The sequence below is a fragment of the Solanum dulcamara genome, chromosome 12 (genome assembly GCF_947179165.1).
Source record: "Solanum dulcamara chromosome 12, daSolDulc1.2, whole genome shotgun sequence".
Classification (NCBI taxonomy): Eukaryota; Viridiplantae; Streptophyta; class Magnoliopsida; order Solanales; family Solanaceae; genus Solanum; species Solanum dulcamara.
The window spans coordinates 65,146,449-65,218,537 of NC_077248.1; the positions used below are offsets into that span (position 1 = coordinate 65,146,449).

The window sequence follows — 72,089 nt, forward strand, 5'->3', positions numbered from 1 at the left end:
AGAAAGAAAGGTCATGGGCCAACAATTCAAACTTCAATCTTAAAATAGTTTGACAAGAATAATTTAAGGAAAGAAAATACTCAATCGACCCATTACTATCTAGTCTATAAAGCCTCTATCACTACTATCTAATTGGTGCCAATGACATGTTCATGGCTACTTCAAATCAAAATGAAAAGGGCTAACTCGATGCAAGAATGATATAAGCGGTGTCCTCCGGATGTAGGAAAGGACTCACCAATACGATGAGTATGTATAGATCCTTAATGGTGCTTCTATTGACGATCTCTTAAACCTGTCTCTGCATCATAAAATGATGCAGGTCCAAATAGACGTCAATATATGGAATGTACGAGTATGTAATATGACAGAATGAAACGTACCTCAAGGAAGAATAACGTCGGTTCAAATATCTCAAATTAGAAAGATAAAAGAGACTCAATCAAAGTATCATAAGTCTAAAGTAAGAATACATTTTAGACAAAGACCAATCATAAACCATCCAATCCAGTCTGATCATGTACGATACAATTCAATTAAATCATTCAATCCAATCCAATCATACATCATTCTATTCAACCCAATCACATATCACCTAATCCAATCCATCTCACATCATCTAACCCGATCCAATCGTACACAATCCAATCACATATTATCTAATCCAATCCGATCATATACAATCAACTCAATAATCAACTCAAAGAACTCAACTCAATAAATATGCAAATTAAATTATGCAATGTTTTATAATTCAACTCAATCATCTACAATCACAATCAAACCAATCATATCAAGCATAATCCATTCAATTGGGAGTTTCTCTAACCGACATTTATCACCATATGAGCGAGTGATAGTACAATAATCCGACGTTGTTGTCACGTCCGTTCATACTTTACCAGCGTATGAACGATCAATCAATCATGGATCCAATCCAACCAAGTCCTATCATGTCAGGATAGTAAAATGGACAACATCCGACTTTAACGGTTCGATCCCATGGGAAGCATACGACTTTAACTGTTTAATCCCCTCCTACGTTTGGCGACTTAGTTTATTGGTTCGAGTATGGACTATACTCTTACCCAATTCGGTGCTCGATACTCCTCCCAAGACTCAATATGCTCATATCTATCAAGTAAGTAAAATACTCAAAATACTCATTTAGCCTCATTGGACTCTTTCAAATCAACTCATTTAGTCTCATTGGACTCTTTTCAAAACTCAATCAAATCTGGCGTCCTTGGACCTTCTTTCAAATCAACTCATTTAGTCTCATTGGACTCTTTTCAAAACTCAATTAAATCTGGCCTCCTTGGACCTTCTTTTAAATCGACTCATCTCAAATCATCAAACTCTTCTCTTTAAAATTTATACAATCTCAAAAATCGGCATTTTTAAAGTAGAAATGCTCAACTCACTTATACTCATGTTCAAAAATAATTAAAAGACTTCTCAAACTTAACTCATGCTTAAACTCTTTTTAAATCATGGATGAAAATAATCATTCTTTAAAACTCAAAATAGCTTATAAATAGTTTATGCAAAAATGCTCATAATTATTTATTTAAAATTGCTTCTCAAAAGATTATTTAATTTCAAAATATTCATAAGACTCCAATCAACTCAAATTATGCAAATCACATGTCACATAATCACATTAGACTCCAATCTACTTCATCACACAACATCCTCATCAACATAGCCTCTTCATTCACATCATCGTCAAATATCATCATTCACATCATCGTCAAATATCATCATTCACATCATCATCAAACATCATCATCACATCATCCTCAAACATCTACTCCAAAATCCTTATTTAATTCTACATTCCATTTATAAAAACAAAAGTGATATTCTAGCTCTACCAATGTTTTAATTCTTTTTATGCCATTCACATTCATAACTATTCCAATTCATTCTTCTTATTCCAATCGACACATATACCCAAACCATCCATCTCAAACTCAAGACAAATTATGACCAAAAAGAAATCTCATCTTGGGTTCATGTGAATGAATACATGAATCCATACTCTCAACAAAACTCAACTCAAGAACACCATCAATACATATGAATTTATATACAAAACTTCATTTGTGGTCAATGATATGAAATATAATTATTCAAGAATTTAAGTCATGAAAATCGCCAATCAATTTCTAGTACATAAAAATACTCTAGAGTTTAGGAAAATTTCAAACAAAATCTTCATAAAAAGTTTGAATCTTTCACAACTTCTACCTAACACATCTATGTGCATATGGAAGAACTTAATCCATATTTTTGGTTAGCCTTACATACCTTGCTTGAAGATCATCTCACCGAAAACCAAGACTTGACTTGAAGATCTTGAATCCTTGAGCTTTTGAGAGTATCTCTTGTTGGAGATGGATTTGAAGGAGTAGAGAGGGGATTTCTAGGGTTTTTAGAGAGAGAGAGAGAGGTACTAAAATAATGGTCCAAAACGTCCCAAGGCAGATGTATATATAATTTGGGAAAATACCCAAATTGCCCTTTCTCCAAAAAATTTGGAAAACAGGCTAAAACGCTCCTGGCGCAATAGTGGTGCGTCGTGCCACTGCAGCGCCAAGTCAAATTTAGGCTTAAAACCAGCACATCTGATAGTGGCGCATCGCGCCAACGACCAAACTACTGAGGTTATTTTGTGGCGCAATAGTGGCGCGTCGTGCCCTTACAGCGCCAAACCCATATTTTCTGGGTTCTGGAAAATAGGCTAAAAAAAACCCTGCACATCTCCTAGTGGCGCTCCGCACCTGGGACCAAACTTCTGAGGCTTGCCATCTCCAAAATTTGCCTATGCTTCCTCTCCACTACCCTATTTTGTTGAGGTGTATAAGGACAACTGCTTTGGTGAAGTATTCCCAGGTTCTGCAAAAGCTCACAAGTTTGAGAGTTAAAGAACTCAGTACCATTGTCAGACCTAATGGTCTTGACCCTGCAGTTAAACTGAGTATTCACAAGTGCAAGAAATTGTTTCAAAACCACAATTACTTCAGTCTTCAGCTATAATAAATAGACCCAAATATATCTGGTATGATCATCAACAATAGTGAGAAAGTAATTCTTCTTATCAAAAGTAAGAGTTTATAAGGACCCCACAAATCTAAGTAAATCAATTCAAAAGAATGTTTTGCTTTAGAGATACTTGAAAAAAATTGTAATCTAGTTTGTTTTGCTAATGGATAGATACTACAATTGTTATGCACACTTTTGTCAATCTTGTTTTGCTGAACTAGAAGAGAAAGGCGGGGACAGGAAGCTATTCAGGCTAGCCAAGGCCTGGGAGAGGAGGGCACGTGATGTGGATCAAGTGAAGTGCATTAAAGACGAGCACGGAAATGTACTGATAGAGGAGACCCTTATCAAACAAAGATGACAGTCTTACTTATATAAACTTTTGAATGACAGTGGGGACACAGAAATTGTGTTGGGAGATTTGGAACATACAGGAAGGAGTCACGATATTGGGGGTTGTAGCAGTATTACGGTCGATGAGGTTAAAGGTGTTGTTCGTAGGATGTGCTGGGGAAGAGCGATCGGACCTGACGAGATCCCTGGAGAATTTTGGAAGAGTGCGGGCTCGGTAGGTTTGGAATGGCTGACTAGGTTATTTAATGTCATCTTTATGACTGCAATGATGCCCGTAGAATGGAGGTCGAGCATCATGATCCCTCTATACAAAAACAAGGGGGATAGCCAGAGTTGCGACAACTACAGAGGTATCAAGCTTCTAAGCCATACTATGAAAGTGTGGGAAAGAGTGGTGGAGATGAGGGTGAGGAGAGGCGTGTTTATTTCAGAGAACCAGTTCGGATTTATGCCGGGACGCTCAACTATGGAAGCCATCCATCTTATGAGGAGACTAATGGAGCAATATAGGGAGAGAAAGAGAGACTTGCATATGGTATTCATCGACTTAGAAAAGGCTTATAATAAAGTCCCTCGAGATATACTATGGAGATGTTTAGAGGCTAAAGGTGTACCGGTAGCGTACATAAGGTTGATCAAGGACATGTATGAGGGTGCCAAAACCAGGGTAAGGACAGTAGGAGGGGACTCAGAACACTTCCCGGTGGTGATGGGGTTGCATCAAGGATCAGCCTTGAGTCCGTTTCTATTTTCCTTGGTGATGGATGTATTGACGCAACAAATTCAAGGAGAGGTGCCATGGTGTATGCTTTTTGCGGACGACATAGTCCTCAACAATGAGACTCGTAGCGGAGTTAACGCTAAGTTGGAAGATTGGCGAAGCACCTTGGAGTCTAAAGGTATTAAGCTGAGTAGGACCAAGACAGAGTGCCAGTTCAGTGAGACACCTCAGGAGGTTGGCGCGGAACTTAGGCTCGGGGACCAAGCCATCCAAAGAAAAAGTAGTTTTAAGTACCTTGGTTCTATAATGCAAGGTCATGGATGGTTTCAGAAGAGGTAGGGGTAGGCCGAAGAAATACTGGGGAGAGGTGATCAGACAGGACATGACGTACTTACGACTTACCGAGGACATGACCTTAGATAGGAGGGTATGGAGGACACACATTAGGGTAGAAGGCTAGCACATAGTGGCATTTCTCCCCCTTAGCCGTAGGCGTATTAATGCACTATGATTCCTTGTACTTTGATTTATGGTATTTATGTTACTATCTAATAATACCTACTGCTTTTTGTGCTTTGATTATTTCGTTATCTATTTATCTACTTTTAATACTTTTGTCTGACCTTTTTTTTATGCTTATAATGAGCCGAGGGTCTTTCGGAAACAGCCGTCCTACATTGGTAGGAGTCAGGTCTGCGTACACTTTACCCTCCCCAGACCCTACGATGTGGGATTGCACTGGGTTGTTGTTGTTGTTGTCAATCTTGTTTTGGAATTCCATCACATTCTTTATTGTGGATATAGAAGGGTGGCTCAGTCTTCTATGCCATGGGTTGCATCTTTTCTCAGCATCTGCTAAGTAAACTTGCCTCACATCTTCTCTTCCTTATTTATCAGAATCTTCAGTTGCCCCTTGGAAAATGTATAGTCCTCCTTGTAATCTACCAATCCCCTTCACCCTGCCACTGTAGAGATTCTGAAAGATACAGTGATCAGGAAAGAAATTCACTGAGCAACATAACTCCTTGGTTAATTGTGACACTAACAGTAAATTATATTTAAAATCAGGCACAAATAACACATTTGTGATTCTTTCCTGTCCAAATAATTCTGCACTTCCTGTATGTGTAATTGGCACTATACTTCCATTTGGTAGGTGCATCCGTACTTCTTTATTGGCTTGTAGATTATGAATGCTCTTAAGCATTTTTTCATTTGCAGTGACATAGTGTGAAGCACCTGAATCTACTATCCATTCACATTTTTCTAGCTGGGACATCAGACAAGTCACAATACCTGTATGTGGGCTTGATATTCCTCAGAATCATGGCGAAATAGAAGTTGCAGAGATGAGTGATTTGAAGAAGATGACCTAAGAGAGTTGGGAGAAATTTTGGGAGTATTATTTCGTCTGAGGAGAAGAAGAGTAAAGTGAAGTCTCTTTGACTTCCTTTACTGATGTACATATATATAGTGTGGTTAACTTATTGTTAACCACAGTTAGCCATACCTAACTACTATTAACAAACTAACTACTCCTTAACAGAAATTATTTAACAGACTAACAACTACACATTTACATCATTAACTACTAACAAATTGCTGTTATGTTTACTGTTATGTGTCAATAGATTCTTTTCCCAAGTAGCTTAATTATCATCGAGTAGGCCCATGGCTGGTAAATTCTGTTTCGATCTCCAAAAGTATTTGTTAAGGATTCTAGATTATTGTTTCCAGCTATAGTTTCTTTCTAACGGATTTTCCCTGCTTTCCATCTCCACTAGATCGATTGTAGCTTGTATGTTCCTAGGACCCGAGAGCTTGTTTTGAGGGACTGGTGAGTAGAGGGCGTTTTAGAATGAAATTTGCTTAATACTTGGACTTGACGTATCAACTTCCATATTCGATTCATTTGAAGGTTTGGCGGGGTGTGTGTGTGAAAGTTGTGCTAGTGACGAGGACATTGGAAAAGAAAAATTCTAGAGAGTGGAGAGAGTTTTTCTCTCTATCTATCCATCCTCTTATAATTGATCTTCTAGTAAACACCTTTAATTGTTACTTCTTTTGTTAATCTAGTTAGTTATTAGATAGTGTAGAGAAATGAAGGGAAAATACCCAAGAATGAAGAAAAAAGATAGTACATAGGAATGTTAATAATCTAGAAGTATCACATTGTTATAAATTAACTAACTTGACAATTTTATAAAGGAAGAAGAACAAGAGAATATGTATATAGAAAGTGTTAATAGAGAGAGTAGTAATATAGAGAGAGTAATAGCAATTCTTTCTCTTATGTGTTTTGTGTGTTTTTACATTGAAGTTTAAGGCTATATTTATAGCCATATTTACAAGTGGAGGAAAATATTAATGGGCATTTTACCCACTTAAAAAGTAAATGGACTATCCACCATTTTAAGTGGACAACCATTTTACTTGGTTGATATTACTTGGTTGATAATACTTGGTTGATAATACTCCCCCTTGGATGTCCACGAGAAATGTGCCTCGTTAAAACCTTATTAGGAAAAACCCAGTGGGAAAAAGCCTAATGAAGGAAAAAGAGTACACATATCTGATAATACGCCTTGAGTGCTGCCTCATTAAAAACCTTATCAGGAAAACCCAGTGGGACAAAACCTTGACTAAGGGAAAAAGAGTACAGCGCGTATTTTGCTCCCCCTGATGAAAATATCACTTAATATCTCGAAGACGACGCATTCCAATTTTGTATCTCATTTTCTCAAAGGTTGATGTTGGCAATGCTTTGGTGAACATATCCGCCAAATTGTCACTTGAATGAATTTGTTGGACATCTATTTCACCCTTCTTTTGAAGATCATGAGTGAAAAAGAATTTTGGTGAAATATGTTTTGTTCTGTCTCCTTTGATGTATCCTCCCTTCAGTTGAGCTATACATGCACCATTGTCTTCATACAATATTGTTGGAGCGTCTTTTGTCAAAGAAAGACCACATGTTTCTTGAATGTGTTCAGTTATTGATCTTAACCAAACACATTCTCGACTTGCTTCATGAATGGCTATTATCTCTGCATGATTTGAGGAAGTGGCAACCATAGTTTGCTTTGTTGAACGCCATGATATAGTTGTACCCCCACATGTAAATAAATAGCCTGTTTGCGATCGACCTTTATGGGGATCAGATAAATATCCCGCATCTGCATAACCAATCAATTGTGACGTGGAATCATTTGAGTAAAACAATCCCATATCAATGGTACCTCGAAGGTATCTGAATATATGCTTAATTCTATTCCAGTGTCTGCGTGTTGGTGAAGAACTAAATCTTGCTAACAAGTTTACTGAGAAAGCTATATCTGGTCTAGAATTGTTGGCAAGATACATTAATGCACCAATTGCACTAAGGTATGGTATTTCAGCACCAATAAGTTCTTCATCATTTTCATAAGGCCGAAACGGATCTGTATTAATATCAAGAGATCTCACAACCATTGGAGTACTGAATGGGTGTGCTTTATCCATATAAAATCTCTTTAAAATATTTTCAGTATATGTTGACTGATGGACAAATATCCCATTTGTAAAATGTTCAATTTGTAGACCAAGACAAAATTTTGTCTTTCCAAGATCTTTCATTTCAAACTCCTTTTTCAGGCATTTTACTGCCTTTGAAAGTTCTTCTGGAGTTCCAATAATATTTAAATCATCAACATATACTGCTATTATGACAAATTCAGATCGAGACCTTCTCATAAAGACACAAGGGCAAATTGAATCATTTTTATATCCTTCTTTTAGCAAATATTCGCTAAGACGATTGTACCACATTCGCCCTGATTGTTTCAACCCGTACAAGGATTTTTGAAGTTTTATTGAGCAATTTTCTCGAGAATCCTTGTATGCTTCAGGCACTTTGAACCCTTCGGGAATTTTCATAAAAATGTCGTGGTCCAATGAGCCATATAAATAGGCAGTGACCACGTCCATTAACTGCATTTCAAGCTTTTCATGAACTGCCAAATTTATTAGATACCTAACAGTAATTGCATCCACCACAGGGGAATATGTTTCCATATAGTCAATGCCAGGTCTTTGCGAAAAACCTTGGGCTACAAGTCGTACTTTATATCTTACGACTTCACCCTTTTCATTTCGTTTACGCACAAAAACCCATTTGTGCCCTACTGGCTTGACACCTTCAGGTGTTCGAACTATTGATCCGAAAACTTCACGTTTTTCAAGTGAAGTTAACTCTACTTGAATTGCATCCTTCCATCTTGGCCAATCATTTCTCTGTCTGCATTCATCGACAGATTTTGGTTCAAGATCCTTATCTTGTTGCATTATTTCAATGGCAACATTATAAGCAAAAATATTATCGACCACAATATTATTTCGGTTCCACCGTTTTCCTGTCGAGACATAACTTATTGAGATTTCTTCATTCTCATTATTTTCAGGTACTTGGACCTCCTCGGTGGTATCACCATTTGTTGTATCTCTGGGCTCTTCTTGAGCACTCGCCTCCAAATTATGATCATCTTGATCATTCATTCCTTTCCTTTTTCGAGGATTTTTATCTTTGGAACCAAATGGTCTTCCACGTTTTAAGCGTGGTCTAGATTCATTTGCCTGAATAAGTTGTCCTACCGGGACATCAACTCGAACTTGAGCATTAGCAGCTGGGATATGCGATTTAGTAACCCGTGGAAGGTTAGTAAATGCATCCGGCAGTTGATTTGCAATATTCTGCAAATAAATTATCTTTTGAACTTCTTGCTCACATTGATTTGTTCGAGGATCTAAATGAGATAATGACAATGAATTCCAATCTATCTCATTTTTCATCTGCTTATGTTCTCCCCCTAATGTTGGGTATACTGATTCATCAAAATGACAATCAGCAAATCTTGCCGTAAATAAATCTCCAGTCATAGGTTCCAGATATTTTATAATAGAAGGAGATTCATACCCAACATATATTCCCAACCTTCTTTGGGGACCCATCTTTGTGCGATGTGGTGGAGCAATTGGGACATATACCGCACACCCAAATATTCTAAGATGGGATATATTTGGCTCCCTTCCAAACGCCAACTGTAATGGGGAAAATTCATGATAATTTATTGGCCTTACGCGCACAAGTGCTGCTGCATGCAAAATAGCATGCCCCCACATTGAAATAGGAAGTTTTGTCCTCATTAGCAATGGTCTAGCTATCCATTGGAGGCGTTTAATCAATGATTCCGCTAGACCATTTTGTGTATGTACATGAGCGACCGGATGCTCAACTTTTATTCCAATCGACATACAATAATCATTAAATAATTGAGATGTGAACTCACCAGCATTATCAAGACGAATTGTCTTTATTGCATAATCTGGAAATTGTGCTCTTAACCTTATAATTTGAGCTAACAATCTCGCAAAAGCCATGTTGCGAGTTGATAATAAGCACACATGTGACCATCTTGTAGATGCATCTATCAAGACCATATAATATTTAAATGGTCCACATGAAAGGTGAATTGGCCCACATATATCACCCTGTATACGTTCCAGAAACGCAGGGGATTCAATCCCAACCTTAGTTGCTGATGGTTTGATAATCAGTTTTCCTTGGGAACAAGCAACACAAGAGAATTCCTTAGATTGAAGAATTTTCTGATTCTTCAAAGTGTGCCCATGTGAATTCTCAATAATTCTGCGCATCATATTATAACCGGGATGGCCCAACCGGTCATGCCAAATGATAAAATCATCAGAATTAGTAAACCTTTTGTTTACAATGGCATGTGATTCAACAGTACCAATATTTGTATGGTACAACCCAGAAGAAAGTGCAAGTAATTTTTCGTGCACAATTTTCTTCTCCATATTTATTGTAGTAATATAAAGGTATTCAACCTTTCCTTCATTTGCAGTCTCAATATGATAGCCATTTTGACGAATAACCTTGAAACTTAACAAGTTTCTTTGAGACTTACTACAATATAATGCATTATCAATTATCAATATCGTTCCTCCAGGTAGTAATAAGGTTGTTTTTCCAGAGCCTTCAATTAATTTTGTACTACCAGATATTGTATTGACATAGTCCTTTTTCATAATCAAATGACAAAAATATTTCTTTTCTTTTAATATCGTATGAGTTGTGGCACTATCCAAAATGCACATATCTCCATTATTCATCTTGAATCCAATTGAAGACTGATAAATTTATTTATCTTCATAAAATAAAAATGCATTGTAAGAAATAAAATAAGTAACAATTTTGCTAGAAAAACATAAGTCCCTTTTTTTTTAAAGTTAAATTATGGTAATTTAGAATTTAAAAAATTATATGATTCAATTATGATGAATGTTACAATAATTTAGTTTATGGAATTATATACTTATTAACCTTAAATAAATATTATACACAAGTATTAAAAACAAATATAAAATATTATAAAACATTAATATAATATTATTCATCATGTATAGATAATTTGTTTATTGACAAAAATAATACAATCATTATATATTATTAATGTCTAAAACATTAACAAGAATAAATAGTTATTATAATGACATTAAATAAGGCGAATATTATTTTTAGTAACCATATGATATTAAGATTAAATAATAGCACACTAATAGTAATTAATTACAACATTGTAAAATAGCACAATGTAATAAATAATATACAATTATCATAAAAATGTAACCTTGATTATTATTTTTTTTTCTTCAAATACATAAACGTAAAAACACAATAATTCGAAGTACATGATAACATATTGAAAAACATGAAATTAAACATCAATTAAGATCCTTAAAAAAATCTTCAACCTCCAAATGAGTAATATCATTGAGGTCATTAAAATCATCATCCCTTAAGGCCAGATTTGTTTCAATATTATCATTATTCAAAGGCCTTGCCTCAACATTATTTTCGAACGCCAAGTGTGACTCTATCCGAGCATTAGAAGAAGAGGCACCACCTCTATTTGCCTTTCTTTTAAAAGAATTTTGATAAAGTCTTACAAAATGCTCAGGCGTCCGACATTCATTTTTCCAGTGGCCTTTCATGCCACAACGATGACAGTTACTTTTTGAAGTGCCATTTTGAGAACTGATATTGTTCTCCCTTTTATGTTGACCACCACCACGACGATTATTATATCGTCCTCTTCCATTGCCACGCCCACGCACATTATTATGACCTTGATATTTATTATGTCTTCTTTCAGACTGGCCATGTGCTTTTACCATATTTGCCTCCGGTAACGGAGCAGTTCCAGTGGGACGGGCTTCATGATTTTTCATTAAAAGGGCATTATGTTGTTCAGCCACCAGAAGGCATGATATCAATTCAGAGTATTTTTTAAAACCCTTTTCACGGTATTGCTGCTGTAATATTACATTAGAGGCATGAAAAGTAGTTAGTGTCTTTTCTAACATGTCCTCATCATTTATATTTTCCCCACATAATTTTAATTGGGAAGTTATTCTAAATACAGCAGAATTATACTCAATTACGGTTTTAAAATCTTGAAACCGTAAGTGCATCCACTCATAACGAGCCCTTGGCAATACCGTTGCCCTGAGGTGGTCATACCTCCCTTTTAAGTCTTTCCACAATTCAAGTGGATCTTTCACTGTCAAGTATTCCATTTTTAGGCTTTCATCTAGATGATGACGAAGGAAAATCATAGCCTTTGCTTTATCCTGACTTGATGCTGTATTTCCTTCAATTATAGCATCACCAAGACCCTTAGTGGTAAGGTGAATTTCAGCATCAAGTACCCATGACAAATAATTTTTACTAGAAATATCAAGTGCCACAAATTCCAATTTTGACAAGTTTGACATGATGAAAATTAATTTGAAAGTAACAAAGATAACTTAAAAATTAAATTTCTTTAGTAGATATACCTGATATAGAAGTTAATTTTCTGAAAAATTAGAGCTTCGTGCTGATAACGTGTTATAAATTAACTAACTTGACAATTTTATAAAGGAAGAAGAACAAGAGAATATGTATATAGAAAGTGTTACTAGAGAGAGTAGTAATATAGAGAGAGTAATAGCAATTCTTTCTCTTATGTGTTTTGTGTGTTTTTACATTGAAGTTTAAGGCTATATTTATAGCCATATTTACAAGTGGAGGAAAATATTAATGGGCATTTTACCCACTTAAAAAGTAAATGGACTATCCACCATTTTAAGTGGACAACCATTTTACTTGGTTGATATTACTTGGTTGATAATACTTGGTTGATAATACACATCACCTTATTTATGTCATTAAATATTCAATAAATTAAAAAGATCTACTAGGAAGTAATTAATAGGAAACACTCGACTTTTATTCAACCAACTCATAACGATTACATAATTTAGAAAATTACAACCACAAAAATATTTTGCAGCTCAGTACATATCATAGTGTCATAGATGACACAATATACTTTGTGGCCATAATTTGATCTTAATGCTTCTTCTTAAGCTTCCTCTAGAGCAATTTTGCCACCAATACAATGGTTCTCTTTGCAGCTTGTCATGCAAGGTCCAAACTTGTCATTAAGATCTGCAAAATTCACCCCAAAAAATTAGAGAAACTAAAAGCAACATTAATTTTATTGAGTCGCTCTTGTCTATAGTACATTATAGAACATATGAAGTAGCAAGAAAGGCAAGGAGTGTGTTTGTGTTAGTTACGTACCATTGAGGTATTTGGAACAAATGCCAAGAGAACATCCAACGTTGCAAACAGTTGTAGTAGGGTTTAGAGTTGCAACTTCATCAGAAATTGTTGTAAATGGCGAAAGGCAACCGCCGACACACACAAGTAAGCCCATAATATCACGTGAAGCTGAGAATTTTGTTATACAGTCTAGCGGACATGATCTGTTACAATCAATGAGGCAATTAATAAAGCTATCAGCACTTTTGAAATTTGCAACACATCCTGCCACACAAAATTGGCCAGCCACAAACTTATGATCTGTAAAAACAAGCATTGCAAGGAACAACACTACAACAACTTTCAATGCCATTGAGAGAGTTAATTTGCACTAGAGTTGATCTTGTTATTTGGTTGATGTATGTGAAAATAAGCTTAGCTTCTCAAGTATTTATAGGGGAAATACAAGCATACATACATCATATATATTATTTTTTACATTATTGTATCTAAAAGATATCTAATTTGTGTGATGGAGAATCAATGGTGGAGATCCTCCTATCCAAAGGGCATATCAATTGAGACTTCTTAGTTCATTGGAAAATTATATCAGGTATATATTTAGGGCGGAATCACAAAGGTTCAATTTTTTAATCTCTTTCGTGGAAAATTAAACTGCGTCTCTGTTTGACCAGTTGATCTCACAACTTTGGGTGTGCACAAGTAGACACTTAAACTTGTATAATCTCCCATGGTCTCAGCATTATTTTGATCAGTAACCCAAAGCATTGCAAGAAACAATACCAATACAACTTTAAATGCCATACTTAATTATATGATACTATTGTTATTTCGTTGATGTCAAAAAAAAGGTCCTCACCCTAAACTATTTATGGAGGAAACATATATAAGACTTCTGCTTTTGTATACTAACTATCTATTTTAAATTGCTTCCGCATAATTTTATGAAATTATTGGGTTTAGGCTGACTTGTCCGGTGAAAATGGATAAGTACTATCACGTCCGAATTCGGATCGTGACTCAATCATTCAACTACAATACATACTGATAATAATTTAAGTCATTGGAAAGACTATTGAATCACCTTGGTTCTATCATGCGTTTACTTCTTTATGTTTTAACTTTTTCTTAATGAATATTTGACTTTTTCGTATTTGTTTGACCATCAATATTTACATGTTCTAAATATAAACTTCAATATTTAGAAAAACGGAATGGCATGAAAGACCTTTTTACGTTTATCAGTTTGTCATCCCAGTCCATTTACTTCGAGGAATTTCATCCTGACATATGAACTTGTTCAAAATTAATATTTTATTTTTTAATTTTTTTTATTTGAATTATATTAAAACTCCTAAAATTTAAGACTTTAAAATGAATCACAGTTTTGTTAACTTATATCAATCTTTTTTTTTAATTAAACTAACTTATTATTCATCACAATTTTTAATTCACGACACAAGAAAATAAATCTGCATTAATACATTCAATTCCTAGCTGAACTGAATGTACTTTGAAAATGACTTATCATATGTACTTTAAAGCTATATTTGTAGTTGTAAAAAATCTGTTCAAAATTTGAATGATTGAAGTTCTTTGGGAAGGGTGTTAAAAGAATATGATAAATCAACCGAATCAATCGTATCAAATTAATTTATAGAATTTTTTCAATATAATCGTGGATTTTTATTTAAGTTTATAACTATCTCGAGCGGTCTTTCAGGATTGATCGTTGTGTGTCACCACCTCCCATCTATCCTACACATTTAATTTTTTTAAAAAAAATCATTTTTCATCCATTAAATAATATTTAAATTTACATCAATTTAATTATTTATATGTAAATATTAAGTTACGAATTCACCTAGCACAATGGCCCATTGTTGTGGATTTGAGACTAGCTAGAGACACTCTTTTTAATATGCTAGGTAAAATGAATTTTTTTATGTATATACATCTTAACTTTATCATGTTTACTTTTTTATATTTTAAATTTCATTAATAAATATTTTAACTTCGCCGCTAAATCCAAAAATTTTCTTAGTACACGTTTATTCACGAGATACAAAGTACGTTGTAGGAAAGGGACAAAACAAAAGTGCTAATATATTCATCATGGTACTTCTAAGATTCCTCTTTTCCTTTGCAATGGTACTTCTAAGATTCCTCTCTTTTTTTTGTTCTTCTATACTCAATTGAATAATTCACTAATAAAAAAAAAACGTGAATTTGTTCCCCCTCAACTAATTTATAGAGGAATATTATAGTATATCCCCTCTCAACAATATTATCATAACGTTTTAATCATGCATGGTAAGTTTAGTTTAGTCACGGGATATATCTGATCTGTACTATAAGATTCTTAGAAAGGGACAATACATAAAAATAAAAAATGTACTATGTATGAGTTATCCACTGGAGACAAGTAATTCAAAACAAATCAAGTATCATAAAATTTTCAAATTTCTTTAACTTTGTTTCATTTTTTCCCTTTGATTTTCAATCTGGTATATGTATTACGATCTCTGGTAATTTTAAATTCATATCGTCATAAGATAACATATATAAAAGTGATGGAGAATCTCTATTTGATCAGTGTCTGAAGTGCCGAACCACCCTCGTTCAAAGGGTGTTAATTGAGACTCTTTGGTTGAAAATCCATGTTATATATATTAAATTTTATAATTTTTTCGTGTATTTACTTCTTTATTATTTGAAATTTTCTTAGTAAAATTTCTAAATCAAACACATTTTAAGTACGCTGCTCCGTACACCTTTAGTCACGAGAAATCTGTGATAAACATAATTCAAGAATATTTTCTAAGAAAGGAACAAGTAAAAAAAACCAAGATATATATTATTTAGATTCATGTTAACAATAACGAATTTAAGATTATTTTTAAAGGTTCAAAAAATAAGAATATAGTACCTGAAATTTAAATTTGAAACTTCAATATGTATTTTAAACCGATCAACCACTAAGTTAACGTTTAATCTTATGTTCAAGCTTTGGTAGCTTAGTACATAGCATAGCGTCATAAATGAAACAATTTCTTCTTAAGCTCCCCTTCAACAAGGGACAGAACTACCCTCGCCTAAAGGATGTCAATTGAAATTCTTTGGTTGAAAATTTTCATTATGCAGATAGGTAAAACAATTTTATATATGACATTTAATTTTGCACTTTCATTTTGTTGGATACTAATCAACAGAATTCTCTATTCTGTCAATTCTTCCTCGGGTTTCTTCTTAACTTAATCTTGATTCTACTTAATTATTAGAAATAGGGTTGAATCTATGAATTATTAAAATCACAAACATCCATACATAAAAATAAGAAGAACTACAATTTCTCTCATGCTTTAATACAGGAATATTAAAAAACTAGAATTTTATTAGATAGATAACACAAATACATAATTTAGAAAAGGGATTACAACTACAAATTAATAATTTAGTGTCATAGCTAGACAAATACTTTTGTGGCAATAATTCTTCAATACTTCTCTTCTTAAGCTTTCTTTAGAGCAATATTGCCAATGCAATGGTTCTCATTGCAGCCGCTCATGCAACTTCCAAACTTAATTTTATCTGCAAAATTACATAGTTGTGTGAAAATATATATATATTTATTTTTAAGATAAGTTTCAAAAGCACACTTAAATTATTCCTTTTTATTGAGTTTCATATTTAAACTATTGGTAGTCTGAGTTTCATACTTAAACTATCACTTATTAGTTTAAGAAACAAATCTCTCTCTTTTATTCCACTCTCATCATGGTGTGCACTACATTCTCTCTTTCATTTTAAAAAATTATCACATCACACTCCACATGAACAAAATATTTCACCTTGACAAAAATTAAATAAATTATTAGTATTAATTAAAATAAAATATAAAATATTTTTCTTATCTCACTTAAAAAATATTTATAAAATAAAATATAAAATATTTTTTTATCCCACTCCATCACTTTCTCTCAACCCCCCCCCCAAATTGTTTAGTTTTACTTTTAATTTTTAAATGTATTTTATAAAAGTTTTTAAAAATAAAATTCTTACTTCACACCTCCCCCATCAAATAATAATTTAGCTATTATTTAATTTTTTTTTAAAAAAATCTACTCAAATCCACCTAACCCTCCGCTTCCAAAAAAAATTCCATTTTGTGTTAGATATATACATATGATTTTAGGAAAGTATTTTTTATTTGCCACAAGATGTGACACCTCAAAATTTCTACGCTATGATTTGGACCATTCTTCTTATGCGTATAGGCTTGAACTCGAAGGTTTCAAACGGCATATATGAGTTAGGATCAATTTCTAAGTATTTAAAGTGTATTAGATGTGATTTAGAGTCATAAGGGATCCCTAAAAGCAAGCCAAGTCCAAAGAATTCCTCTTGGCTAAATTTCTGGATGAGTCTGTATAAGGGTCAACTTCAAACGACCATATCTCCTAAAATATAATAAATTAGGTATCCCATGACCTATCAAATTAAAGGTATTTGAGTCTTCTTTCCAACGCCACCAAAATTGTATTTTTCCAAGTCCGGAGTCAAAAGTTATGTTTGGTTGACCAGAGAGGTCCGCGACAGGTCCACGTCGCGGACCTGGAGCGAACTTTGATGAATTTTTTCCAGATTTCATTTTGTCGACCAGAAAGGTCCGCGACATGTCCGCGTCGCGGACCTGAAGCGAAATTGTCCTGATTTCCAGATTTTGGAGGGGCATTTCGGGAAAATTTCTTAACACCTATATATACAACTTGGTCACGTTTTGGGATGATATTTTCAGTCTTTTGCCTCAACAAAGAACCCTAAACCACATCCTCTTCTCTCTCAATTTATCTCCAACAAAAAATCTTCTAAAAAAAACTCAAGGATTCAAGTTCCCCATTGAAGACCTAACATCAAAGTTTCTTCAAAGTCTTCACCAAGGTATGTAAGGCTACTCAAAGCATGGGTTGAGTCCACCCATGTGCCCTACATCTTCTTTGAGATTGATTGTTCATAAGAATGGAGTTTATTGATAGATTTATGTCCAACTAGGTCTTTTTCATCTATTAATCTAATTTTTATTATGTTGATGTTGTGGAGTCAAGAAAGTGATGTGCTACATGCGGGTATGAGTTGATTGAAATGAGAGGTTAAACATATTTTGTTGATTTTCTTAACTATGCTGATTATGTTAAATATGTTAATTTTCGTAAATATGTTACTCATCTTGAATTGTTGTTTTAGAATCTTGGAGTTTTGATGAGTCCCAAAAGATTTGTTAAATGAATAGGGGAACGATAAGATAGGTTTGTATGTTGTTATAAATGCATATTTAATTTACTCTTGAAAGATATGTTTGGGATTGATCGGATAGTATGATCGGGAGATGTTTGATTTTGATAGAGTTGATGAGTTGACAAGATTCTAAATGAGACTTGTCGATATGATTTGATTGAGTTGATTGGATGGAGTTTTATGAGCATTAAGTCTTGGGAGGAGTATCGAGCACTGAATTGGGTAAGAGTACAATCCATACTCGAACTCATAAACTACGCCGCCAACGTAGGAAGGGATTGAACCGTTAAAGTCGGATGCTTCCCATGGGATCTAACCGTTAAAGTCAGATGTTTTCCATTTTATTGTCCAGAAATGATAGGACTTGACCGATCAATGGAATCCATGATTGGTTGATTCGTCCATACCCTGGCAAAGTATGAACGGGCGTGGCAACAACGCCGATTTATTGTACTATCACTGGCTCATAAGTGATGGTTGTCGGATAAGAGTAACTCACATATATGTCTTGATAGTACTTGTCACGCCCCGAGAGGGTACCCTAGGCGTGGCCGGCACTCAGAAACCATCTCTGGCTTCCGAGAGAACCACTTGGTCTCATTACTCATTTGTTCATCAGCGGAAGACTTAAGAATACTAATGTGGGCTTGTCATAATCAAAGGAAAAATAGATAATTCTTAGAAGAAGTAGTTTCTAAGGAGAACTACTCCGATTACATCATCAAACTCTGTGTATGAAGCCTCTAATACTCTTATATGGTGCCAATGACATATCCATGGCTACCTCAAAAGAAACATCACACTCAACAATAATAAAAGGATAAGGAGTTCCTTCGAATACAAGAAGGACTCACCAAATAGCTGAAAAGAAATGATCTTCAACGATGCGCCTATTGAGGATCTCTAACACCTGTATCTGCATCATAAAACGATGCAGGTCGAATGACGTTAGTACGTAGAATGTACGAGTATGTAAAATGGCAGGAAGGTAAGGACATATATCAAGAAACTCCTCTCAAGAAAACTCAGCTCAGAACTCAACATCATCTCAACATGAATATGTAATGCAAGTTTAAAATATAATAATATAAATAATAGTAATAAGCAATGCTTACTCAGTTGGGAGTTTCTCTAACCGACAACCATCACTTATGAGCTAGCGATGATACAACGAAGCGATGTCGTTGCCACATCCATCCAATACCTTGCCAGGGTAAAGGACATCACCATCTTGGATCCATTCATCAAAGTCCTCTTTTTGGGACTTAAGAGGCATAGCCTCCATCCTACGCTGGCTACGTAGTTATGGGGTTTGAGTCAATTAAACTCTTACCCAACTCGGTGCTCAATACTACTCCCAAAATATGTGCTCATATTAAACTCATCATCTAGTCTCATTGGACTTTAATTTAAATCATCAAACTCATCTCATTTCATGTTCATCAATCATTATACTTCCAAAAACATCATTTACATCTCATCAAAACATCTTGCTCAAAATATCATTTTTCTCAAATTCATTCAAATTCAACTCTTTTACTCTTTCAAAACTCAATAAAATACATATATAGTATTAATTCATATAACTCTCTTTTTATCAATAAAAATAATAAAAAGCCAACATCTTTACTCAAAACATATGTAAAAATATTCATGAACATCAAATCAATTAGAATTCATGGGAAAGTAGCCATGAACAATAATTCCAATAATATGAGAGATAAGAATAATAATAATATTAATGCATAAATATATCAAACTCAATAGAAGAAGAATTAATTCATCTAGAATTCAAGATTTGAATAAAACTCAACTATAACTCAATTATAATAAATTTAAATATTGGGCGCATGGACGAACTCAATCCAATGCTATGAAAGCCTTACATACCTTAAATCCGAAGGTTTACTCCGAATTGGAACACTCTTGGACCCCTAGCCTTTTCTTCTCGCCGGAGCATTTTGTGTACTACCCGGAGTATAAGAATTACCGGAGTAGTATTTTTATACTATTAAAACTATATTTGAGAAGAAGTATATAGAGAGAAGAAATGCTTAAGAAAGCTTGATGAATAAAATGAGGAAATAAGGTGGGTATTTATAGGTGGGAAAGAGGGACCTAACAATAAATAAAATAATTTTAAAGAAAAATCTGAAAATTTAATGGAATATATTGATGTCATGGATGATGTTAAATGGAGGACAATTTATGTCATGCATGATGTCAAATGCATCTAGATGTTTCCATGGTAGGTAAGATGCGTTCTTTTTAACAGAATACTCATTTTCGAAGCTGCGTTTGAATAAGATAAATTCCTTATTAGGATTTGGTGTCTTCATAAGAATTGTAGATATGGAAGTCTAGTTTCATATCGTTCAAGAATCAACCAATTTGGAGCAACCTACAGTGAGATATGAATTTTCTTCTATCAACACTCAATTCCGTCACAGCACTATATCTTGCAAAGATTAATTTATTTGACCTACTTATACTCCGAATTTGAAGTTATGTTCTTCATGAAAGTTGTAGGTAAGGATGTTGTGCTTACCCAGAAATTTTAATCACCTAATTTGGACCAACCTATGAAGAGTTATGCCCAAAATACAGAGGTTGTATTATTTTCATCGAGAATTGAAATACCGACATACAATATTTTAGGGGTTGTTACAATATCTCCCCCTTGGGATCATTCGTCCTCGAATGAAGATGAAAATAGGAGACATAAAGAATGAATATCATCAATACATCAATTTCTCAAAAACTCTGATACTCAAATGGTCAATGACTCAAACTCAAGAATAAACATCGATTCAAAGGTAGAAATAAGGATAATTACCTTGAATATCGTTATCAGAAGGCACAAATAGATGAGGATAGTTATCCTTCATATCTTCTTCAGCTTCCCATGTAGCCTCTTCAACAAATTGATTTTGCCATAGGACTTTGACAGATGCCACTTCCTTAGTTCTTAATTTATGAACTTGACGATCAAGAATTTGAACTGGAACCTCTTCATAACTCAAACTCTCTTTCACCCCAATGCTCTCAGCTGGGACAACAAGTGAAGGATCTTCCAAACACTTTTTAAGCATAGAGATGTGAAACACGGGATGAATAGCAGCTAATTCTGGGGGCAACTCCAATTCATAGGCTACATTACCTACCCTCCTCATAATCTGATAAGGACCAATGTAGCGGGGACTAAGCTTCCCTTTCTTTCCAAATCTCATCACACCCTTCATGGGTGAAACTTTCAAGTATACCCAATCGTACACTTTGAACTCCAAATATCTTCTTCTAACATCAGTGTAGGATTTTTGGCGACTTTGAGCAGTCCTCAACCTCTCTTGTATGGTTTTCACCTTCTCCATAGCTTGGTGAACCAAGTCTGGTCCAATCAACTCAGCTTCACCAACTTCAAACCAACCAATTGGTGATCTACATCTCCTCCCATACAGAGCTTCATAAGGAGCCATTTGAATACTCGAATGGAAACTATTATTGTATGCAAACTCAATAAGAGGTAAATGATCATCCCAATTACCTTTGAAGTCAATGACACAGGCTCTTAACATATCCTCCAAAGTCTGTATCGTACGCTCTGCCTGGCCATCTGTTTGCGGATGAAAAGCAGTACTAAGGTTCACTCTTGAACCCAAGCCCTTCTGAAATGACTTCCAAAACTGAGCAGTAAATTGAGCTCCCCTATCAGAGATGATAGACAAAGGAACTCCATGCAGTCTAACAATCTCTCTAAGATACAGTTTGGCATAATCCTCTGCAGTGTTCGTAGTCTTAACCGACAAGAAATGGGCCGATTTAGTCATCCTATCCACAATCACCCAAATAGAGTCATGTTGTTTGCGGGTTCGTGGTAAACCGGTAATGAAGTCCATATTGATCATTTCCCACTTCCATTCTGGGATCTCTATATTTTGAGCCACTCCACAAGGCCTTTGGTGCTCAACTTTAACTTATTGGCAATTAGGGCACTTGGACACAAACTCTGCTATATCTCTCTTCATTCCACTCCACCAGTATACTTCTCTCAAGTCATGATTCATCTTTGTTGAACCTGGATGGATGGAATACTTAGAATTATGGGCTTCTTTTATGATTCTCTCCCTAATACCATCAACACTTGGAACACATAATCTTTCTTGATATCTCAACACTCCATCTCCCCCTTTGGTAAAAGCCATTACCTTCTGCTTGTGAACCTCATCCTTCAGTTGAAGAAGAATAGGGTCCTGATCTTGCTTTTCTTTCACCTCTGCAACTAGAGATGATTCGGCTCCATTTCGTACTATTGTACCACCCTCACTAGAGTCAATAAGTTGAACTCCCAAACGCGCAAGTCTATGCACTTCCTTTGCCAACTCCTTCTTTTCCTCTTCCACATGAGTTGTACTTCCCATAGATAACCTGCTAAGAGCATCAACAACTACATTTGCTTTACCTGGGTGGTAGAGAATGCTCATGTCATAATCCTTGAGCAACTCTAGCCATCTCCTTTGCCTCAAATTCAGCTCCTTCTGGCTGAATACATACTGCAAGCTCTTATGGTCTGTGAACACATCCACATGTACACCATAAAGATAGTGACGCCAAATCTTAAGAGCAAATACCACAGCTGCCAACTCAAGGTCATGAGTGGGGTAGTTCCTCTCATGAGTCTTAAGCTGCCTGGAGGCATAGGCAATGACCTTACCTTTCTGCATCAATACACATCCCAACCCAACTCTTGAAGCATCACAATAGATTACAAAACCATCCATTCCTTCGGGTAGGGATAGTACTGGAGCAGTAGTCAATCTAGCTTTCAACTCTTGAAAACTTTTCTCACAAGCATCAGACCATTGAAACTTAGCCTTCTTCTGAGTCAGCTTAGTCAATGGTGAGGATATGGATGAAAATCCCTCAACAAACCTCCTGTAGTAACCAGCCAAACCTAAGAAACTCCTTATGTCGGTTGGAGAGGTGGGTCGGGGCCAGTTCTTAACTGCCTCAATCTTTTGAGTATCAACTTGGATTTCATCCCTAGATATAATATGACCTAGGAATGCTACAGACTCAAGCCAAAACTCACACTTTGAAAACTTAGCATACAACTCCTTCTCCTTAAGAGTTTGAAGGACAATCCTAAGGTGATTAGCATGCTCACTCTTACTTCTAGAGTAGACCAAAATATCATCGATGAAGACAATTACAAACGTATCTAGGTATGGCTTGAATACTCGGTTCATGAGGTCCATAAAAGCTGCTGGAGCATTTGTAAATCCAAAGGACATAACAAGAAACTCAAAATGACCATAGCGGGTTCGAAAAGCCGTCTTCGGGATGTCACATTCTCTCACTTTCAACTGGTAATAGCCTGATCTGAGGTCTATCTTAGAGAAACATGTGGCACCCTGAAGTTGGTCAAATAAATCATCTATTCTGGGGAGAGGGTACTTGTTTTTAATGGTGACCTTGTTTAGTTGTCGGTAATCAATGCACATTCTAAGGGACCCATCTTTCTTTCGCACGAATAGAAAAGGAGCGCCCCAGGGTGAGACACTTGGCCTAATAAACCCCTTATCTAGGAGGTCTTTCAGTTGTTCTTTCAACTCTTTCAACTCAGCAGGAGCCATCCTATAAGGAGGAATGGAGATAGGTTGTGTATCAGAAAGGATATCAATACCAAAGTTTATCTCTCTATCAGGAGGAATTCCGGGTAGATCCTCAGGAAAGACTTCAGGAAACTCATTCACAATGGGAACTGACTCAAGAGATGGAGTCTGATCATTAATATTTTTGACTCGAACTATATGATATATACATCCCTTAGAGATTAATTTTCTGGCCTTAAGGTAGGAAATAAATTTACCCCTAGGCACTACAGAATTACCCTTCCACTCTAAGATAGGCTTGTTTGGAAATTGAAACTTGACAATTCGGGTCCTACAATCAACCGAAGCATAACAAGAATAAAGCCAGTCCATACCAAGAATCACATCAAAATCAACCATGTCCAACTCAACTAAGTCATCCATGGTATCCCTATGATAGATTGACACAGTACAATTTCTATAGACCCTCTCAGCTAAGATAGAATCACCAACAGGAGTAGACACACTGAAAGGCTCAAGAAGACACTCAGGAAGGATCTCAAATTTACTAGCCAAGTAAGGAGTCACAAAAGATAATGTAGCACCCGGATCAAGTAATGCATACACATCAAAAGAAAGGACTCGAAGCATACCAGTAACAACATCGGGTGCATTTTCTTGGTCTTGGCGGCTACCCATAGCATATAGACGGTTGGTTCCCCCACCTGTACTTGAAGCTGCACCTCTATGATTACCTCTATTATGTGGAGCTGCAGAAGAAAACTGAGCTCTACTACTTCCATCTCCCTGCCTTTTTGAAGGACACTCATTCTGGAAGTGACCTATCTTTCCACATCTGTAGCAAGCATTGGTGCCCACACGACACTCTCCCAAATGAAGCCTCCCACATCTAGCACATGATGGTTTTCCTCTAGAACCTTGAGCCATACTTAATTGGGACTGAGAACCTTGAGATCGGAAGTTTTGGTGACTTAGAGATCTTTGATCATACCTGATATTAGGTGTAAAAGTATTTGTTGGGGAAGGTGCATAATTGGAAGACCTTTTCTTAAAAGAAAGACTTGTTACCCTTCCCTTGCTTCTGCTCATTCTCATGCCCAGCAGACTTAGCCTTCTTGCTTAGGTGTTCTTCTCGGTCCTTTTTCTTGTCATCCTCAACCTGCTGAGCATACACCATCAATCTAGAAAAATCCATGTCAGAAATCATTAGCATTGCCTTACATTCTTTCTTTACATGTTTGCCTAGGCCAGAGACAAACTTCCTCATCTTAGACCTCATATGGGGAATCATTTCTGGGGCATATTTGGACAATTGAATAAACTTCAAACTATATTCTTTCACAGTCATACTCTCTTGCTTGAGGTTCACAAACTCCTCAATTTTTGCTTCACGTAGCTCTTGGGGAAAAAAGTTATCAAGAAATGCTCTTTCAAACTCATCCCAAAGAGCAGGCTCTGCATCTTCACCTCTACTTTCTTCCCACTGGTTATACCAGACATTTGCGACATCCTTGAGTTGATAAGACACCAACTAAACACCCTCAATCTCTGTAGCATGCATCGCTTTTAGTATCTTCCACATCTCATCAATGAAATTTTGGGGGTCTTCATCAACGTTAGAACCCGTGAAGACCGGTGGATTCATTCTCAGAAAATCTCTGATCCTCGTGGCAGCAGACGGCTCTTGATAACTAGAGCTAGGAGTTGGTGAACTCTGGCTACTATTTCGAGCAGCCACCAACTGGGTGAGCATAGCAATCGCTCCTCGAAAATCATCCTCAGAAGTAGGAGTGGTCTGAACAGTAGGTACTTGGGATACCTCAGTAGACCTTGCAGGTCGGACCCTAGTTCTCCGTGGAGGCATCACTGACTGTGGAGCCTCAGTGCTGGGAGCGTTCCTCTGACTAGCTGAACGTTTAGGAGGCATGTCTGAAACGTGTAAACGCACGAATTAGAAAGAAAGCTTTTATAGAGTTAAACTCTATCGCACGAACTCAGATTATGAAAGAAGTGAAATAATTCCTAATGTCCTATAGCTTCCTGATTATAAGTGTGGTGCACGACACACCTATAAACAAGACTCTACTAGACACGGCTTCATAGACACCCTAGGACTCTTGAACTCTGTGCTCTGATACCAAGTTTGTCACGCCCCGGGAGGGTACCCTAGGCGTGGCCGGCACTCAGAAACCATCTCTGGCTTCCGAGAGAACCACTTGGTCTCATTACTCATTTGTTCATCAGCGGAAGACTTAAGAATACTAATGTGGGCTTGTCATAATCAAAGGAAAAATAGATAATTCTTAGAAGAAGTAGTTTCTAAGGAGAACTACTCCGATTACATCATCAAACTCTGTGTATGAAGCCTCTAATACTCTTATATGGTGCCAATGACATATCCATGGCTACCTCAAAAGAAACATCACACTCAACAATAATAAAAGGATAAGGAGTTCCTTCGAATACAAGAAGGACTCACCAAATAGCTGAAAAGAAATGATCTTCAACGATGCGCCTATTGAGGATCTCTAACACCTGTATCTGTATCATAAAACGATGCAGGTCGAATGACGTCAGTACGTGGAATGTACGAGTATGTAAAATGGCAGGAAGGTAAGGACATATATCAAGAAACTCCTCTCAAGAAAACTCAGCTCAGAACTCAACATCATCTCAACATGAATATGTAATGCAAGTTTAAAATATAATAATATAAATAATAGTAATAAGCAATGCTTACTCAGTTGGGAGTTTCTCTAACCGACAACCATCACTTATGAGCTAGCGATGATACAACGAAGCGATGTCGTTGCCACATCCATCCAATACCTTGCCAGGGTAAAGGACATCACCATCTTGGATCCATTCATCAAAGTCCTCTTTTTGGGACTTAAGAGGCATAGCCTCCATCCTACGCTGGCTACGTAGTTCTGGGGTTTGAGTCAATTAAACTCTTACCCAACTCGGTGCTCAATACTACTCCCAAAATATGTGCTCATATTAAACTCATCATCTAGTCTCATTGGACTTTAATTTAAATCATCAAACTCATCTCATTTCATGTTCATCAATCATTATACTTCCAAAAACATCATTTACATCTCATCAAAACATCTTGCTCAAAATATCATTTTTCTCAAATTCATTCAAATTCAACTCTTTTACTCTTTCAAAACTCAATAAAATACATATATAGTATTAATTCATATAACTCTCTTTTTATCAATAAAAATAATAAAAAGCCAACATCTTTACTCAAAACATATGTAAAAATATTCATGAACATCAAATCAATTAGAATTCATGGGAAAGTAGCCATGAACAATAATTCCAATAATATGAGAGATAAGAATAATAATAATATTAATGCATAAATATATCAAACTCAATAGAAGAAGAATTAATTCATCTAGAATTCAAGATTTGAATAAAACTCAACTATAACTCAATTATAATAAATTTAAATATTGGGCGCATGGACGAACTCAATCCAATGCTATGAAAGCCTTACATACCTTAAATCCGAAGGTTTACTCCGAATTGGAACACTCTTGGACCCCTAGCCTTTTCTTCTCGCCGGAGCATTTTGTGTACTACCCGGAGTATAAGAATTACCGGAGTAGTATTTTTATACTATTAAAACTATATTTGAGAAGAAGTATATAGAGAGAAGAAATGCTTAAGAAAGCTTGATGAATAAAATGAGGAAATAAGGTGGGTATTTATAGGTGGGAAAGAGGGACCTAACAATAAATAAAATAATTTTAAAGAAAAATCTGAAAATTTAATGGAATATATTGATGTCATGGATGATGTTAAATGGAGGACAATTTATGTCATGCATGATGTCAAATGCATCTAGATGTTTCCATGGTAGGTAAGATGCGTTCTTTTTAACAGAATACTCATTTTCGAAGCTGCGTTTGAATAAGATAAATTCCTTATTAGGATTTGGTGTCTTCATAAGAATTGTAGATATGGAAGTCTAGTTTCATATCGTTCAAGAATCAACCAATTTGGAGCAACCTACAGTGAGATATGAATTTTCTTCTATCAACACTCAATTCCGTCACAGCACTATATCTTGCAAAGATTAATTTATTTGACCTACTTATACTCCGAATTTGAAGTTATGTTCTTCATGAAAGTTGTAGGTAAGGATGTTGTGCTTACCCAGAAATTTGAATCACCTAATTTGGACCAACCTATGAAGAGTTATGCCCAAAATACAGAAGTTGTATTATTTTCATCGAGAATTGAAATACCGACATACAATATTTTAGGGGTTGTTACAGTACTCTTAGTCGGACTGAGTTGAATTGTATGTGATTGGGTCCTGTCTAAACCATATTTTTGTTTAGACTTAGGAAGCTTGATTGAGTTGTTCTTCTTTTTGAGTTGAGATTTCGAGTTGGCTTGATTCTTTCTGACGTTGTTTCATTCGGCCATTTTACATGCTCGTACATTCCACGTACTGACGCCATAATGATGAAGAGACAGGTACTAGAGATCATCAATTGGTGCGCCGTTGAAGATCCACTCGCTCCCAGCTAGTTGGTGAGTCCTCCTAGCTTCCGGAGGATGCCGAGATTTTCTTTATAGCTTTGTTTTGTTTTCTTTATTTTGATTGTTGGTAGCCATGGGATTGTCATTGGCACCTCCCAGATTATTGATAGAGGCTTCATAGATCAGAGTGTGGAGATGTTGAATTGTTCTTTTGAGTAGTTCTATTATAACTGTTTGTTGATTTGATAGTTGTTTGGCCTTCGCCCCTAAACTATGAATAGTGTTCCTATGATTGAGTCTTCCGCTGAGAGAATGTGATTGAATGAAAGTGTGACTGGATCAGATGGTTCGCTTGAAGACCAGAAATGACTTTCGAGTGCCGGTCACGCCTAAAGTACCCTCCCGGGGCGTGACACAAGATTTTTCTTAAAATATAATTTTTATTTCTGTTATATTTGGTACGCAAGTAGAAAAAATATTTTTCTAAAAATATTTGTAAATATCTAACTTCAAACGAAAAAAATGTTTAAAGAAATAAAAAGAAATTAGGAGCGAAAGGTTAGATGGAACGAGTATAATTCTATTTTTTTAAAATAAAAAATATAACATTATTTTAGGAAGGAGTGGGGGAGGGGTGAAGTATGAATTTGTTTTAAAATATTTTATATAATAAAATTTAAAAATCAAAGGACAGGGGTTGTTGGGAGTGGGGGGGGGAGAGGGGAGTGGGGAGTGGGTGAAGTGGGTGAGAAAAATATTTTAAATTTTATTTTCTAAAATAATTTTTTTGAGATAAAAATATTTTAGGCTTTAACTTTTAATTAATATTAATGATTTTTTTTTATTAATGACTGCTTTGACATGTAATTGTGCACTACCATTATATTGAACACTAATCAATAGGATTCTATTCTGTCAATTATTCCTTTAGTTTCTTCTTAGCTCAATCTTGATTTTACTTAATTAGAGGTTGAATCCACAAACACTCATACATAAAAATAGAACACCAAGAAATAGAACATCAAGAGGAATTACAACTTCTCTCGTGCTTTAATATATAAAAATACATTAAAGCACGAGATTTATTCAATACAAAACACAAATACATAATTTAGAAAAGGGATTACAATCAGAAATTAATAATTTAGTGTCATAGCTAGACACATACTTTTGTGGTAATAATTCTTAATGCTTTCTTCTTAAATTTAGTACATAATTTAGAAATTACAACCACAGAAGTATTTAGTAGCTTAGTACATACTACATAGCATAGTGTCATAGACAACACAATTATACTTTGTGGTAAATGCTTCTTCTTAAGCTTTCTGTAGAGCAATATTGCCACTGTTGACATAGTGTTTGCTCTTTTCCTTTCCTAATGATACTTCATTTTCTTTTCTCTCCTCAATTATTTTTTACTTTTTCCATCTCAAGAATATAATCTTCTATGGTCATTTATACTTTAAATAAATAAAAATGATCTTTTTAAATCTTTGTAGTACTATTTTTAAAATCTCTTATATGTAAAAACGATATAAAATTTTAAAAGTGATATAGAAGAATTTTAGTTCAACCAATGATAGAGTGACCTTCGTTCAAAAGGTGTCAAGTGAAAGTACTCTTTAGTTGAAAATTTTCATTATGTAGATAGATTAAATATTTTTTTTATACGAATGACCAGTTTGATATGTAATTGTGCGTTTTCATTGTATTGAACACTAATTGATAGATTTTATTCTGTCGATTGTTTATTTTGTTTCTTCTTAACTCAATCTTAGTTCTACTTAATTAGGTTGAATTCATGGATTTTTAAACTCACAAACACCCATACATAAAAATAGAACACCAAGAAGATCTACAACTTCTCTCGTGCTTTAATATATAAGAATACATTAAAGCATGAGATTTATTCAATTAGTTATTACTTTAATTGTTACTTCATTGTTAATCTAATTAGTTATTAGATAATGTAGAGAAATGAAGGGAAAATACCCAAAAATGGAGAAAAAGGATAGTACATAGGAATGTTAATAATCAAAGTATCACGTCACCTTATTTATGTCATTAAATATTCAATAAATTAAAAAGATCTACTAGGAAGTAATTAATAGGAAACACGCGATTTTTATTCAACCAACACATAACGATTACATAATTTAGAAAATTATAACCAGAAATAACGATTAAATAATTTAGAAAATTACAACCACAAAAATATTTTGTAGCTTATTACATATCATAGTGTTATAGATGACACAATATACTTTGTGGCCATAATTTGATCTTAATGCTTCTTCTTAAGCTTCCTCTAGAGCAATTTTGCCACCAATACAATGGTTCTCTTTGCAGCTTGTCATGCAAGGTCCAAACTTGTCATTAAGATCTGCAAAATTCACCCAAAAAATTAGAGAAACTAAAGAGCAACATTAATTTTATTGAGTCGCCCTTGTCTATAGTACATTATAGAACATATGAAGTAGCAAGAAAGGCAAGGAGTGTGTTTGTGTTAGTTACGTACCGTTGAGGTATTTGGAACAAATGCCAAGAGAACATCCAACGTTGCAAACAGTTGTAGTAGGGTTTAGAGTTGCAACTTCATCAGAAATTGTTGTAAATGGCGAAAGGCAACGGCCGACACATAAAAGTAAGCCCCCAACATCTTTTGTAGGTGCGAATTTTGTTATACATTGTAGCGGACATGGTGTGTTACAATCAACGAGGCATTTAATAAGGCTATCAGCACTTTTGAAATTTGTAATACATCCTACCACACAAAATTGGCCAGCCACAGACTTATGATCTGTAAAAACAAGCATTGCAAGGAACAACACTACAACAACTTTCAATGCCATTGAGAGAGAGTTAATTTGCACTAGAGTTGATCTTGTTATTTGGTTGATGTATGTGAAAATAAGCTTAGCTTCTCAAGTATTTATAGGGGAAATACAAGCATACATACATCATATATATTGTTTTTTACATTATTGTATCTAAAAGAGATATAATTTGTGTGATGGAGAATCAATGGTGGAGATCCTCTTATCCAAAGGGTATATCAATTGAGACTTCTTAGTTCATTGGAAAATTATGTGAGGTATATATTCAGGGCGGAATCACAAGAGTTCAACTTATTAATCTTTTTCGTGGAAAATGAAACTGTGTCTCTGTTTGACTAGTCGATCTCACAATCAGTTGATCTCACAACTTTGGATGTGCACAAGTAAACACTTAAACTTGTATAATCTCCCACGGTCTTAGCATTATTTTGATCAGTAAACAAAAGCATTGCAAGAAACAATACCAATACAACTTTAAATGCCATACTTAATTATATGATACTATTGTTATTTCGTTGATGTCAAAAAAAAGGTCCTCACCATAAACTATTTATGGAGGAAACATATATAAGACTTCTGCTTTTGTATACTAACTATCTATTTTAAATTGCTTCCCCATAATTTTCTTAAAATATAATAGAGCAGGTGGATTTGAACCAAGGAATGAAGGTAGTGTTGAAGTGGTGGAGGCACAGAGTACATTACAACAACAATAACATATAATTTCTTCCGTTTGAAAAATTGAAAACTTAAGTGCTGTAAATAAAGGTCACTGTATTTTATTTCTGAAATAGCTTTAATAGAAAAGCTGTTTACTTGTCTTGGGGTTCTTTCTTGTGTCAGCCAGCCAATGCGTTTCCCTCCACATGTTTTTATTTTCAACCTTTTTTACTTTTTTCACCTTTCCCTGAAGAAACTTTGATGGGGTCACTTCAGTCATTACAAGTGCAAAGTCAGGTATAAAATTTTATCATGTGTTGGTAGAATTTTTGCCGTAAGGTATAAAATTCAACACATATAATATTATGTTTGATTCTATCATGTATTTACTTCTTTATGTTTTACTTTAGATATTATTTTATGTTAAAAAAAAAAAAATTCTACTCCACCTCATCTAGCTCTCCGCTTTTAAAAAAAATTCTCATTTTGTGTTAGATATATATAATATGATTTTAGGAAAGTATTTTTTACTTGCCATAAGACTTTTTCTAAAATATAATTTTTATTTCTGTAATATTTGGTACGCAAGTAGAAAAAAATATTTTTCGAAAAATATTTGTAAATATCTAACATCAAACGAGAAAAATGTTTAAAGAAATAAAAAGAAATTAGGAGTGGAGGGTTAGATGGAACGGGTATAATTTTATTTTTTAAAAATAAAAATAAAAATAATATTTTTTTAGGAAGGAGTGGGGGAGGGTGAAGTATGAATTTTTTTTAAAATATTTTATATAAAAAAAATTTAAAAATCAAAGGACGGGATTTATTGGGAGCGGAGGGCGGAGGAGGGGAGGTGGTGGATTGAGTGAGAAAAATATTTTAAATTTATTTTTTAAAAATAATTTATTTTTTTTTAAAAAAAAATTTGGAATAAAAATATTTTAGTCTTTAAACTTTTAATTAATATTAATAATTTTTTTATATTAATGACTGCTTTGACATGTAATTGTGCACTTTCATTATATTGAACACTAATCAATAGGACTTTATTCTGTCGATTATTCCTTTAGTTTCTTCTTAGCTCAATCTTGATTTTACTTAATTAGTAGTTGAATCCACAAACACCCATACATAAAAATAAAATACCAAAAAATAGAACATGAAGAGGAACTACAACTTCTCTCGTGCTTTAATATATAAAAATACATTAAAACACGAGATTTATTCAATACAGAACACAAATACATAATTTAGAAAAGGGATTACAATCACAAATTAATAATTTAGCGTCATAGCTAGACACATACTTTTGTGGTAATAATTCTTAATGCTTTCTTCTTAAACTTAGTACATAATTTAGAAATTACAACCACAGAAGTATTTAGTAGCTTAGTACATACTACATAGCATAGTGTCATAGACAACACAATTATACTTTGTGGTAAATGCTTCTTCTTAAGCTTTCTGTAGAGCAATATTGCCACTGTTGACATAGTGTTTACTCTTTCCCTTTCCCAATGATACTTCATTTCTTTTCTCTCCTCAATTATTTTTCACTTTTTCCATCTCAAGAATATAATCTTCTATGGTCATTTATACTTTAAATAAATAAAAATGATCTTTTAAAAACTTTTTAGTACTATTTAAAAAATGTCTTATATGTAAAAACGACATAAAATTTTAAAAATGATATAGAAGAATTTTAGTTCAACCAATAATAGAGCGACCTTCGTCCAAAAGGTGTCAAGTGACTCTTTAGTTGAAAATTTTCATTATGTAGATAGATTAAATAATTTTTTTTATACGAATGACCGGTTTGATATGTAATTGTGCACTTTCATTGTATTGAACACTAATCAATAGATTTTATTCTGTTGATTCTTTATTTTGTTTCTTCTTAACTCAGTCTTAGTTCTACTTAATTAGGTTGAATTGATGAATTTTTAAACTCGCAAACACCCATACATAAAATTAGAATACCAAAAAGATCTACAACTTCTCTCGTGCTTTAATATATAAGAATACATTAAAGCATGAGATTTATTCAATACAAAACACAAATGCATAATTTACGAAAGGAATTACAACCACAAATTAATAATTTAGTGTCATATATAGACACATACTTTTGTGGTAATAATTCTTAAATACTTCTTAAGCTTTCTTTAGAGCAATATTGCCAATGCAATAGTTTTCACTGCAGCCGTTCATGCAATTTCCAAACTTGTCCTTATCTGCAAAATTACATAATCGTTGTGTAAAGCAAGATTAAACATATATCGTGTGAAAAAACGTTATGTTATAATATGTGATAGCGAAAAAAACAAACAAACAAGTATAGCAAGACAAAGAGTGTTAGTTACATACCATATTTGATAAGAAATTTGTAACAGTGACCTAAAGAACATCCAACATTACAAACGTGATTTCGAGTTTGTCCCTTATCAGTAGTATCAACTGATTCAGTTATAGCGCATTTGATAGGGCACGAAGCAGCACAGACTGGGTTGATATAACCGCACGATTGAAGACAATCGAGCAAACATGTTCCATAGTCTCCAACGGTCTCAGCATTATTCTGATCAGTAAGCAAAAGCATTGCAAGAAACAAAACCAATACAACTTTAAATGCCATACTTAATTGTATGATACTATTGTTATTTGGTTGATGTCAAAAAAAGGCCCTCACCCTATGCTATTTATAGAGGAAACATATATATTTTATAGTATTATTTTTAAAGCTTCCGGGGGGCTATAGCGGAACGGATCATGTGTACAATTATATTTTTACATGTTTTTACTCTGGAAACATTTACTAATACTAAGTATTCTTTTTGCATGTTTTGTCCAATAATAGTGTAAACTTAATATTTATACCTATTTAATAAATTTGCAAATACAAATATATTATTTAAATAAAAATTATTAAGTTTGACCGAACACGTATCGAGCTTCTAGGTCGACCCCTGAGTCCTAAATATAAATTTTAATATTTAGAAAAACGAAATGGCATGGAATACCTTTTTACCTTTATCAGTTTGTCATCCCGGTCCATTTACTTCGAGGAATTTCATTCTGAGATATGAACTTGTTCAAACTTAATATTTTGTTTTTTAAATGCTTTCTTATTTGAATTATATTAAAACTCCTAAAATTTAAGACTTTAAAATGAATCATAGTTTTGTTAACTTATATCAATCTTTTTTTTTAATCAAACTAACTTATTATTCATCACAATTTTTAATTCACGACACAAGAAAATAAATTTGCATTAATACATTCAATTCAATGTACTTTGAAAATGACTTATCATATGTACTTTAAAGCTATATTTGTAGTTGTAAAAAACGTGTTCAAAATTTGAATGGTTGGAGTTATTTGGGGTGCTATATTCATCATGGTACTTCTAAGATTCCTCTTTTCCTTTGCAATGGTACTTCTAAGATTCCTCTCTTTTTTTTGTTCTTCTATACTCAATTGAATAATTCACTAATAAAAAAAAACGTGAATTTGTTCCCCCTCAACTAATTTATAGAGGAATATTATAGTATATCCCCTCTCAACAATATTATCATAACGTTTTAATCATGCATGGTAAGTTTAGTTTAGTCACGGGATATATCTGATCTGTACTATAAGATTCTTAGAAAGGGACAATACATAAAAATAAAAAATGTACTATGTATGAGTTATCCACTGGAGACAAGTAATTCAAAACAAATCAAGTATCATAAAATTTTCAAATTTCTTTAACTTTGTTTCATTTTTTTCCTTTGATTTTCAATCTGGTATATGTATTACGATCTCTGGTAATTTTAAATTCATATCGTCATAAGATAACATATATAAAAGTGATGGAGAATCTCTATTTGATCAGTGTCTGAAGTGCCGAACCACCCTCGTTCAAAGGGTGTTAATTGAGACTCTTTGGTTGAAAATCCATGTTATATATATATATATATATATATATATATATATATATATATATTAAATTTTATAATTTTTTCGTGTATTTACTTCTTTATTATTTGAAATTTTCTTAGTAAAAATTCTAAATCAAACACATTTTAAGTACGCTGCTCCGTACACCTTTAGTCACGAGAAATCTGTGATAAACATAATTCAAGAATATTTTCTAAGAAAGGAACAAGTAAAAAAAACCAAGATATATATTATTTAGATTCATGTTAACAATAACGAATTTAAGATTATTTTTAAAGGTTCAAAAAATAAGAATATAGTACCTGAAATTTAAATTTGAAACTTCAATATGTATTTTAAACCGATCAACCACTAAGTTAACGTTTAATCTTATGTTCAAGCTTTGGTAGCTTAGTACATAGCATAGCGTCATAAATGAAACAATTTCTTCTTAAGCTCCCCTTCAACAAGGGACAGAACTACCCTCGCCTAAAGGATGTCAATTGAAATTCTTTGGTTGAAAATTTTCATTATGCAGATAGGTAAAACAATTTTTTATATGACATTTAATTTTGCACTTTCATTTTGTTGGATACTAATCAATAATTCTCTATTCTATCGATTCTTCCTCTAGTTTCTTCTTAACTTAATCTTGGTTCTACTTAATTAGTAGCAACTCATATTAGCAACAATTTTAGTGCATCATGATACTGAAATATGGGGAGATGATGCAATGGAGTTCAAGCCAGAGAGATTTATTGAAAGAATATCAAAAGCAACAAAAGGACAAGTTGTATTTTTTTTCATTTAGTTGGGGTCCAAGAATATGTATTGGTCAAAACTTTGCTATGTTTGTAACACCCCAAAAATTTCTACGCCAAGACTCATAGCATTTTTCATGTACGTGTAGGATCGAACTCTACAACTTTGAAGTGCATTCATGAGTTAGGATCAATTCCTAAGTAATTTAAGGGTATTATATGTGGTTTAGGGTCATAAAGGATCCCTAAAACCAAGTCGAGTCCAAAGAATTAGTCTCGACCAAGTTTCCGAATGAGTTCGTATAAGGGTCAACTTCCAACGACCATATCTACTGGAATATAGAGAATTGGGTGGACCTTGACCTATCAAATTAAAGGTCTTTGAGTCTTCTTTCCAACGTGTAACACCCCTTAAAATGTTATTGATTCATGGATCCTTTCATTCATGAAGTCCAAATAAATTATCAAAAAAACTATTTAATTCAAGTATGAAACTTTATGGATTTTCATATCATGATTCTAATTGCATAGATTATTAAATATTTGAAGTTTAATCACCTATCTTATGTTAGTTTATGTTGGCTCTTAAATGCATTAATTTTTTTTTTGATTTATGAAAGGTCCTTATATGAAGACATAAAAATGTTTTAAAGTATTTTGATTATATTATAATCTCTCATGCCTAAAGTATTTTGATCATAATTATTTCTCTCATTACTAAAGTATTTTGATTATATTATGATCTCTCATGCCTAAAAATATTTTTATCATATTATGATCTCTCATTACTAAAGTATTTTGATCATAATTATGTTCTCTAATGACTAAAGTATTTTAATTTTATTATGATCTCTCATGTCTAAAGTATTTTGATCATAATTATTTCTCTCATGACTAAAGTATTTTGATTATATTATGTTCTCTCATGACTAAAGAATTTTGATCATGTTCTAAAGTATTTTGATCATATTTTAAAAGTATTTTGATCATGTTCTCTCATGACTAAAGTATTTTTATCATATTCTAAAGTATTTTGATCATATTCTAAAAGTATTTTGATTATATAATAAAAGTATTTTGATCATGTTCTCTCATGCCTAAAGTATTTTGATCATGTTCTCTCATGCCTAAAGTAATTTGGGCATAACTTTTCATAGGATGGTCCAAATTAGGTGATTCAAATTTCTGAGTAACCACAACATCATTACCTACAACTTTCATGAAGAACACATCTTAAGACTCGGAGTTTAAGTAGATCAAATAAATTGATCTTTGCAAGACATAGTGCTGTGACGGAATGGAATATTTGTAGAATAAAATTCATATCTCGATGTAGAATGTTCCAAATCGGATGATTCTTGAACTAACTGAAACTAGGCTTCTATATCTACAATTCTTATGGACACCAAATTCTAATAATGAATTTATCTTATTCAAACGCAGCTTCGAAAATGAATATTCCGTTAAAAGATATTTCATCTCACCTACCATACAAAGATCTAGAACCATTTGACATCATCCATGACATTAAAATTCTTCATTGAATTTTTAAGATCATCCTTTATGATTATGTTTATTTATTGTTAGGTCCCTCCTCCACACCTATAAATACCCACCTTATTTTCTCATTTTATTCATCAAGCTTTCTTAAGCAACTCTTCTCTCTATATACTTCTTCTCAAATATAGTTTTAGTTTTAGTAGTATAAAAATACTACTCCGGTGATTCTTATACTCCGGGTAGTACACAAAACAAACCGACGAGAAGAAAAGGCTAGGGGTCCAAGAGTGTTCCAATTCGAAGTAAAGCTTCCGATTTAAGGTATGTAAGGCTTTCATAGCATTGGATTGAGTTCGTCCATGCACCCAATATTTAAATTCATTATAATTGAGTTATAGTTGAGTTTTATCCAAATCTTGAATTCTAAATAAATTAATTCTTCTTCTATTGATTTTGATATATTTATGCATTAATACTATTATTATTGTTATCTCTCATATTATTGGAATTATTGTTCATGGCTACTTTCCCATGAATCCTAATTGATTTGATGTTCATGAATATTTTTACACATGTTTTGAGTAAAGATGATGGTTTTTATTATTTTCATTGATAAAAAGAAAGTTATATGAATTAATACTATATATGTATTTTATTGAGTTTTGAAAAAGCAAAAGAGTTGAGTTTGAATGAATTTGAGCAAATGATATTTTGAAAAAGATGTTTTGATGAGATGTACATGATGTTTTTTGGAAGTATAATGATTGATGAACATGAAATGAGATGAATTTGATGATTTAAATTAAAGTCCAATGAGACTAGATGATGAGTTTAATATGAGCACATATTTTGGGAGTAGTATTGAGCACCGAGTTGGGTAAGAGTTTAATTAACTCAAACCCCAGAACTACGTAGCCAGCGTAGGATGGAGGCTATGCCTCTTAAGTCCCAAAAAGAGGACTTTGATGAGTGGATCCAAGATGATGATGTCCTTTACCCTGGCAAGGTATTGGATGGATGTGGCAACGACATCGCTTCGTTGTATCATCGCTAGCTCATAAGTGATGATTATCGGTTAGAGAAACTCCCAACTGAGTAAGCATTGCTTATTACTATTATTTTTATTATTATATTTTTAAACTTGCATTACATATTGATGTTGAGATGATGTTGAGTTTTGAGCTGAGTTTTCTTGAGAGGAGTTTATTGATATCTGTCCTTATCTTCCTGCCATTTTACATACTCGTACATTCCACGTACTGACGTCATTCGACCTGCATCATTTTATGATGCAGATACAGGTGTTAGAGATCCTCAACAGGCGTTTCGTTGAAGATCATTATTTTTCAGCTATTTGGTGAGTCCTTCTTGTATTCGGAGGAACTCTTTACCCTTTAATTATTGTTGAGTATTATATTTCTTTTAAGGTAGCCATGGACATGTCATTGGAACCATCTAAGAGTATTAGAGGCTTCATAGACAGAGTTTGATGATGTAATCGGAGTAGTTCTCCTTAGAAACTACTTCTTCTAAGAATTATCTATTTTTCCTTTGATGATGACAAGCCCACATTAGTATTCGTAAGTCTTCCGCTGATGAACAAATGAGTAATGAGACCAAGTGGTTCTCTCGGAAGCCAGAGATGGTTTCTGAGTGCCGGCCACGCCTAGGGTACCCTCTCGGGGCGTGACACAATGCCACCAAGATTGCAATATTTGGAGTTCGGAGTCAAAAGTTATGACCATTTTACCACAGACTATCTCTCCAGAAATTTTTGGCCTGGCGCTGCATTGGCACCCGCGCCACTATAGCGCCCGAAACTAGCCTCAGTAGTTTGGGTGCTGGCGCGGTGCGCCAGCTATCGCACCAACAGGGTTTTTGGCTCATTTTCTAGATTTTAAGGTCATTTTAGTCTCTTTTTTTATTTTAAACCAAAGTGAGGTCGTTTTGGGGACTAAATTGACCCTATCTAAAGATCCTAAACCTTCTAACTCTCTCATTTTCTCACAATTAGACTAAAACACTCAATCCTCTCCTCTCAAAGTTCTCCCAAGGGTTTCAAGAAGAAAATCTAGGGTTCCATTCAAGGTTCTTCAAGTCTCCATTACTCTCAGGCTTGCATTTGGGAATTTTTCTCCAAGGTATGTGGGTTTTCATCCATGGGTCCTTCCACCCATGGAGCCCAAAAGTTTTCTCAATCTAGTATTTCCATTTTAAATGATAAAATCTTATGTTATCTTACATAATTTTTCCAAATGCATAGATTGTGGTATATTTAAGTTTATTTACTCCCATTGATATATATGTGTATTGACTCTTAATTTCAAGTGATGAGAAATTTTAGGGATTTTCATACTACGATTCCAAATGTATAGATTCTTGAATATTTGAAGTTTATTACCTATATTGACTTATGTTGATTCATATTTACATGAAATGGATAGTTTATCAAGGTACTTATATGAAGGTTTGAAAGTAGTTTTAAAGTGCATATGGGGGGTTATTTTAAGATGTTTGATTTGATGCATTCATATCACTCTCATGCATACAAGTATTCTTTAAATGTATTTGAAAGTTATATGAAATGAACCCACCTAGTTTTCTTATGTTGAAATGAAGTTGAAATGAAAGTTTATGAAGCAAATGCCTATGTTTAAGGGAGTCTTGTGAAATAAAATGTCTTTATGAAATGCTTGATTGATGAAAGGACTTCTTAGTCAAAGTAAGGTTTCAATGTGAAAGGACAATTCTCACATTGAATCAAATGAAATGTTTAAGGTTATGATATGACATGTTTGACCTCCCTATAGGCCGTCAATGCTTTTGAACATTTTTCCAAAATAGAAGGTCCGATTAACATGGTACCTGGAATGCCATCACTGATTGTAGACCTAATTCTCTTATAAACCAAGGTTCATTAGTAGAACAGTAAATAAAGCATGGTAGTCATGATGATATTATAAACCAAAGATTTTAATGAGCTATTCCACCGATGATGATTTGACGTCTAAGGTTATATAAATGCTTAAGTTATTATGATACTTAAGTGTTATTCTACTGAGAGCTTACCTAGCACCGAGCTGGACAAGAGGCGAATACCCACGTCCCAAAACTATGTGCCACCGTAGGTATAAAGGAGATAGAGGCGAATACCTAATCTCTAAGAGGCGAGTACCCGAAATATCAAGGCTTAGTGGTGAGTACCCAAGTCTAAGAACTAGAGGTGAGTACCCAGTCCACACAATAGCTTAGTGGATCCACTTAGGCATGATGGAGTCTACCTTGGCAAGTAGTCTTCCCCTTTCTTCCGGTGTAGGGTTAACATCGGGACTCCATGTTATGGCTCACATGGTTTATGTCGGTTGATGGTCGCTCTCACAAAAGGTACAAGGTCCCTCTTCTAATGTTTAAGATATATCATATGATGTCTACTATGTCTATCACAAGTCAAAGTATGTGCTCTCACAAAACTAATGATTTCTTTCAAAGGGTTTATGGATTACTTATTTACTATTCATGGGATTTTGCAAGTATATGGTTTCTTATAATGACTCATGGTTACCTCTAAAATATTTAAGTTCTTTTATGAATCATGATGGTTTCTATATTTTATTAACTAAGCTTCATAACTCCAAATGGTATTTCGAATGAATACAAGGTTCTAATATGGTCCATTATTTCACCTTATTGTATAATGATATATTGCATTACATACTCACATACTTAGTACATTCAAAATACTAACACATACTTTTGCCTACATGATATCACCATGTAGAAACTGACGTCACTCCTCGACCTCCTCCTCGTGGCTAGCTCAAGTTAGTTGAAGATTTCTTATGGTGAGTTCCCACGTTTCGGGAACGACATACTTTTTATTCTAAGCTTGTGTTATGTAGAATAGTCAGACTTTTATTAAGGAATTTCTTGACACTTATATTGAGGGTGAGCTAGGGATATGTCTTAGCCCCCGCCAAGTCTATTAGTAGAGGTATGTTTGGGCATAAATGGAAAAATGTTTTTATTTCTGCTTATTATTATTTACCGTTACCAATGAAATGCTTAATGATTGCTAAGAGGCTTGGGTGAGGTACCTCCGAGTGTCTTATTCGCCGTGTCACGTCTAGGCCCTAGGCTTGGGTCGTGACAATGTTAGAGGCAAAAATGGCAATGGCCATGATTCTAAAACACTATGCATTTGAACTCTCTCAATCTTATGCTCATGCTCCTCATCCATTGTTGCTTCAACCTCAATATGGTGCTCAATTGATCATGCACAAGTTGTAGAAGTGGTCATGTGTTGTATTTTAAGTCATGCTATATTATGTATTGTTCTTTAACTAGGATTAAAGGATTGGCATAGTAGACTATGTATAAGTGAAGTCATATATTGTTTTGTAAGAGTGGAGTACTTTTTCATAATAATATTAGTGTACTTCATGTTTGTGATTTTCTTTTTTCCCTTCTTTTTGAGCCTTAAAATTGTTTATCCTTAGTAATGCGTTACTCTCTTCTTCCCTTACAATAAGATGATAATAACCTAGATTAAATTCATGATTTTCTTTTTAGTTATATGACCTTTTTTTTATAGGAGATATCGGTAAATAAATTTAAAATACAAGAGATCATGAAAATTTTCGTCAAAAATTAACATGACTATATGAATATATTGCTTTATGATAGACAGGAAATTTCCACCAGAAGGAAATTTCTGGTCGTGCTTGGACCTGTTTGTTAATGATCTTCACCGAGCGGTGCAACATAAACATCTTAGCATTGTAGGAATTTTGGAAGCAATGAATCCACTATTGTCGTGGCCTAAATCAAAATAAAAACTTCTGAATGGATGGCTGGATTCTATCAAAATACCTAAATAAGTTACACTTGAACTCCATGAGGTTGTAATATTGATGGTATAAGTACTAGAACAACCATAGGAGTTCTTGGGGGAAATCGTTTGCCAGCAGAATGAACACATGACAAAATTGAGTTCAAAATGATTGTTGTGCTGAAAAGTAAACATGTTTCCATTCAATTGAAGAACATAAAAAATAAGTAGCAGCAATAAGTACAGTTTGTGAACGGCCGACCATTGAAGAAATCATACACGGAAGAGAAGACGGTGCGACCGATATTAAAGAATGCATGAACATCAGTGAAGGTGGTTGCCGACCATTAAAAATAAGAACCACCAGTTGAAAAATAATTAAGCACATGTATGATTGTACTGTTATAAATAGGGATGTATATTTTGAGATTGTAATAATCATAAGTAGAGTAGAAGTTGTATAACAAAAGATAGATATAAAAATCATATGTACTGATGTTTTGTTTGAGATATAAAAGAGTGAGTTCTTTCGGTACATACATATATCTTACTTATTTTTTTATATCCTACATATGAAATCAGAGCCAGAGAGAGCTGGAGTGATCTTCTTGAGAGATTACCAAGAAAAAATTGAGTCAGAGAGCAAGAGTGCTCTGTTTGAGATTGAGGTGAAACAGAAAATAAAGAGAAGGTGTGTTTTAAGAATTTTATTTTATTACTTTATTTCTTAAAAGAAGTGAAAAAGAGAGAGCGTTGTTGTGGATTTCATGTGAAAAAAAGTAGTAATGCTTGGTGGGTCCATTTGTTTTATTGAAAGGTGGTGAGTTTTGTTTTATGGTGGAAGATATTAAAGAAAAAAGAGTGGAGAGTACATGTAAGAGTTTAATTAAAAAAAATAGCAGTGCTTGGTGGGTTCATTTATTTTATTGAAAGGTGGTGAGTTTTATTTTATAGTGGAAGATATTAAAGAAAAATGAGTAGAGAGTGCAATGTGTGCATACGTGTAAGAGTTTTAATTTATTTTTTTTTAAAAAAAAGAGGGTGTTGTTTACAAAAACATAGAGTTATTGAGTGAAAAAAAAAAGCAGAAGTGAAAAAAAGTGAGTGATTGAAAAATAAATGCCATCTACTAGTTCATTACAAGTACCACTCTTGACCAAAACAATTATGCAAGATGGTGCATGCAAATAGAGTCTCTTCTAGGATCTCTTGATGTATGGGATCTCGTCAAAAATGACTACGAAAAGAAAGAAGAAACGGACGAGAACGAAGAAGAACTATGAGAGCTAAAGAAGCAGGAGAAAAAATCTTTATTTACAATCTATCAAGGAATGGATGAATCAAGCTTCGAATTAATCTCTCCGACAAAGACATTAAAGGAGGCTTGGGAGATATTGAAGAAAACATATGAAAGAGCATCCAAAGTGAAGAAGATGCACCTTCAAACATTGCGAGCTCAATTCGAAGCTTTGCGTCAAGGAACCTCAGAATCTATCTTAGACTACTTCTCCAAGAAAATTTCGATTACTCATCGAATGATAAGAAACAGAGAAGAGGTTAGTGATGTTCGAGTCATAGAAAAAATATTGCGATTGCTAGATTCGAAGTATGATCTTGTAGCAGTTGCCATAAAATAATCAAAAGATTTGGAGCAGATGACAGGAGAAGAGCTCATGAGATCCTTGCAAGCCTATGAATAAAGGCTACTGAGATGGATAGATGAAAGTTCCTTAGAACAAGCACTCTAGGCCAGTTCAACATTGAAGAATGATAGATCAACTCGAGGTGGTGGTCAAAGAGGAAGATATTTTTCCCAGCGATGAAGAGGATGAGGCAGTCAAAATTTTAATCCGAATGATCAAAGAAACAATGACAAGAATTACGGCCAACAAGTTCGTGTTAGAGGTTGTGGTCATAGTAATAGTAGAGGCCGTAGACGTGGGAGAAATACTAGAGGAAGGCAAGATAAAAGCCAAGTCCAGTGTCATTGTTGCAAAGGCTATAAACATTATGCTTTCGAGTGCTGGTACAATCCAGAGAATGGCGAGAATGATAAAAGTAACAATCAATGTTAATCTTGCAAAGGATATGGCCATTACTTTTCCGAATTTTGGCATAATCATAAACCTGAAGAAGAAAAGGTGAATACTGCCACACAAGAAGAAAATGGAGGAAATTTATCGCTGACGGCATACAAAAGTGAAGAACTGTTGCGATCAATTACGTGGAGCTTAGATACATGAGCTTTCAATCATATGTGTGGAAGGAAAGAATTATTTTCTGAACTTGAAGAAAGAAATCTTGGAAGTATCACATTTGGAGATTCTTCTCAACGATCAATTGAAGGAAAAGGTAACATCATCTTTCAACTTGAAAATAATAGAAGAATATGCATCTCGGATGTATTCTATGTGCCGATATGATAAATAATATTTTAAGTGGCGATCAACTATTGGAGAATAATTGTTTCAAAGCAACTACATTGGAGATATCTACCCTATGGCATCATCGTTATGGCCATCTAAATTTTGAAGCATTGAAGTTATTGAAGAGAAACAACTTGGTAACAGGTCTGCCAAAAATTGAACCTCCTAGTAGATTATGTGAAGTATGTGTTATTGGAAAGCAACAAAGAAATCGTTCAGGAGTTACAAGATAAGAAGAGCAAGACAACGTCTGCATCTTGCACACTCAGATGCTTGTGGACCAACAAGTATTTTCTAACTTTTATTGATGATTATAGTGGAAAAATCTGGGTCTACATGCTGAAGAAAAAGAGTGAAGTTTTTACAAAGTTTAAAGAATTCAAGAGTCAAGTGGAAAAACAAAGCGGCTGTAAATTAAAATGCTTAAGGACCGATCGATGTGGAGAATATACCTCATTGGAGTTTCAAAAGTTCTGCAAAGATCATGGAATCATGCATTAATTCACTATGTCGCAGACACCTCAACAAAATGGCATGCCCAAGAGGAAAAACAAAACCATACTCAATATGGTTCGTTGCATGCTGAAAGAGAAGAATGTCTCAAAAGAATTTTAGGGAGACGTGGTGGCTACTTCAGTCTACCTCTTGAACAGGTTTCCAATAAAGTGAATTGGAAATGTACACCAGAAAAAGCATGGAGTCGACGTAAGTCGAGAGTAAACCATCTTAGAATTTTTGGAAGTATAACATATGCAAGAATACAAGAAGAAAAATGGATAAAGCTTGAAGACAAAAGACAGAAGTGTATTTTATTGGGTTATGATGAAAACTCAAGTGGATACAAGCTCTACAATCCCGAGGCTCTCAAAATAATAATGTCAAGGGATGTAGACTTTGACGAGGAGCAAATATGGACTTGGAAAGCAAAAACAATACAAGAAAGTGGTGGAAGAGGAAGCACGATCCGCAATAATTGAAAGTCAAATTAATGACTAAGAAAGTCTAGTGAGGAGGATTAGAAGCATTTAAGATATTTATAACACCACTCAACTAGTCAATGTCAATGATGATGAAGAATTTGTCAACATGTGTCTCTTTGCATGATTTGACCCAACAATCTTTGAAGAAGCAACCAAGGAAACAACATGGAAGAAGGTGATGGAGGACGAAATTCACGCCATAGAGAAAAATGAAACCTGGATGCTGACAATACTCCCTAAAGGACACAAGGCGATTGGAGTCAAGTGGGTATACAAGACGAAAAGAAATGAAAAAGGAGAATTGAAAGACACAAAGCAAGATTGGTCATGAAAGGATACAAGTAAAAGCACAAAGTTGAATACGAAGAGGTATTTGCTCCTATTGCTCGACTTAAAACTATTAGATTAATCATTTCATTAGCACCACAAAAAAGGTGGAGGATGTACCAGATGGATGTTAAGTCGGCATTCCTCAATGGATATTTTGAGAAGGAGGTCCATGTTGAACAACCACAAGGTTTTGAAGTGTGACACCCCAGAATTTTTTCGCAAAGAATCGAACATTTCTTCACGTTTGGGTAGACTCGAACCGAAGGACTTGTAATTCTACACATGATTTAGGATTAAATTCCTAAGTATTTGAAGTGTGTTATAGGTGTTTAGGGGTCATGAGGTATCTCTAACACCAAGTCGAGTCCAAAGAACTCCAATCGATTAAGTTTTCAGATGAGTTAGTATTAGAGTCAACTTCAAACGACTATATATCTTAGGATATAAAGAACTGGGTGTCCCACAGCCTATCAAATTAAAGGTATTTTAGTCTTCTTTCCAACTCCACCAAGATTGTAATTTTTGGAGTTCGGAGTCAAACGTTATGACCATTTTACTACAGACTAGTACTGCAGAAATTTTCAGGCCTGGGTTGCATTTGCTGGAAAACTGCCCTTGCGCCACTATCGCGCCAGAAACATGCCTCAGTAGTTTGGGCTCTGGCGCGGCGTGCCACTAAAAGGTATGCAGGGTTTTTTTTAAGCTAATTTCCAGAACCCAGAAAATATTGGCCTTGGCGCTGTAAGGGTGCGACACGCCACTATCGCGCCAAGAATGTACCTCAGTAGTTTGGTCCTTGGCGTGGCGCGTCACTACGAGGTGTACAGGTTTTAGGCGTAATCAGCCTGGCGCTGCAAGGGCGCGACGTGCCACTATTGCGCCAGGTGCATTTTAGGCCTATTTTCAGAACTTTTGAGGAGGAGTAATTTGAGAACTTATCCAAATTATATATGTATCACCCTAGTCCATTTTGAGCTCATATTTTCAGCTCTGTCTCTCTCTCTCTAAAAGCCCTAGGAGCTTCTCTCTCTCTCTCTTCTTCTTCTTCTCCATTTCCAGCAAGAAGAGTTCCAAGAGCTTCAAGATTTGAGTCCTCCATTGAAGACCCAACATCAAGGTTTTCTTCAAAGTCTTCAAACAAGGTATGTAAGGCTAACCTAAAATATGGATTGAGTTCTTCCATATGCCCATAGATGTGTTGGTTAGAAGTTGTGAAAGAGTTGCACCTTCTAGAAAGGTTTTCTTGAAAGTTTCCCTAAACTATGGAATGTTTTTAGATACAAATGGTTGATTGATGATTTAAATGACTTGAGTTACTAAATAGTTATTTTTCATATTATTAACTACAAATGTATCTTTGTATATAGATTTATAGGTATTGACGATATTCTTGAGTTGAGTTTTGTTGAGAGTATGGGTTCATATTTCATTCACATGAACCCAAGATGAGATTTTTTGTCATAAATGTCTTGAGGATGAGATGGATAGTTGTGTGTATATATGTATTGATTGGAATGAAAAGAATGAATTGGTTAGTCAAGAATGTCCCTTTGCTTCTATAAAATGAACATAGGACAAAAATAAGGATTTTGGAGTAGATGTTTGATGATTGATGTGATGATGATACTTGACAATGATGTGATGATAATGTTTGATGATGATGTAAATGATAATATATGATGATGATGTGATGATGATGTTTTGATGACGATGTGAGTGATGACGTGAATGATGCTTATTTAATATGTGTAGAATAATTGATGAAGAGATATGTTGATGAGGATGTTATGTGATGAAGTGGATTAGAGTCTAATGTGATTATGTGATATGTTGTTTGCATAATCTGAGTTGATTTGGAGTCTTATGAGTATTTTTTTAAAATAAAGGATCTTTTGAGAAGGAGTTTTAAATACATGATTTGTGAGAATTTTTGCATAAACTATTTATACACTATTTTGAGTTTAAGAAATGATTATTTTCATCTATGATTTAAAAAGAGTTTAAGCATGAGTTGAGTTTGAAAAGTCTTTTAATTATTTTTGAACACAAGTATTTTGAGTATAAGTGAGTTGAGTATTTTTACTTTTAAAATGTCGATTTTTTTGAGATTGTATAGATTTTAAAGAGAAGAGTTTTCTCATTTGAGATGAGTCAATTTGAAAGAAGGTCCAATGAGGCCACATTTGATTGAGTTTTGAAAAGAGTCCAATGAGACTAAATGAGTTGATTTGAAAGAGTCCGATGAGACTAAATGAGCATTTTGAGTATTTTACTCACTTGATAGATATGATCATATTGAGTCTTGGGAGGAGTATCGAGCACTGAATTGGGCAAGAGTATAGTCCATACTCGAACCCAATACCTGTGTTGCCAAACGTAGGGGGGATTGAACCGTTAAAGTCGAATGCTTCCCCGAGAGGTTTATCCTGACATTATAGGACCTGATTGGATTGGATCCATGAGTTGTTGATTCGTTCATACCCTGGCAAGGTATGAACGGACGTGGCAACAACGTCGTCTTATTGTACTATCACTCGCTCATATGGTGATGGTTGTTGATTAGAGAAACTCCCAATTGAATGGATTGTGCTTGATTTGATTGGATTGATTGTGATTGCAGATGATTGAGTTGAATTGCAAAACATTGCATAATTTAATTTGCATATTTATTGAGTTGAGTCCTTTGAGTTGATTGTTGAGTTGATTTTATATGATCGGATTAGGTGATGTGGGATGGATTGTATTATATGATATGTGATTGGATAAGTATACGGTGGAAGGGTATATTGTCACGACCCAAGCCTAGGGCCTAGACGTGACATGGCGAATGAGGAACACAAAAGTACCTCAATCAAGCCTCTTAGCATTCTTTTAGCCTTTCATAGGTAATGATGATAAATAAACAAGCGAAAATCATAATAGTAAATATTCAACTTACATATGTCTAACAATACCTCTAACTATTAGATTTAACGGGGCTAAGACAAGTCCCTAGCTCACCCTCAATCATAATAGAAGAAATGTCATAGTAAAATATCTCAACATATCATAAGCTAGAAAGATAAAGGAGTATTGTTCCCGGAACATGGGAACTCACCAAAAGTAGTCTTCAATGGAATATCAACTAGGCACGTGGAGGAGAACGAGGAGGAGCACTGGTCCCTACATGGTGATATCATGTAGGCAAAAGAGTATGCGTTAGTACTTTGAATGTACTAAGTATGTAAGGATGCATGAACATTGAGAAAACATTAAAACATTTATGTAATATGAAACATAATTTAATATATGCATAATAAATCATATAGATTTACTTTAAAACATTCATTTTGTGGGAAATTAACCATAACCGACATTTAATACCATGCGAGCTATTACATGGAATCCAACATAACCCCCTACGTTGGCCGGGGAGACTACTTGCCAGGTAGAACTCCGTCAACTTCATTTATTACTTTAACTTTAACTTTAAGGGCTATTTATAGATACATTAGCCTAAGCCTACAAGGGCTCCTATGTTGACACATAGTCAATGAGACAAGGGGTTGCTACTAGGATTCCCGAATCCCACCTCAATGCCTCATTCGGTGCTAAGTCAATCCCACGGAATAGTTTAATACTTCAAAATATTCATAGCATATAACTTGAGAATTTAAACATCATATTCGGTAGAATAGCTCATTAAAACATTTAATAATTCAAATATGCAAGAATTGTCCTTATTGCATAAAGAATCCATCATTCATATCATTTCATCATTCTTTCATTTAATAAGACTCCCTTTTAATCATAGATATTGCTTTCATAAACATTCATTTGGAGTCAAGGCTTTCAAGTCAAACTTCTTTGAAAATATAGTAAAACTAGGTGGGTTCAAATCATTTAAACTTGCAAAAATGTATGTAAATAATATGCATAAATACTTTGAAAATCATTAATTAAAATTCATGCTTTAAACAACCCACCATGAATTTCAAGAACCTTTAAATAGATAAATAGAGGAATTACTTGCAAACCATCAATTCATAATATGAAATTATGTCTCATCAAAATAAACCAATAATCATTAGTTTAACCATGATTCATACTATTAAGTAAAAATAAGAATTTCCCATAAGAAAATATTACTTGAAACCAAGATACTTAATTGAAAGAGTTTTTGGACTACATGAGTGGAAGAACCCATGGATAAACACCCACATAACTTAGAGTAAAGCTTAAAGAAAATAAATATAATTTATCATATAATCAAAATAATTTAGACATGAGAGTGGAAGGAATACTCTCATTGAAGCCTTACATACCTGGAATCCGAAACTTTAGTCGGAATCGAAAGACTTAATGAATACTCTTGAGTCCTAGCTTTTCTCCTCGCCAGAACGTTTTGTGTACTACCCGGAGTATATGAATCACCGGAATAGTATTTCTCACTACTAAGAGCTAAAACTATATTTGAGAATGATTAAAGAAGTGTATAGAGAGAAGACTTGCTTGAGAAAGCTTGATGAATAAAATGAGAAAATAAGGTGGGTATTTGTAAGTGGGAAAGAGGGACCTAACAATAAATAAAATAATTATAAAGAAAAATATAAAAATTTAATGGAATATATTAATGTCATGGATGATGTTAAATGGAGGACAATTTATGTCATGAGTGATGTCAAATGTATCTAGATCTTTCCATGGTAGGTGAGATGAGTTCTTTTTAACAGAATACTCTTTTTCGGAGCTGCTTATGAATAAGATAAATTCCTTATTAGGATTTGGTGTCTTCATAAGAATTGTAGATATGAAAGTCTAGTTTCATATAGTTCAAGAATCAACCAATTTGGATAAAAATACAGTGAGATATGATTTTTCTTCTATAAATACTCCTTTCCGTCACAACATCCTACCTTATAAAAATTAATTTATTCGACCTACTTAACCTCCGAAACATAAAATATGGTCTTCACAAAGGTTGTAGATAATGATCTTGTGGTTACTCAAAAATTTGAATCACCCAATTTGGATATTCCGATGAAAAGGTATGCCTAAAATACAGAGGCTGTATCATTTTTAGGCGAGAATTAAAACTTCGTATACAACGTTTTTAGGGGATATTAAATATATGATTGGATTGGATTGGATCGTATATGACCGGATTGAACCGATTGTATACGATTGGATTGAATCGGATGATATACGATTTGATTGAACTGTATTGTGTATGATTGGATTGGATTGTATGATGTGTGATTGGTCTTCGTCTTAAAAGTGTATTATTACTTTAGACTTATGACGCCTTATTGAGTCTCTCTTATCTTTCTGATTTGAGATATTTGGACCGCTGCTATTCTTCCTTGAGGTATGTTTCATTCTGCCATATTACATACTCGTACATTCCACGTACTGACGTCCATTTGGACCTGCATCGTTTGATGATGCAGAGACAGGTTTAAGAGATCGTCAATAGGAGTATCATTGGGGATCTATTCGCACTCAGCATATTGGTGAGTCCTCCCCTACATTCGGAGGACACCGTCTGTGTATTCTTGCATCGAGTTGGCTTTTTTTATTTTGATTTGAGATAGCCATGAACATGTCATTGGCACCAATTAGATAGTAGTGATAGAGGCTTCATAGACTAGATAGTGATGAGTCGATTGAGTATTTCTATCCTTGAGTTATTCTTGTTAAACAATTTTTTATGACAAATATTTTAGTTGATCTGTTGGCCCATGCCTTTATTCTTTGAGTTGGATGGGTGATTTGAGTTGCCCGCTAAATTATTCTTTATTTTTAAACTTTTCGCTGAATAAATGAATGAACGGATGTGTGATCAGGCCATGTGGTTCGCTTGGGAGCCAGAAATGGTTTTTGAGTGCCGGTTACGCCTAGGGTACCCTCCCGGGGCGTGACATGAAGTCCCTGGAGAAGAAGAAAAAGTATACAAGCTGAAGAAAGCTCTATATGGACTCAAGCAAGATCCAAGAGCGTGGAATTCCAGAATTGATGAGTACTTCATCCGTAAAGGCTTTGTGAAGTGTCCATATGAACATGCTCTATATTAGAAGACAAATTCAAATGGAGATGTGTTGATAGTCTGTCTGTATGTGGATAATTTGGTATTCACAGGTAATAATTCCACAATGATTCAAGAATTTAAGAAATCAATGAAGCAAGAGTTTGAAATGATTGATTTAGGCATGATGGCTTATTTCCTTAGGATCGAGGTGCAACAAACACCAGAAGGGATATTTATATCGCAGGAGAAATACGCAAAGGAGATTCTGAAGAAGTTCTCAATGGAAGATTGTCAACCAATTGACACACCAATAGAGTGTGGAATAAGAAGGACAAGGGAAGGAGAAGGAAATTTGATCAATCCAAAATGCTACAAAAGTCTTGTTGGATGTTTGCGATATTTAACATGCACTCGACCTGATATTCTCTTCGGAGTTGGTTTGATAAGCAGGTACATGGAGATTCCAAAGACCTCACATCTGAAGGAGACAAAGAGAATCCTCAGATATATAAAAAGAACCGTTGATAATGGATTATTCTATCCCTTTAGGATGGACATGAAGCTCACTGGTTACAGTGACAGTGATTGGGCAGGATGCTGCGATGATCGGAAAAGCACAACTGGATTCGTTTTCTACTTTGGACATACTACTTTCACATTGTCCTCAAAGAAACAGTCAATTGTAGTATTATCCATATGTGAAGCAGAATATATAGCTGCAGCCTCTTGCGTATGTCACGCAATTTGGCTGAGAAGATTATTGGGAGAACTTAAGCAACAACTTGAAGATCCAACGAAGATTTATGTGGATAAAAAATTAGCGATAGCCTTGGCAAAAAATCCAGTTCATCATGAAAGGTCAAAAAATATTGACACACGATTCCACTTCATAAGGGAATCCATTAAGAACAAAGAAGTTGAGCTTGTCCATGTAAGTTCAAGCAATCAAGCCGCAAATATTTTCACAAAAGCATTGGGGGGGACATGTTGAAAAGTAAATATGTTCCCATTCAAATGAAAAATAAGTAGCAGCAATAAGTATAGTTTGTGGACGGCCGACCATTGAAGAAATCATACACGGAAGCGAAGACGGTGCGACTGATATTGAGGAATGTATGAACGTCGGTGAAGGTGGTTGCCGACCATTGAAAATAAGAACCACCGGTTGAAAAATAATTAATCAAATGTGTGATTGTATTGTTATAAATAGGGATATATGTTTTAAGATTGTAATAAGCATAAGTAGAGTAGAAGTTGTATAACAACAGAGAGATATAGAAATCATATGTACTGATATTTTGTTTGAGCTAGAAAAGAGTGAGTTCCTCTGGTACATATATCTTACATAGTTTTTTTCTATATCCTGCATGTTGATAATAATATGTATGCCTTAGATTTTTGTTTGGATATGAATAGATAATTTGAACCTTTTTTAGTTAAACCCCTAAAATTTACCCTAGATTTACCTTTAGTATATTGGGTTGGATATAGCATTAGTGCTATGAATTGAACCGAACACAATATATATGAGCGAAAAGCAAAAATCACTCAATTTTTTCTGAATATCTATATAAAGTCATTAGCAAGCTACGGTCTAACGACCCCCTTGTTGTGTTGCATTTTGTGATCTTCCACTCGTCCAGCCCTCTTCACGAACTTGTACAATCGATGCCAGATGGGCCGCCCCAAACCTGGAGCTGACATTTAAATCGGAAATCAACATCGGGTCCCGGCTATTCGAAAAACTTTGAATAACAAAATAGTCACTACGTTATATATGCTGAAGTCTCATAAGAATAATACATCATAAGAATAATACTATGTACACATTGACCATAAGAATAATAATAAGATACTCGTTATATATATAGGAATAGTCGGGGGTGCATAAGCTAGTCGGACACCATCAATATGAAAGGAAAACACATAGAGATTATTCTTATTGATGACAAGTTGCATTCAAAACCATATACAACATAATTATATTTACTGAAGTTCATGATCTATTACAAGAAAAACATGTTCTCTCATAGTTGATGATTACAATGATATAAATCTAATAACAAGTTCCAAATGACCATTTTTACAACTTGTACAAAATTAAATGAGCACCATATTGAGGTTGAAGCAATAGTGGATGAGGAGCATGAGCATAAGATGGAGAGAGTTGAAAGGAATAGTCTTTAAGAATCATGGTTATTGCCATTTTTGCTTCTAACATAGCAAAGTTTTGGCCAATGCATATTCTTGGACCCCAACTAAATGGGAAAAACACAAGTTGTCCTTTTGTTGCTTTGGATACTCCATCACTAAATCTCTCAGGATTGAACTCCATTGCATCATCTCCCCATATTTTAGTATCATGATGTAACAAAATTGTTGCCAACAAAAGTTGCACCCCGGAGGGTAAACACAAATTCCCTAGCTTTGTGTCTTTGGTTACTACTCGATTAATAAAATATCCTGATGGATACAACCTTAATACCTCATTTAAGATCATAGGCACCTGTTAAAAAGAAAAGATCACAAGTGATTAGTGTCTTTTTGTTTTTTTGAGTGTTATGCAAACAAAGGAAAATAAGCAATATATAATGTGCACAAATAGTTGAATACTCTTAATTAATATCGTGTGGACCAATGACCCATCTATGAGGTTTTTTGGGGAAATTATGTAGCTCAACCTAAAGCAAATAATAACACATTATGTTAAGAGTATCTTTAGGCTGAATATTATTCCCTCCGTCCCAATATATATGATACCATACGACTGGGCATATAGTTTAAGAAAGAAAGAAAGAGTATTGAAACTTATGATTTAATACAAGTTTCAAACATTTGTGTAGTTATAAATTATCTCATTAAGAAGAAATTGAAAAATCTGAAGTCAAAATGTTTTCAGATATAGAAAATCTACATTCTTTTGGGACAAACTAAGAGAAAGTGTCACATATATTGAGAAATATGGAGAGTCAAATTGTTGGATCGGGCTTATTTGCACAAATAGTTACTTTTGTAGGATTGTATTTAAAAGTTGGTCACTTTAACAAATTTAAATACTTACTACTTTTAGCTGATTCAACTTGTCATAGTCAAATTCGTTACTTTCAAACACTTGTAGAACTTCTTCTCTAGCTCTTTCTTGCCAAATAGGATATTTGCACAATAAAATCATTGTCCACACAAGTAAAGCTGAAGTAGTCTCTTGTCCAGCAAGATAAAATAATTTACACTCTTCAATCACCTCATCAATGCTCATACCAAATTTCTTATGTCCATGTTGTTGGATTTCTTGTAAATTGGATGCCAACAGTATACTCAATAAGTCATCATGTGTTTCTCCATCTTCAATCATACTCATTCTTTTCTTGATGATTCCCAATATCAATGTTCCCACTTCATTGAAGATTTGCTTCATCCTTCTATTTGTTTTTGTTGGTAGAAACCTATGGTTAATTCAAGAAATTAAGTAATATGAAGTCAATTCGAGGAAATGATCTTCTATATTCACTTACGATCTAAATAAAAGAAAATGTTCTGATGAAGATCTCATGCGTAATTTTTTGTTGATTGGCTTCTTTTTTTTTGAAAAAAAAATGACGAATAACTAAAACAACATTTATAATGTACTACAAAATCAATTGAAAATTCATAACATATGGACAAGTGTTTTGTAAATGACCCTCCTTTTATTTCTCGTGCAACTTGTGGACCTTTTAATTTAGACCATTGTCTAAAAATACCTTTAAGCAATCAAAAAATATTTAAAACACGATTTAATATTTTATAAATAAAAAATATTCAACGACATTCTAATGTCTTGTCTGTAAGGTCGAGCAATATATGAACAAGTATAATGTTGTCTGAAAGGATAATTTTCTAAAGATTATATTTGTATGGCTGTTTAAAATAAAGAAAAAACATTAAATAGTAACCTAAAAGGAAACATTTACAAAATCAGGAGAAAACTTCAAAGTAAATGATTATTAGATTAATTTAGAAAACGAAGAATTTGTAGTTTTACCTCCATCCTGGGATGTATAATGAGCGTGCTACTTGTAAAAGTAGTACCATTTGTTCCTTTTGAAGTTCAAAAATCTTTTTCCCTTCTTCATAGCTACTGCCAAATGCAGTTCTAGAAATTGCATCACTTGTCAAAGTTTGAAGATATGGCCATACATCTATCTCTGACCCTTCTTTCGAGACAATTTTCTTCCATTTGTTCAACATCTCTGAAGAAGTCCATTGGAAAGCAGGAAGCATATGCTGCACATTATGCATCAGGCAAATTCAAAATCTAAAGTCAATGGATTAAAAATAAGTATGATGGTTTTATATGCATATATTTGAATTCTTTTTATGTATGTACACAGAGATAGAGGCGCACAAGTTTTGAAGTTTATGAATTCCTATAATGATCTCAAGTGATAACATAAAATAGTAATCGAGTTCACAATCAACTATTTATAAATACCTTGTACGTAAAAGTACAAGGTATGAACAAATTAAAAGTGGTTGTGTTCGTGTGAACCTGTTGGACAGAGAACAGAGGAAAAACTCAAAAAATAGAGAAACAAGGTACAGAGAAAGAAGAATAAACTGCGAAGCGTGATTTTTTTATTTTGTTTTAAACTTTTCTACTACAATAACAAAACACAAGATGCCCAAATATATAGGCTAACAGAAAAAATAACTATCCCTAAAATATAGGTCCTATAACCCACTAAGACTTTATTTAAGTGACACTAATTAAACTTGAGTAAATATAGGAATCTACTTAAATCCAAAAGACCAGTTCTACCAAATTATCCATGTCCTAGTTACTTGTTCCTACTCTGTTTTGAATCATTATTCAACAGAGCCCATACCTTAAGGACTAGATTCACCCTTTTAACATAGATGGATCCAGAACTTGAACTTAATAATTTTTTTGGATTCTAGGATGGCAACATGGCAACCTTAAGTGCTAGTAATTGTATTCTAAATTTAATTTATTTACATATTTACTAAATTCCTTTATTTACATATTTACTAAATTCCTTAACACATATACATAATTTGAATCAAAATTATCGAGGTTTGTCAAACTCATAACACGAAAGCTACCTCCACCGTTGTATCTACACATAGTGTAAGCAGAAATGAATATTAAATTCAACCTACAGAACTCACCCTATATTTGTTCCACCTCTAATTAGTAATGTTGATAGATTAAATGAGCTTTAGTTTATATAACAAAACATTCAACCTTAACTGCCCACACTTATAGTCTAGTGATATCGATGAAAATATCTCATATAATAAGTGGGTCCGACTCTCATTATCATATTTCCCCTTCCCCTCCTCTTATCCGTAATATAATGAATTTTTATTTATTTTTTCTTAAGAAAAAGTATGAATCAAATATTAAGCAAGTCAACAATAAACTACAAAAAAAAAATTGGAAAAATTACTTGATTGAGTGCTTTTTAAAAATTAATTACTGATTTTAGCGATATTTTTTATTTATTACCATTTATAGCAATACATAGCAATATTATGATAAATCTACACTTGTATTAAAAGTGAATTATGCATACAATATAAATGTATTAAAAGTGAATTATGCATACAATATAAATGTATTAAAAGTGTTTTAAAATATATATTATGTTTGTGTAGTAAGAAACTAACATAATGTATTATAAGTCTATTAAAGTATGTGATAAATGTATTATCCATCTATAAAACTTGTATTATATATGTTTTATAAATAGTTCTCTGCAATATGTATTAAAACTGTATTATAAATGTATTATAAGTGTTCAGTGAATTTTTTTTTATTACTATAGATGATAAATATTTTTTTAAAATTATATATTTATGTAAGTTTCCCAATTTGTTTTAGCACAAATTGAAATGACAAAACCTTCAATTTGTCAAGGTGAAAAGCAGGATTGATAAGTCTTCTATGTTTGGCCCATTTATCAGCTTCATAGCCAGCAAGCCCATTTGCTGCTAACCTAGTTAGTGGATTGCCAGAAGGCTTCTGATAAATGTAATTCTTTGTTAGCACTTCCCTTATAAGTTCAGGATCCACTATAACTATTGCTGGTCTTGGCCCATACCAAGCTAAACAATTCGTACCTGCAAAAGTGCAACCACTTTTATTATTAGTAAACATATATTAGTTAATTAATATACATAACTATAGTTTAAGTTAATTTTACTCGCGACAAACCTTTTCCAGTAATTAATATACATAGCTATAGTTTTTCAGAATTTGTATAATTAAGCTTTCAATTGTATAAATTCAGATTTTATATATGCTTACCCTATCATGTATATAATTATAATATTGATACATTTGATTTGTATAAGTTCTGGAAAATTTCTAAAATATATAAATACAAAATTTATATATACTTACCCGATTTGTATATTGCTGGCAAATTATACAAACGGATTATATTCGCAGCGAATTATACAAACGGTATGCGAATTATACAAACAGCTGTTATAGCTATAGTTACGAAATGTAATTACCTAAACTATAGCTATTTCGATCTATTAAGATTTTATAGTAGCTATTTGTGAAATTTTCGCTTTATTATTTGAGTTCAAATTTTATCATTGACTCCAACACAATGTCTTGGAATATCACATGTAAAAGTTTTTCTATCCAAACTTTCTCTATAATAAGAAGCGGCTAAAGATTGAATGATTTTGAATTGATGACTGAGTTTCAATTAACGGTCTGAAAAGACGTTTATAATTTTGTCCATCTTACAACGTTAGTATTTTAAGCTAAATCTTTATAATTCTTAGATCTTAGGTACTTATAACTACAATGAAATTTAACTGAATTCATTGTTTATATTCATTTCATATACTTGTAGTGGAAGAAAATTCTTTTTAAATAAAGAGGAGTATATTTATAATAATCTATATCATTCTGAATTCAAGGTAAGGCTGCGTACAATAGACTCTTGTGATGGGGCACTTCCCCGGACCCTGCGCATAGCGGGAGCTTTAGTGCACTGGACTGGCGTATATCATTCTGAATTCACTAACTTTAAATCCTACCAGTACAACCTAATAGTAAGGTTGGGATTTTGAATACATACCATAATTATTGATGGTTTTGTGGAAGAAGGGCATGACTCTTGGCCAAATCATGTCATGTGAGAAATCAATAGGCTTTGACAAAGCTTCTTTTCCCATCTTCATCATTTCTTTCACATCCCCAAACAAAAACTTGTAAGAATTCCCCTTGAAACCTTGTTGTCTTAGGCATTTCTCCAACTTTTTTGGTTTGAACCAAACCCAATTCAAGATTCTCCATGCCCATCCCAATACTAAGATAATTGCAAATGAAAATGATACAAGATTTAAGATGTAAAAATAATTATATGGTATCTCCATTATTGTAGGCTTTATTTGATAGCTAGATCTTTGTTCTTAGTACAATTAAGAAAGAAATTGCTTGACACAAACAAAATGAAGCAATACATCTCATATGGGCATAAACTTATCTGTATAGGTCTTGTATACCAAACCAATGGATACATGTCATAAGTATGAGTATACAATAACAGTAATTAATAATGATTAATAAATGAATGTATTCATTCTATTAAATTATTTAACTATAATAAGTTTTATCAGTCAAGATATAATCGGTACGAATAAGTATTCATGTATCTTCATTTTTTAAATTAAAATTCAAAGTCAAATGGAAACATAGTCATCCTTATACGATTAAAAAAATTTAAGGTTGTTCGGAAATTCCAATACTTGGTTGCTAAGTTTTGGGGAAAACAAACATGAAAGTCAAAGTGGTTAGCTAGCATATGAAATGATATTTCCCCCCCCCTTATTCTATAGTGAAAGAAAGACTATAAATATTAAATTATTTCCTCTTGAATTCCTTGCGTGGAACAAGGACTAAAATATTAAATATAGAGACACCTATATATAAATGATTTTCCGAGATTAAAGGATATCGATGACCTTCTCGATTAAAAATCAGGTTGGGTCATGACTAACACAATTTGACTCGTTTAATATCAAAAATATTAGCATATTGGTATTTATTTTTTGTAATCATAATTTGAATTGCAATTCAAGAAAACAAAAAAATAACTTCTCGATTTTGAAGAGAAAAGTCACCAAATATTATATCAAACAAATAAACATATATTAAGATGACTCACTCAATATGCATTCTATGAAAAATACAGTTTAATATCTTTCGGTTGTTTTAATCAAAATTTTAATTTACAAATAAAAAGAATGGATAGATAAACCCTGGAAAAGATAAAATAGATAGTAGTTCATACATTCAATTTAGAAACATACATTGCACCAATACAAATAAAGAGTTTTAAAACGGTTTGAATTGGAGTTTAAATAGGACTTAATCGAAGATCCTTTTAAAATGGGTTAAGACTTGAACAGATTGACTCAATTTAAATTAGAAAAATTTACGCGACTTAACAAACATATACTACTGATTTATTTACGATATATAGCTATAGTTTTAAATAATTACCGCTCGCCACTAAGATTTTATCATTGTTGGGGACCCACTTCTCGATTTGTATCCCACACAAACAACCATATCTTCCCACTTGCCCCATTATACAAAGTATCCTTTCTCTTTCATCCTAAATATTTTACTAATTTATCTCCTTAATTCACTCAATCACAATCAAATTTCAAAGATTTCGTTACTTCCCCAAATCGTGCTTCCACAATTTTAGATAACTTTTGGCGGTTTCATTTATTTTATTTGTATTTGTATATCCCACTGATTTCTTTTAGTTTTTCATTTATCTCCATAGACATATAAATCATGGATGAACAAACTTCTTCCAAGAAAATTACTCGAGGTATGCATGTAATGACCTTGAAGGTCAATTTTGGAAAATCTTCAAAAAAATCACCATTTTACCTCTCTTGATAGTTGTCCCGAGTCTTATTTGATCAGTTTATGAAGTTGGTTTTGCAATTTAATTAAAAAATTGGAAAATTTGAAAGTCTTAGATTTTTGAAGCCTTAAGTTGTTAAAAGGATTTTTGGTACCAACGGGAGCCACGAGTCTCAGAATAAATTTTTGTCAATTTCATCAGCTCTGAAATGTTGAATTTGGTCTAAGAGAATTATCGATTTCAGATTCAGAGTTGTTTCATGGATTTGAAGTCTTAAGTTGAAAGTTTATGAAATTCTAGCCTTTAAGTTGACTTTGATCAACATTCAGAGTTCGAACGCTTAGAATGAATTTCTGATGATTCCGTAGAATTCAAGAAATAATTTTAGGCCTAGATGGGATCTTGGTTGATTTTTCAAAGGTTTTGAGGTTAGTTTAAAATTTTGAATGTTAAGTTAGTTTAGTGGCAACTAAACAGATTTCAGATCAAGAAGACCTTGAATTCATGTTCCTCAGTTTCATTGAGTCTGAAACATCAAAATTAATAGGAAAGCATGTTTGGTTTTTGTGTATAGGGTTCCGAATGAATTTCAAGGGTCCATTCAGAAATTGAGTGATGCTAATTTTGCTAATGTATGTGATCTGGTGCCTACTGAATCCGCTTTTGCGATGGGTTGATCGCTTTTGTGATCATCGCGATCGCGAGGGGTGATATATTTGGGGACCGCATTTGCGATCATAATGTCGCGTTCGCAGAGATCGTGAAAGTGAACCTGAGCTCGTGTTCACGAGGTCGATCTGAACAATGATTTCTTCTCAATGTCGGGATTTTACCTACTTTTATTTTTACATTTTTGAAACCTAGGAGGTCGATAGAGGCGATTTTGAAAGAGTTCTTCAGGAATCTTTGATTCGATAAGTGATTTTGACTTGAAACCTCCATTACCCTTTAATTATATCATGTTTTTAACCATACATTTTTTGTTTGAACTTTAAAGTTTTTTTTTTAACAACTCAAACATTTTTGTTAAATAGTGATTAAGGGCTAATTGCAACTCCGTTTTCGAAATGATTTTTACTATTAGTTGCAAATTTATTGGATAACATGATTTTACACAATTTTTCAGATTTTCCTTTCGTTTTCGGAATCAGATTTTTGGGTCAATTTGACCCCGTTTCCACAAGTATTGATATGGTTGTTCATCGTTCTGAATTCTTATTGTGATTCTATTATTGATTTGGAAACCTAACTAAGAGGGAATACCCAAGTTACGGAGTGATTCTGTGCTTGAATTGAAGCATGTGAACTCCTAAACCTTAGTTGAGTATGTAGAATCTTGTATTTCCTTGCTATGTGGATTGAGAAGTAATGGAAAATTGGCTATGGGTGAATTGTTCGAATGTTTGATCTTAAAGATAAAAAGGGGTAATGAAAAAGGCAATATGATGGCAATTTTATGTGTGCAATGTGAATGAATTGAGTGATAATAACTAGACGTTATTGATGAAATACTATGATTATGTTTTCATGAATTGATATGAAAGTTGTCATCTCCTTATTATTGTGTGACCATGCTTATTTGCATCGGTTCTGAAACGTTGTGATGGAATCTATTGTAGTGATGCTGAGGTCTCTTTCGGCAAATGGTATTGATGTTGAGGTCTCTTCTGGCGGGTACAAAGTAACACATAACTACACTACATAATTAAGCAAACAGCAGCTAAGGAGGCTCGTTATATTTCAACTTTTAGCTATTTATGGATTTTTCTCTTTAAATTATTTTGAGCCCAATCTATAAAATTCTTAACGAATTATCTATTTTGAGTTCATTTTAATAGCCCTAGTGAAGACCTTATAAGTAATAGCTAGTTTATTAGCTTAAATTCCAGTGTTCTTAGATATATAGTACTAGTCGAAGTTAGTTTGGACATTTGACCCTTTAAATATTACGTTTTTTGGCAAGTAGATAGTTTATTACCAAGGAGAAAATGTTCAATACAAAGCAGGAACCTTATCATGTGAGCAACTTTGCTTCATTACATACAAACAACTAACTAAGCTCTATTCTCTGAAGTGCCTGCTATGTCCCTTTAAATATTACTAGTAATTAACTTGTCTTATTCTATTGTATAAAAGAATGAAGTTACATTCCTTAATTTTTTTTTTTAGGTAAGTTGAAAAATTGTGATAAATAATTAGTTAGTTTAATAAAGAAAAGATTGCTCTAAGTTAACAAATTTGTAATTGATTTTAGAGATTTAGATGTGTTTTTGACTCTTCACTCAATAAAATATAATAATCTAATATCAGGTAAAACAAAATTGGTGGTGTAAACTAATGTGGTTACAAAAAACTCCAACAACAAAAACATACTCAATATAATCTCATAAGTTAAATGTATCTGAAGGATACAATATACATGGATCTTATCTGTATTCTATAGCTTATTTAGAATTAGTTGAGCACCATATTGAGGTAGAAGAGTGAACACTGAATAAACAACATACAATAGAGAAACCTGAAAAGAAGATTGTAGAATCATAGTAAGTGTCATTTTAGCTTTTAACATAGCAAAGTTTTATCCAATACAATTTCTAGGTCCCCCCTATCAAATTAAAATGGAAAACATGCAATTTTTTTTGTGATGGAGAACTAGGGAGAAGAGTCCCCTTTATCAAATTACAATGATCCGCTCCGCTATAGCACCTCACAAGAATTTCAACCATTGGAATTTTGGAAATGTTTTTTTTACATCTATAGATATTAGCTTCAAAGTCATTTTCTTTCTCCCTCGATCTCCATTTATTTTTTCAATTACACAATTTAAAAGAAGCAGAATATTAATTTTGAACAATAATCAAACTCCCTCTTTTATCCTAATTAAAATTATAAAATATCTATTATATCCTTTCATTATCATTTTTTTTTACTTCTTTAGAAGCATGATTTTCATTTTTTGACTTAATGTAACAATTTTTTCATAAAAGCATAAACATTATTTTTTGGATGAAAAGGTAAAAAATACCAATTAATTATATAAGTTAATGATCTTCTATAATGAAGTAAATTAGCATAATGAGAAAATTAATTTTAATAATAATAATCAAAACTCTAATATTTATGTATACAAGTGAAAATAGCTGAGAATAATAACTATACAAATATATTTCAATGTAGAAAATAAATAATTAATTTAATTAAGGACACATTTTTAATGATTGTATTATTTAGATTTTAAATTATTTTAGATTATAATTTATGTAAACTCCATCAATGTCAATCAAAACTTGTTTATTTATATAGAAGAAAATACCCATCACCATTTATATTACTTGGCTCTCATTCTAAAAATAGTTGTTTTAATTTACTTGTCCAATTTATAAAATTAAAGAAATTTTTAATATTTTTTAATTCCTACCCTTAGTATTAAATAATTATATAAAGTAGTAATAATCAAATTTAAGGTTTCAAAATACTATTAATAATGTTAGTTTAGTAAAATAAACTTCAGGTAATTTATAACGTAATTTCATCTTTTCTGTGTAATAATGGTGTTTGTTTACCCCAAAATTTTATGATTGTTGAAGATATTTCTTGCCCTATTATTTTAGGTGTGCCTTTTATGAATGCTATTTTTCTTTTAAAGCATTGGGATAATAGTAAATTAATTGGTACTTATAAGAATAAGGATTTTCAATTAAATTTTATTACTAGGCCATTCACAAAGACCATTAATCAGATTATTGATAAATTAGTTTTAAAAAATCAACAGATTAATTTTATTAAACAAGAAATTTATCTAATGAAAATAGCTGTGTTTCTGAAAAATTCTAAATTACAGGAGAAAATAGATTTACTAAAAAATCAATTTATTTTAAATATTTGTGGAGATCATCCTAGTGCATCTTGAAATAGGAAAAAATATGTTGTTACTTTACCTTATGAAGATTCTTTTGATGAATTAAATATTCCGACAAAGGCCAGACCTTGTCAAATGAATTCTGATTATCTAGAATTATGCAAATTTGAGATTGATAATTTGTTAAAAAAGAATTTAATCAGACATTCTAGTTCTACATGGTCATGTACTACTTTTTATGTTAATAAACATGCTGAACAGGAGAGAGGTGTTTCCAGATTAGTTATTAATTATAAGGCTCTTAACAAAGTTTTAAAATAGATTAGATATCCCATTCCCAATAAAAAAGATTTATTAGACAGACTGCATGATGCTATTATATTTTCCAAATTTGATTTAAAGTCAGGATATTGGCAAATAAAGATTTCTGAGTCTGACAAATATAAGACTGCTTTTAATGTGCCTATAGGTCAGTTTGAATGGAATGTTATGTCTTTTGGATTAAAGAACGCCCCTTCTGAATTCCAAAAAATTATGAACAATATTTTTATTCTTTATACTAATTTTATTATTGTTTATATTGATGATATTCTGGTATTCTCTAAAAATATTGAATCACATTTTAAACATCTTGAATTATTCCAAAAAATCGTAATCCAAAATGGATTAGTAATTTCTAAATCAAAAATGTTTATTTTTCAAACAAATGTTAGATTTTTAGGTCATAATATTGAGAAAGGTAAGATTAGTCCTATAAATAGGAGTATTGAATTTTTTTCTAAGTTTCCTGATGTTTTAACTAATAAAACACAATTACAAAGATTTTTAGGTAGTTTTAATTATATATCTCCTTTTGTTAAAGATTTGGCTACAGATACTGCTATTCTATATGATAGATTAAAAAAGAATCATAAAGCTTGGAATGATTTACACACTGCTGCTGTTAAAAATATTAAGTTGAAAGTTAAAGAATTGCCTTGTTTAACTTTGGTCAATCCGAATTGGATAAAAACGGTTGAGACTGATGCTTTTGATATTGGGTATGGTGGTATTTTAACTCAATATTCTCCCAATGATAAAAAAGATTTTATTAGTCAGTTTTATTTCGGAAAATGGAACAATAGTCAAAAGAATTATGCTACTGTGGCAAAAAAGATTTTAGCCATTATTAAATGTGTTTTAAAATTTTAAATTGATTTATATAATCAAAAATTTATTATTAAAACTGACTGTCAAGCTGCTAAATTTATGTTTAATAAAGACTGTAAGCATAATGTTTCCAAACAAATGTTTGCTAGATGGAAGGCATTATTAGCCCCTTTGGATTTCACTATCGAATATAAAAAGGGATTGAAAATAGTTTACCTGATTTTCTTATCAGGGAATATTTAAATTAACTATTTTTGATGCAAAGGATGCACCCGAATTGGTCTGGGTCCTCAATTAGAGGAAGGGCCCGTGGAAACCCAAACCGATTTTAATTGTTGGGCCAGATTCCCAACCCAAACAGATTAATAGGAGCAGTTTCTACTCAGGGAGCGTCGTCTTCAACAGCTGGCAATGCCAGTATTTGACCTTCCTACGAAGATTATCAGAGATATTTAAATTTAATGAATGCCAGTCATGCTGGAACTATTGGGGGTAACAATGTTACCAATCAACCCACCTCAGTTGAGAACATAAATGAAGAAGATTCCTTTGCCTCCATAATTGGCAAATCTGAAAAAGAGATTTTTGAAACAAGTTCAACAAAAGAATTAATTTTACACATCGATCCAAAAGATTTTCAGTGAAAAAATAATCCATGGATTGTTATGAAAATGTCACGCCCCGGGAGGGTACCCTAGGCGCGACCGACACTCGAAAGCCATTTCTGTCCTTCAAGCGAAACACCTGATTCAGTCGCACTATCATTCATTCACATTCACTCAGAGGAAGACTCAATCATAGACACACTATTCATAATATAAGGGCCGAGGGCCAATCACTATTAACTCATTAATACAAATATGATAAGACTTCTCAAAAATAACAGTCAAACCTTCCCACACTCTAGTCTATGAAGCCTCTATCAAAGTCTAGGAGGTGCCAATGATAAGCCCATGGCTACCAACAATCAAAATGAGGAAAGCAAACAAAACGGTGAAGAAAGTCTGGCATCCTCCAGAAACTAGGAGGGCTCACCAAGTAGCTGGATGTGTGTATATCTTCAACGGTGCGCTGGTTGATGATCTTTAGTACCTGTCTCTGCATCATGAAACGATGCAGACCAAATGGCGTCAGTACATGAAATGTACGAGTATGTAAAATGGCCGAATGAAACAAACATCAAGAAAGAATCAAATCAACTCGGAACCTCAACTCAAGAGAAATAACAACTCAATCAAGTGTCCTAAGTCTAAACAAGAATGTGGTTTAAATGGGACCAATCACATACCATTCAACTCAATCCGACTCAGAGTACTAACAAGACCTATATGGGAGTTTCTCTTATCCGACAACCATCACTTATGAGCCAGTGATAGTACAACAATCAGACATTGTTGCCACATCCGTCCATACCTTGCCAGGGCATGAACACCTCTCTAATCATGGATTCCATCGATTAGTCAATTCCTATCATTTCAGGACAATAAAATGGGAAACATCCAACTTTAACGGTTCAATCCCACGGGAAGCATCCGACTTTAACGGTTCCATCCCTACCTACATTGGCGACGTAGTTTCTGGGGTTTGAGTATGGACTATACTCTCACCCGCTTCGGTGCTCGATACTCCTCCCATGACTCTATGCTCATAAAACTCCCTCCAATCATCTCAAACAAGCCCTCACAGCTAATTTCATTTAGAACTTTGCTGACTCATCAACTCTATCCTCAATTCAACTCGATCGAGTCATAATGGCAAGTCTCATTTAGGACCTTGTCCACTCGTCAATTCTATTCTCCAATCAACTCAATCAAGCCTAAATTAGATAAGCATTTATAACCTCCCACAAACACAACAAACCATTATTTATCACACCCATATAACTCATCACACTCTAAGGTTTTAAACCAACAAGTCAAGAGGAATAACATATTTAAGGAAATTGACACATTCAACATAATCACATGGTTAAGAAAATCAACCAAGCATATTACCAAACTATCTCCATCAACTCATGCTAACAAGAAGGTTTTAGAAATTTTTAGCTTAATAACTTCAACACAATAAGAAACAAATTAATAGGAGACAAGACTCATTCAAACATAGCCCTAGTAAGAAACTCCATTCCTATGGACGTTTATTCTCAAAGAAGGTATAGGGCACATGGGTGGACTCAACCCATGTTTTAGATAGCCTTACATACCTTAGAATAGATTCTTGAAGAAACCTTGTTATTGGGTCTTCAATGGCAACTTGAAGTCTTGAAGCTCTTGGAACAAATCCTTGTTGGAAATGGAGGAGAAAAAGAAGAAGATGAAAAAGAAGAAGACATGATTTTTCTAGGGCTTTTCTAGAGAGAGAGTGAGAGGCTGAAAATTATGTTCCCAAATGCTCAAGGATGATACATATATAATTTGGGACAAATTCCCAAATTGCCCCTTCTTAAAAGTTCTGAAAAGTAGGCTAAAACGCTCCTGGCGCGATAATGGCGCATCGCGCCATTGCAGCGCCAGGTCGATTACGCCTAAAAACCTGCACATCTGTTAGTGGCGCGCCGTTCTAAGGACCAAAATACTGAGGCACATTCTTGGCGCGATAGTGGCGCGTTACGCCCTTACAGCGCCAAGGCCATATTTTTGGGTTCTGGAAATTTGGCTTGAAAAACCCTGCACATCTCGTAGTGGCGTACCGCGCCAGGGACCAAACTACTGAGGTGTGTTCCTGGTGCGATAGTGGCGCGTCGCACCACTGCGGTGCCAAGCCCAGATTCCCAGCAATTGCAGCCCAAGCCTAACATTTCTGTCGTGCTAGTTCGTCTTAGGATCGTCATATCTTTTGACTCCGAACTCCAAAAATTACCTTCTTGGTGGCATTGGAAAGAAGACTCGACGACCTTTAATTTAATAGGTTGTGGGCCACCCAGATTATCGTCTTTCAAAAGATAGGGTCGTTAGAAGTTGACCCTTTAAACGAACTCATCCTAAAACTTAGCCACGACGAACCTTTTGAACTTAGCTTGGTCCTAGGGGTTCTTTGTGACCCCACATCACCTCCAACACTCTTCAATTACTCAGGGACTCATCTTAACTCAAGCATATACTTTACAATAAATGAGTTCGACTCTACACGAATACAAAAAAGGTCTGAATCTTAGGGAAAAATTTTGGGGGGTGTTACAGAAAAGATATCTCAGTAATGCATTATTTCCGATGCAGAGCTATAAGACTAGATTACATTATGAAATAATTTTAACATCCACTGGGTCAGTTGAGATTACTCATAATAATACTGGTGGCCCAAATAAATCCTATTTTACATGTTCCAAAATAATATTGAGAAAGGTAAGATTAGTCCTATAAATAGGAGTATTGAATTTGCTTCTAAATTTCCTGATATTATAACTGACAAAACCCAATTGCAAAGATTTTTAGGAAGTTTAAATTATATATCTCCTTTTGTTAAAGATTTGACTACGAATACTGCTATTCTGTATGATAGATTAAAAAGAATCCTAAAGCTTGGAATGATTTGCATACTACTACTGTTAAGAATATTAAATTAAAAGTTAAAGAAACGTACTTGGTTTTCAGTAGAAGAAGAAGCAGAATTTGTACAGACAGACTAAGATTTTACATGAAAAAATTGAGTCTTTTACAAAATATTTCTGATACTGCTAAAACTAGTTCAGATTCTGCTTCTTCTTCTATTGAAAATTTTATCTGCCATATCTAATAATGGCTTCTCCAATGTCTGTTTTAAATAAATATCTAAATTCTTATGCAAGACCATAATATGTTCACCCAAAAACACTCAAATAATAATTAACATAATTTTATTGTTTTAAAATAAGATTAACATGTTCACAATTTAACACAGCATTTCGATTTTCAAATAGTTTAGAGAAAGCAGTAAAATTAATGGTTTTACCATCCTGACGAATATCAAAAGATTGCATAGGAGGTAGCGAAGAAATCACTATATCACCAGAAGCAGATAAATGATATTCATGTTCAATCACCGATAATTATTGTCCTACATGTTTAATCATAAACCATGGTACAAAAGATAAAATAATATTTTCCTTTGTCAAATCAGCATAAAATTCATCCTGAAAATTTTTCTTTTCTTCTGGGGAAAATGAGGAAAAAAACCATGTTCTAAAAGGTTTCCATTTTTGGCAAAAACATTCAGTCAATATTTGCTTTCGTGCCGGTGAACCCGGACTAAAATCAATAGTTGTACTATCCATCTAAACCATTTGGAAAATTCATTTCAGAATCTGTAGGATCACTTAAATTATCCCTTCCCCTAAAAGTATTATTTTTATCTAAAATAATATGATCAAAAGTTTGGAGAATATTTTCTCTAATATGGGATGTAGATGCCCTAGAAGGTATATCTACTAAATAATTAGTAGGTGAAATATATGAAGAAACAGATCTAGTTAATCTAGAAGAAAAATTAGTAATTCTAGGAATATCATTATTTTTAAAACGAAGTCTAACAGTCCCATTTGAAGTCTGGGAAATTTCAGAAATTTCTTTACAAGTAATATTTTGAGGGACAACAACCTCCTTAATAATCCATTCTTCAGGGAAAATTAATTTCTTCCCATTTAATTAAACTACGTGTGATAATTTTAGACTTAGAAAAATTATTTTCAAACAATACAGTCTCATTATTTTGGTCAGCAATACGACAACTATGTGATAAAGTACATAAAAGTCGATACACAATTATAGTACAAATACAAATCACTTCAGTTCTAGGTAAATAGTTATAACCATTAATCTTCACATTTAAAATCACAGACTGTAAAACATTCACATCAGATAATGCAACATTCAAATTTGGATAAACATTAAAATATACAGCACCATAAGCTAAACTAGATTGTATTGTACCAATTAAGGAATTGTTCCAATTTAAATTTCTACCATCTCGTAATGCAGCAATAAAAGATTCAGGTAGACCTTTTAAAATTAAAGATTTAAAAGCAACTTGCACTAAACCAATATACAAATAATTGAAATCTTTTTTTTTGGTAACTAATAGTTTTTATTAATCACCAAGAGATATTTACATAATCATAACAAACTACATCACAGTTTGTTATCCAACAAGAAATAAAACTCAAAGTAAGACTTCAAACCTACAATTAGTTTCAGAAGAGGAGAGATTGTTGTAGTCGAGTACTAATCGCCAAAGGAGCTCTCAAGGTGCACATATATGCTATTTCCTTAGTTATCTCTTCATAGTTTCTTCTTTTTTCTTCAAAAGTTCTCTGGTTTCTTTCCATCCATATTGCATAAGAGCACTCAACATATATTAATTTGAAGAGCTGTGCATTGTGAGACTTGCCTTTAGATTGTTTCAGAGTCCATTCCAAATGTATATCCCATGTATCAGCGTGAAAGAGTGGCCATTTAATCCAATTAAGCAATTTCTTCCAAATAGCTCTAGTAAATTCACATTGAGTAAACAGATGCTCTCTATTTTCCAGATCTTGTTGACAGAGTTTGCATTGTTGGTTGACATCCATTCCCCAGGAGGTTAATCTGTCTGTAGTTGGGAGTTTATTCTGCAGCATGATCCACATTATAACAATAGCCTTTGGTCTTGCACTGTTGTTAAACATCATATTTTTCCAGGGGGCTATTGGTCTATTACCCAGCAAATGCACATAAAAGTTTGTAGTAGTTGGTGAGTCTCTTT

General features: G+C 33.6%; 4 protein-coding genes across 4 annotated transcripts; all 4 read right to left on the reverse strand.

Annotated features, from left to right (window-relative positions):
* Positions 1–12,476: 12,476 nt before the first annotated feature.
* LOC129877112 (uncharacterized) lies at positions 12,477–13,218 on the reverse strand. Its single transcript, XM_055952593.1, has 2 exons — positions 12,813–13,218; positions 12,477–12,677 (listed from the first exon to the last, which is right to left on the reverse strand). The coding sequence occupies exons 1-2, from the start codon at positions 13,144–13,146 to the stop codon at positions 12,592–12,594; spliced, it is 420 nt and encodes a 139-aa protein (XP_055808568.1). The 5' UTR covers positions 13,147–13,218; the 3' UTR covers positions 12,477–12,591.
* A 17,182-nt stretch (positions 13,219–30,400) lies between these two features.
* On the reverse strand, positions 30,401–31,074 carry LOC129877111 (uncharacterized). Its single transcript, XM_055952592.1, has 2 exons — positions 30,726–31,074; positions 30,401–30,590 (listed from the first exon to the last, which is right to left on the reverse strand). The coding sequence occupies exons 1-2, from the start codon at positions 31,057–31,059 to the stop codon at positions 30,505–30,507; spliced, it is 420 nt and encodes a 139-aa protein (XP_055808567.1). The 5' UTR covers positions 31,060–31,074; the 3' UTR covers positions 30,401–30,504.
* A 2,618-nt stretch (positions 31,075–33,692) lies between these two features.
* LOC129877113 (uncharacterized) lies at positions 33,693–34,389 on the reverse strand. Its single transcript, XM_055952594.1, has 2 exons — positions 34,072–34,389; positions 33,693–33,938 (listed from the first exon to the last, which is right to left on the reverse strand). The coding sequence occupies exons 1-2, from the start codon at positions 34,337–34,339 to the stop codon at positions 33,859–33,861; spliced, it is 348 nt and encodes a 115-aa protein (XP_055808569.1). The 5' UTR covers positions 34,340–34,389; the 3' UTR covers positions 33,693–33,858.
* Positions 34,390–54,540: 20,151 nt separating this feature from the next.
* On the reverse strand, positions 54,541–59,910 carry LOC129876967 (cytochrome P450 CYP72A219-like). The gene is made up of 5 exons (XM_055952442.1): positions 59,561–59,910; positions 58,363–58,580; positions 56,479–56,720; positions 55,519–55,900; positions 54,541–54,963 (listed from the first exon to the last, which is right to left on the reverse strand). The coding sequence occupies exons 1-5, from the start codon at positions 59,856–59,858 to the stop codon at positions 54,541–54,543; spliced, it is 1,563 nt and encodes a 520-aa protein (XP_055808417.1). The 5' UTR covers positions 59,859–59,910.
* Between the last annotated feature and the right edge of the window lie 12,179 nt (positions 59,911–72,089).

Coding starts and splice junctions, on each gene's coding strand:
- LOC129877112 (XM_055952593.1), bottom strand. CDS start 13,146: ATGGCATTGAAAGTTGTTGTAGTGTTGTTCCTTGCAATGCTTGTTTTT. Junction 12,678..12,812: donor TTGTTCCAAATACCTCAATG/GTACGTAACTAA, acceptor TGAATTTTGCAG/ATCTTAATGACAAGTTTGGA.
- LOC129877111 (XM_055952592.1), bottom strand. CDS start 31,059: ATGGCATTGAAAGTTGTTGTAGTGTTGTTCCTTGCAATGCTTGTTTTT. Junction 30,591..30,725: donor TTGTTCCAAATACCTCAACG/GTACGTAACTAA, acceptor TGAATTTTGCAG/ATCTTAATGACAAGTTTGGA.
- LOC129877113 (XM_055952594.1), bottom strand. CDS start 34,339: ATGGCATTTAAAGTTGTATTGGTTTTGTTTCTTGCAATGCTTTTGCTT. Junction 33,939..34,071: donor CAAATTTCTTATCAAATATG/GTATGTAACTAA, acceptor GTAATTTTGCAG/ATAAGGACAAGTTTGGAAAT.
- LOC129876967 (XM_055952442.1), bottom strand. CDS start 59,858: ATGGAGATACCATATAATTATTTTTACATCTTAAATCTTGTATCATTT. Junction 58,581..59,560: donor CAAAACCATCAATAATTATG/GTATGTATTCAA, acceptor GCACTTTTGCAG/GTACGAATTGTTTAGCTTGG. Junction 56,721..58,362: donor TTCACCTTGACAAATTGAAG/GTTTTGTCATTT, acceptor CATAATGTGCAG/CATATGCTTCCTGCTTTCCA.